We start from the raw sequence: 71872 nt of genomic DNA, 5'->3' as shown, positions 1-71872 counted from the left end.
GGAATCTGAGAGGAGCCACAAATGTCCTTCCACCCAGCGTTCCCCGACGTCTCCCGATAAAAATGATACCTCACTTGTGTGGCTAGGCCTAGCGCCCGCGACAGGAAACGCCCCAAAGCGCAACGTGGACACAGCCAAATTTTTGAAGGAAAACAGAGGTGTTTTTTGCAAAGTGCCTACCTGTAGATTTTGGCCTGTAGCTCAGCCGCCACCTAGGGAAACCTACCAAACCTGTGCATTTCTGAAAACTAGAGACCTAGGGGAATCCAAGATGGGGTGACTTGTGTTGGCTCGGACCAGGTTCTGTTACCCAGAATCCTTTGCAAACCTCAAAATTTGGCTAAAAAAACACATGTTCCTCACATTTCTGTGGCAGAAAGTTCTGGAATCTGAGAGGAGCCACAAATTTCCTTCCACCCAGCGTTCCCCCACGTCTCCCGATAAAAATGATACCTCACTTGTGTGGGTAGGCCTAGCGCCCGCGACAGGAAACGCCCCAAAGCGCAACGTGGACACAGCCAAATTTTTGAAGGAAAACAGAGGTGTTTTTTGCAAAGTGCCTACCTGTAGATTTTGGCCTGTAGCTCAGCCGCCACCTAGGGAAACCTACCAAACCTGTGCATTTCTAAAAACTAGAGACCTAGGGGAATCCAAGATGGGGTGACTTGTGTGGCTCGGACCAGGTTCTGTTACCCAGAATCCTTTGCAAACCTCAAAATTTGGCTAAAAAAACACATGTTCCTCACATTTCTGTGGCAGAAAGTTCTGGAATCTGAGAGGAGCCACAAATTTCCTTCCACCCAGCGTTCCCCCACGTCTCCCGATAAAAATGATACCTCACTTGTGTGGGTAGGCCTAGCGCCCGCGACAGGAAACGCCCCAAAGCGCAACGTGGACACAGCCAAATTTTTGAAGGAAAACAGAGGTTTTTTTTTGCAAAGTGCCTACCTGTAGATTTTGGCCTGTAGCTCAGCCGCCACCTAGGGAAACCTACCAAACCTGTGCATTTCTGAAAACTAGAGACCTAGGGGAATCCAAGATGGGGTGACTTGTGTGGCTCGGACCAGGTTCTGTTACCCAGAATCCTTTGCAAACCTCAAAATTTGGCTAAAAAAACACATGTTCCTCACATTTCTGTGGCAGAAAGTTCTGGAATCTGAGAGGAGCCACAAATTTCCTTCCACCCAGCGTTCCCCCACGTCTCCCGATAAAAATGATACCTCACTTGTGTGGGTAGGCCTAGCGCCCGCGACAGGAAACGCCCCAAAGCGCAACATGGACACAGCCAAATTTTTGAAGGAAAACAGAGGTGTTTTTTGCAAAGTGCCTACCTGTAGATTTTGGCCTGTAGCTCAGCCGCCACCTACTGAAACCTACCAAACCTGTGCATTTCTGAAAACTAGAGACCTAGTGGAATCCAAGATGGCGTGACTTGTGTGGCTCGGACCAGGTTCTGTTACCCAGAATCCTTTGCAAACCTCAAAATTTGGCTAAAAAAACACATGTTCCTCACATTTCTGTGGCAGAAAGTTTTGGAATCTGAGAGGAGCCACAAATTTCCTTCCACCCAGCGTTCCCCCACGTCTCCCGATAAAAATGATACCTCACTTGTGTGGGTAGGCCTAGCGCCCGCGACAGGAAACGCCCCAAAGCGCAACGTGGACACAGCCAAATTTTTGAAGGAAAACAGAGGTGTTTTTTGCAAAGTGCCTACCTGTAGATTTTGGCCTGTAGCTCAGCCGCCACCTAGGGAAACCTACCAAACCTGTGCATTTCTGAAAACTAGAGACCTAGGGGAATCCAAGATGGGGTGACTTGTGTGGCTCGGACCAGGTTCTGTTACCCAGAATCCTTTGCAAACCTCAAAATTTGGCTAAAAAAACACATGTTCCTCACATTTCTGTGGCAGAAAGTTTTGGAATCTGAGAGGAGCCACAAATTTCCTTCCACCCAGCGTTCCCCCACTTCTCCCGATAAAAATGATACCTCACTTGTGTGGGTAGGCCTTGCGCCCGCGACAGGAAACACCCCAAAGCGCAACTTGGACACAGCCAAATTTTTGAAGGAAAACAGAGGTGTTTTTTGCAAAGTGCCTACCTGTAGATTTTGGCCTGTAGCTCAGCCGCCACCTAGGGAAACCTACCAAACCTTTGCATTTCTGAAAACTAGAGACCTAGGGGAATCCAAGATGGGGTGACTTGTGTGGCTCGGACCAGGTTCTGTTACCCAGAATCCTTTGCAAACCTCAAAATTTGGCTAAAAAAAAACAAATTTTCCTCACATTTCTGTGGCAGAAAGTTCTGGAATCTGAGAGGAGCCACAAATTTCCTTCCACCCAGCGTTCCCCCACGTCTCCCGATAAAAATGATACCTCACTTGTGTGGGTAGGCCTAGCGCCCGCGACAGGAAACGCCCCAAAGCGCAACGTGGACACAGCCAAATTTTTGAAGGAAAACAGAGGTGTTTTTTGCAAAGTGCCTACCTGTAGATTTTTGCCTGTAGCTCAGCCGCCACCTAGGGAAACCTACCACACCTGTGCATTTCTGAAAACTAGAGACCTAGGGGAATCCAAGATGGGGTGACTTGTGTGACTCGGACCAGGTTCTGTTACCCAGAATCCTTTGCAAACCTCAAAATTTGGCTAAAAAAACACATGTTCCTCACATTTCTGTGGCAGAAAGTTCTGGAATCTGAGAGGAGCCACAAATGTCCTTCCACCCAGCGTTCCCCGATGTCTCCCGATAAAAATGATACCTCACTTGTGTGGCTAGGCCTAGCGCCCGCGACAGGAAACGCCCCAAAGCGCAACGTGGACACAGCCAAATTTTTGAAGGAAAACAGAGGTGTTTTTTGCAAAGTGCCTACCTGTAGATTTTGGCCTCTAGCTCAGCCGCCACCTAGGGAAACCTACCAAACCTGTGCATTTCTGAAAACTAGAGACCTAGAGGAATCCAAGATGGGGTGACTTGTGTGGCTCGGACCAGGTTCTGTTACCCAGAATCCTTTGCAAACCTCAAAATTTGGCTAAAAAAACACATGTTCCTCACATTTCTGTGGCAGAAAGTTCTGGAATCTGAGAGGAGCCACAAATTTCCTTCCACCCAGCGTTCCCCGACGTCTCCCGATAAAAATGATACCTCACTTGTGTGGCTAGGCCTAGCGCCCGCGACAGGAAACGCCCCAAAGCGCAACGTGGACACAGCCAAATTTTTGAAGAAAAACAGAGGTGTTTTTTGCAAAGTGCCTACCTGTAGATTTTGGCCTCTAGCTCAGCCGCCACCTAGGGAAACCTACCAAACCTGTGCATTTCTGAAAACTAGAGACCTAGAGGAATCCAAGATGGGGTGACTTGTGTGGCTCGGACCAGGTTCTGTTACCCAGAATCCTTTGCAAACCTCAAAATTTGGCTAAAAAAACACATGTTCCTCACATTTCTGTGGCAGAAAGTTCTGGAATCTGAGAGGAGCCACAAATTTCCTTCCACCCAGCGTTCCCCGACGTCTCCCGATAAAAATGATACCTCACTTGTGTGGGTAGGCCTAGCGCCCGCGACAGGAAACGCCCCAAAGCGCAACGTGGACACAGCCAAATTTTTGAAGGAAAACAGAGGTGTTTTTTGCAAAGTGCCTACCTGTAGATTTTGGCCTCTAGCTCAGCCGCCACCTAGGGAAACCTACCAAACCTGTGCATTTCTGAAAACTAGAGACCTAGAGGAATCCAAGATGGGGTGACTTGTGTGGCTCGGACCAGGTTCTGTTACCCAGAATCCTTTGCAAACCTCAAAATTTGGCTAAAAAAACACATGTTCCTCACATTTGTGTGGCAGAAAGTTCTGGAATCTGAGAGGAGCCACAAATGTCCTTCCACCCAGCGTTCCCCGACGTCTCCCGATAAAAATGATACCTCACTTGTGTGGCTAGGCCTAGCGCCCGCGACAGGAAACGTCCCAAAGCGCAACGTGGACACAGCCAAATTTTTGAAGGAAAACAGAGGTGTTTTTTGCAAAGTGCCAACCTGTAGATTTTGGCCTCTAGCTCAGCCGCCACCTAGGGAAACCTACCAAACCTGTGCATTTCTGAAAACTAGAGACCTAGGGGAATCCAAGATGGGGTGACTTGCTTGGCTCGGACCAGGTTCTGTTACCCAGAATCCTTTGCAAACCTCAAAATTTGGCTAAAAAAACACATGTTCCTCACATTTCTGTGGCAGAAAGTTCTGGAATCTGAGAGGAGCCACAAATTCTCTTCCACCCAGCGTTCCCCCACGTCTCCCGATAAAAATGATACCTCACTTGTGTGGGTAGGCCTAGCGCCCGCGACAGGAAACGCCCCAAAGCGCAACATGGACACAGCCAAATTTTTGAAGGAAAACAGAGGTGTTTTTTGCAAAGTGCCTACCTGTAGATTTTGCCCTGTAGCTCAGCCGCCACCTAGGGAAACCTACCATACCTGTGCATTTCTGAAAACTAGAGACCTAGGGGAATCCAAGATGGGGTGACTTGTGTGACTCGGACCAGGTTCTGTTACCCAGAATCCTTTGCAAACCTCAGAATTTGGCTAAAAAAACACATGTTCCTCACATTTCTGTGGCAGAAAGTTCTGGAATCTGAGAGGAGCCACAAATGTCCTTCCACCCAGCGTTCCCCGACGTCTCCCGATAAAAATGATACCTCACTTGTGTGGCTAGGCCTAGCCCCCGCGACAGGAAACGCCCCAAAGCGCAACGTGGACACAGCCAAATTTTTGAAGGAAAACAGAGGTGTTTTTTGCAAAGTGCCTACCTGTAGATTTTGGCCTCTAGCTCAGCCGCCACCTAGGGAAACCTACCAAACCTGTGCATTTCTGAAAACTAGAGACCTAGGGGAATCCAAGATGGGGTGACTTGTGTGGCTCGGACCAGGTTCTGTTACCCAGAATCCTTTGCAAACCTCAAAATTTGGCTAAACAAAACACATGTTCCTCACATTTCTGTGGCAGAAAGTTCTGGAATCTGAGAGGAGCCTCAAATTTCCTTCCACCCAGCATTCCCCCACGTCTCCCGATAAAAATTATACCTCACTTGTGTGGGTAGGTCTAGCCCCCGCGACAGGAAACGCCCCAATGCGCAACGTGGACACAGCCAAATTTTTTAAGGAAAACAGAGGTGTTTTTTGCAAAGTGCCTACCTGTAGATTTTGGCCTCTAGCTCAGCCGCCACCTAGGGAAACCTACCAAACCTGTGCATTTCTGAAAACTAGAGACCTAGAGGAATCCAAGATGGGGTGACTTGTGTGGCTCGGACCAGGTTCTGTTACCCAGAATCCTTTGCAAACCTCAAAATTTGGCTAAAAAAACACATGTTCCTCACATTTCTGTGGCAGAAAGTTCTGGAATCTGAGAGGAGCCACAAATTTCCTTCCACCCAGCGTTCCCCGACGTCTCCCGATAAAAATGATACCTCACTTGTGTGGCTAGGCCTAGCGCCCGCGACAGGAAACGCCCCAAAGCGCAACGTGGACACAGCCAAATTTTTGAAGGAAAACAGAGGTGTTTTTTGCAAAGTGCCTACCTGTAGATTTTGGCCTCTAGCTCAGCCGCCACCTAGGGACACCTACCAAACCTGTGCATTTCTGAAAACTAGAGATCTAGGGGAATCCAAGATGGGGTGACTTGTGTGGCTCAGACACGGTTCTGTTACCCAGAATCCTTTGCAAACTTCAAAATTTGGCTAAACAAAACACATGTTCCTCACATTTGTGTGGCAGAAAGTTCTGGAATCTGAGAGGAGCCACAAATGTCCTTCCACCCAGCGTTCCCCGACGTCTCCCGATAAAAATGATACCTCACTTGTGTGGCTAGGCCTAGCGCCCGCGACAGGAAACGTCCCAAAGCGCAACGTGGACACAGCCAAATTTTTGAAGGAAAACAGAGGTGTTTTTTGCAAAGTGCCAACCTGTAGATTTTGGCCTCTAGCTCAGCCGCCACCTAGGGAAACCTACCAAACCTGTGCATTTCTGAAAACTAGAGACCTAGGGGAATCCAAGATGGGGTGACTTGCTTGGCTCGGACCAGGTTCTGTTACCCAGAATCCTTTGCAAACCTCAAAATTTGGCTAAAAAAACACATGTTCCTCACATTTCTGTGGCAGAAAGTTCTGGAATCTGAGAGGAGCCACAAATTCTCTTCCACCCAGCGTTCCCCCACGTCTCCCGATAAAAATGATACCTCACTTGTGTGGGTAGGCCTAGCGCCCGCGACAGGAAACGCCCCAAAGCGCAACATGGACACAGCCAAATTTTTGAAGGAAAACAGAGGTGTTTTTTGCAAAGTGCCTACCTGTAGATTTTGCCCTGTAGCTCAGCCGCCACCTAGGGAAACCTACCATACCTGTGCATTTCTGAAAATTAGAGACCAAGGGGAATCCAAGATGGGGTGACTTGTGTGGCTCGGACCAGGTTCTATTACCCAGAATCCTTTGCAAACCTCAAAATTTGGCTAAAAAAACACATGTTCCTCACATTTCTGTGGCAGAAAGTTTTGGAATCTGAGAGGAGCCACAAATTTCCTTCCACCCAGCGTTCCCCGACGTCTCCCGATAAAAATGATACCTCACTTGTGTGGCTAGGCCTAGCGCCCGCGACAGGAAACGCCCCAAAGCGCAACGTGGACACAGCCAAATTTTTGAAGGAAAACAGAGGTGTTTTTTGCAAAGTGCCTACCTGTAGATTTTGGCCTCTAGCTCAGCCGCCACCTAGGGACACCTACCAAACCTGTGCATTTCTGAAAACTAGAGATCTAGGGGAATCCAAGATGGGGTGACTTGTGTGGCTCAGACACGGTTCTGTTACCCAGAATCCTTTGCAAACTTCAAAATTTGGCTAAACAAAACACATGTTCCTCACATTTGTGTGGCAGAAAGTTCTGGAATCTGAGAGGAGCCACAAATGTCCTTCCACCCAGCGTTCCCCGACGTCTCCCGATAAAAATGATACCTCACTTGTGTGGCTAGGCCTAGCGGCCGCGACAGGAAACGTCCCAAAGCGCAACGTGGACACAGCCAAATTTTTGAAGGAAAACAGAGGTGTTTTTTGCAAAGTGCCAACCTGTAGATTTTGGCCTCTAGCTCAGCCGCCACCTAGGGAACCCTACCAAACCTGTGCATTTCTGAAAACTAGAGACCTAGGGGAATCCAAGATGGGGTGACTTGCTTGGCTGGGACCAGGTTCTGTTACCCAGAATCCTTTGCAAACCTCAAAATGTGGCTAAAAAAACACATGTTCCTCACATTTCTGTGGCAGAAAGTTCTGGAATCTGAGAGGAGCCACAAATTCTCTTCCACCCAGCGTTCCCCCACGTCTCCCGATAAAAATGATACCTCACTTGTGTGGGTAGGCCTAGCGCCCGCGACAGGAAACGCCCCAAAGCGCAACATGGACACAGCCAAATTTTTGAAGGAAAACAGAGGTGTTTTTTGCAAAGTGCCTACCTGTAGATTTTGCCCTGTAGCTCAGCCGCCACCTAGGGAAACCTACCATACCTGTGCATTTCTGAAAACTAGAGACCAAGGGGAATCCAAGATGGGGTGACTTGTGTGGCTCGGACCAGGTTCTATTACCCAGAATCCTTTGCAAACCTCAAAATTTGGCTAAAAAAACACATGTTCCTCACATTTCTGTGGCAGAAAGTTTTGGAATCTGAGAGGAGCCACAAATTTCCTTCCACCCAGCGTTCCCCCACGTCTCCCGATAAAAATGATACCTCACTTGTGTGGGTAGGATTAGCGCCCGCGACAGGAAACGCCCCAAAGCGCAACGTGGACACAGCCAAATTTTTGAAGGAAAACAGAGGTGTTTTTTGCAAAGTGCCTACCTGTAGATTTTGGCCTGTAGCTCAGCCGCCACCTAGGGAAACCTATCAAACCTGTGCATTTCTGAAAACTAGAGACCTAGGGGAATCCAAGATGGGGTGACTTGTGTGGCTCGGACCAGGTTCTGTTACCCAGAATCCTTTGCAAACCTCAAAATTTGGCTAAAAAAACACATGTTCCTCACATTTCTGTGACAGAAAGTTCTGGAATCTGAGAGGAGCCACAAATTTCCTTCCACCCAGCGTTTCCCCACGTCTCCCGATAAAAATGATACCTCACTTGTGTGGGTAGGCCTAGCGCCTGCGACAGGAAACGCCCCAAAGCGCAACGTGGACACAGCCAAATTTTTGAAGGAAAACAGAGGTGTTTTTTGCAAAGTGCCTACCTGTAGATTTTGGCCTGTAGCTCAGCCGCCACCTACGGAAATCTACCAAACCTGTGCATTTCTGAAAACTAGAGACCAAGGGGAATCCAAGATGGGGTGACTTGTGTGGCTCGGACCAGGTTCTGTTACCCAGAATCCTTTGCAAACCTCAAAATTTGGCTAAAAAAACACATGTTCCTCACATTTCTGTGGCAGAAAGTTTTGGAATCTGAGAGGAGCCACAAATTTCCTTCCACCCAGCGTTCCCCCACGTCTCCCGATAAAAATGATACCTCACTTGTGTGGGTAGGCCTAGTGCCCGCGACAGGAAACGCCCCAAAGCGCAACGTGGACACAGCCAAATTTTTTAAGGAAAACAGAGGTGTTTTTTGCAAAGTGCCTACCTGTAGATTTTGGCCTGTAGCTCAGCCGCCACCTAGGGAAACCTACCAAACCTGTGCATTTCTGAAAACTAGAGACCTAGGGGAATCCAAGATGGGGTGACTTGTGTGGCTCGGACCAGGTTCTGTTACCCAGAATCCTTTGCAAACCTCAAAATTTGGCTAAAAAAACACATGTTCCTCACATTTCTGTGGCAGAAAGTTCTGGAATCTGAGAGGAGCCACAAATTTCCTTCCACCCAGCGTTCCCCCACGTCTCCCGATAAAAATGATACCTCACTTGTGTGGGTAGGCCTAGCGCCCGCGACAGGAAACGCCCCAAAGCGCAACGTGGACACAGCCAAATTTTTGAAGGAAAACAGAGGTTTTTTTTGCAAAGTGCCTACCTGTAGATTTTGGCCTGTAGCTCAGCCGCCACCTAGGGAAACCTACCAAACCTGTGCATTTCTGAAAACTAGAGACCTAGGGGAATCCAAGATGGCGTGACTTTTGTGGCTCGGACCAGGTTCTGTTACCCAGAATCCTTTGCAAACCTCAAAATTTGGCTAAAAAAACACATGTTCCTCACATTTCTGTGGCAGAAAGTTCTGGAATCTGAGAGGAGCCACAAATTTCCTTCCACCCAGCGTTCCCCCACGTCTCCCGATAAAAATGATACCTCACTTGTGTGGGTAGGCCTAGCGCCCGCGACAGGAAACGCCCCAAAGCGCAACGTGGACACAGCCAAATTTTTGAAGGAAAACAGAGATGTTTTTTGCAAAGTGCCTACCTGTAGATTTTGGCCTGTAGCTCAGCCGCCACCTACGGAAACCTACCAAACCTGTGCATTTCTGAAAACTAGAGACCTAGTGGAATCCAAGATGGGGTGACTTGTGTGGCTCGGACCAGGTTCTGTTACCCAGAATCCTTTGCAAACTCAAAATTTGGCCAAAAAAACACATGTTCCTCACATTTCTGTGGCAGAAAGTTCTGGAATCTGAGAGGAGCCACAAATTTCCTTCCACCCAGCGTTCCCCCACTTCTCCCGATAAAAATGATACCTCACTTGTGTGGGTAGGCCTAGCGCCCGCGACAGGAAACACCCCAAAGCGCAACTTGGACACAGCCAAATTTTTGAAGGAAAACAGAGGTGTTTTTTGCAAAGTGCCTACCTGTAGATTTTGGCCTGTAGCTCAGCCGCCACCTAGGGAAACCTACCAAACCTTTGCATTTCTGAAAACTAGAGACCTAGGGGAATCCAAGATGGGGTGACTTGTGTGGCTCGGACCAGGTTCTGTTACCCAGAATCCTTTGCAAACCTCAAAATTTGGCTAAAAAAAAACACATTTTCCTCACATTTCTGTGGCAGAAAGTTCTGGAATCTGAGAGGAGCCACAAATTTCCTTCCACCCAGCGTTCCCCCACGTCTCCCGATAAAAATGATACCTCACTTGTGTGGGTAGGCCTAGCGCCCGCGACAGGAAACGACCCAAAGCGCAACGTGGACACAGCCAAATTTTTGAAGGAAAACAGAGGTGTTTTTTGCAAAGTGCATACCTGTAGATTTTTGTCTGTAGCTCAGCCGCCACCTAGGGAAACCTACCACACCTGTGCATTTCTGAAAACCAGAGACCTAGGGGAATCCAAGATGGGGTGACTTGTGTGGCTCGGACCAGGTTCTGTTACCCAGAATCCTTTGCAAACCTCAAAATTGGGCTAAAAAAACACATGTTCCTCACATTTCTGTGGCAGAAAGTTCTGGAATCTGAGAGGAGCCACAAATGTCCTTCCACCCAGCGTTCCCCGACGTCTCCCGATAAAAATGATACCTCACTTGTGTGGCTAGGCCTAGCGCCCGCGACAGGAAACGCCCCAAAGCGCAACGTGGACACAGCCAAATTTTTGAAGGAAAACAGAGGTGTTTTTTGCAAAGTGCCTACCTGTAGATTTTGGCCTGTAGCTCAGCCGCCACCTAGGGAAACCTACCAAACCTGTGCATTTCTGAAAACTAGAGACCTAGGGGAATCCAAGATGGGGTGACTTGTGTTGGCTCGGACCAGGTTCTGTTACCCAGAATCCTTTGCAAACCTCAAAATTTGGCTAAAAAAACACATGTTCCTCACATTTCTGTGGCAGAAAGTTCTGGAATCTGAGAGGAGCCACAAATTTCCTTCCACCCAGCGTTCCCCCACGTCTCCCGATAAAAATGATACCTCACTTGTGTGGGTAGGCCTAGCGCCCGCGACAGGAAACGCCCCAAAGCGCAACGTGGACACAGCCAAATTTTTGAAGGAAAACAGAGGTGTTTTTTGCAAAGTGCCTACCTGTAGATTTTGGCCTGTAGCTCAGCCGCCACCTAGGGAAACCTACCAAACCTGTGCATTTCTAAAAACTAGAGACCTAGGGGAATCCAAGATGGGGTGACTTGTGTGGCTCGGACCAGGTTCTGTTACCCAGAATCCTTTGCAAACCTCAAAATTTGGCTAAAAAAACACATGTTCCTCACATTTCTGTGGCAGAAAGTTCTGGAATCTGAGAGGAGCCACAAATTTCCTTCCACCCAGCGTTCCCCCACGTCTCCCGATAAAAATGATACCTCACTTGTGTGGGTAGGCCTAGCGCCCGCGACAGGAAACGCCCCAAAGCGCAACGTGGACACAGCCAAATTTTTGAAGGAAAACAGAGGTTTTTTTTGCAAAGTGCCTACCTGTAGATTTTGGCCTGTAGCTCAGCCGCCACCTAGGGAAACCTACCAAACCTGTGCATTTCTGAAAACTAGAGACCTAGGGGAATCCAAGATGGGGTGACTTGTGTGGCTCGGACCAGGTTCTGTTACCCAGAATCCTTTGCAAACCTCAAAATTTGGCTAAAAAAACACATGTTCCTCACATTTCTGTGGCAGAAAGTTCTGGAATCTGAGAGGAGCCACAAATTTCCTTCCACCCAGCGTTCCCCCACGTCTCCCGATAAAAATGATACCTCACTTGTGTGGGTAGGCCTAGCGCCCGCGACAGGAAACGCCCCAAAGCGCAACATGGACACAGCCAAATTTTTGAAGGAAAACAGAGGTGTTTTTTGCAAAGTGCCTACCTGTAGATTTTGGCCTGTAGCTCAGCCGCCACCTACTGAAACCTACCAAACCTGTGCATTTCTGAAAACTAGAGACCTAGTGGAATCCAAGATGGCGTGACTTGTGTGGCTCGGACCAGGTTCTGTTACCCAGAATCCTTTGCAAACCTCAAAATTTGGCTAAAAAAACACATGTTCCTCACATTTCTGTGGCAGAAAGTTTTGGAATCTGAGAGGAGCCACAAATTTCCTTCCACCCAGCGTTCCCCCACGTCTCCCGATAAAAATGATACCTCACTTGTGTGGGTAGGCCTAGCGCCCGCGACAGGAAACGCCCCAAAGCGCAACGTGGACACAGCCAAATTTTTGAAGGAAAACAGAGGTGTTTTTTGCAAAGTGCCTACCTGTAGATTTTGGCCTGTAGCTCAGCCGCCACCTAGGGAAACCTACCAAACCTGTGCATTTCTGAAAACTAGAGACCTAGGGGAATCCAAGATGGGGTGACTTGTGTGGCTCGGACCAGGTTCTGTTACCCAGAATCCTTTGCAAACCTCAAAATTTGGCTAAAAAAACACATGTTCCTCACATTTCTGTGGCAGAAAGTTTTGGAATCTGAGAGGAGCCACAAATTTCCTTCCACCCAGCGTTCCCCCACTTCTCCCGATAAAAATGATACCTCACTTGTGTGGGTAGGCCTAGCGCCCGCGACAGGAAACACCCCAAAGCGCAACTTGGACACAGCCAAATTTTTGAAGGAAAACAGAGGTGTTTTTTGCAAAGTGCCTACCTGTAGATTTTGGCCTGTAGCTCAGCCGCCACCTAGGGAAACCTACCAAACCTTTGCATTTCTGAAAACTAGAGACCTAGGGGAATCCAAGATGGGGTGACTTGTGTGGCTCGGACCAGGTTCTGTTACCCAGAATCCTTTGCAAACCTCAAAATTTGGCTAAAAAAAAACAAATTTTCCTCACATTTCTGTGGCAGAAAGTTCTGGAATCTGAGAGGAGCCACAAATTTCCTTCCACCCAGCGTTCCCCCACGTCTCCCGATAAAAATGATACCTCACTTGTGTGGGTAGGCCTAGCGCCCGCGACAGGAAACGCCCCAAAGCGCAACGTGGACACAGCCAAATTTTTGAAGGAAAACAGAGGTGTTTTTTGCAAAGTGCCTACCTGTAGATTTTTGCCTGTAGCTCAGCCGCCACCTAGGGAAACCTACCACACCTGTGCATTTCTGAAAACTAGAGACCTAGGGGAATCCAAGATGGGGTGACTTGTGTGACTCGGACCAGGTTCTGTTACCCAGAATCCTTTGCAAACCTCAAAATTTGGCTAAAAAAACACATGTTCCTCACATTTCTGTGGCAGAAAGTTCTGGAATCTGAGAGGAGCCACAAATGTCCTTCCACCCAGCGTTCCCCGATGTCTCCCGATAAAAATGATACCTCACTTGTGTGGCTAGGCCTAGCGCCCGCGACAGGAAACGCCCCAAAGCGCAACGTGGACACAGCCAAATTTTTGAAGGAAAACAGAGGTGTTTTTTGCAAAGTGCCTACCTGTAGATTTTGGCCTCTAGCTCAGCCGCCACCTAGGGAAACCTACCAAACCTGTGCATTTCTGAAAACTAGAGACCTAGAGGAATCCAAGATGGGGTGACTTGTGTGGCTCGGACCAGGTTCTGTTACCCAGAATCCTTTGCAAACCTCAAAATTTGGCTAAAAAAACACATGTTCCTCACATTTCTGTGGCAGAAAGTTCTGGAATCTGAGAGGAGCCACAAATTTCCTTCCACCCAGCGTTCCCCGACGTCTCCCGATAAAAATGATACCTCACTTGTGTGGCTAGGCCTAGCGCCCGCGACAGGAAACGCCCCAAAGCGCAACGTGGACACAGCCAAATTTTTGAAGAAAAACAGAGGTGTTTTTTGCAAAGTGCCTACCTGTAGATTTTGGCCTCTAGCTCAGCCGCCACCTAGGGAAACCTACCAAACCTGTGCATTTCTGAAAACTAGAGACCTAGAGGAATCCAAGATGGGGTGACTTGTGTGGCTCGGACCAGGTTCTGTTACCCAGAATCCTTTGCAAACCTCAAAATTTGGCTAAAAAAACACATGTTCCTCACATTTCTGTGGCAGAAAGTTCTGGAATCTGAGAGGAGCCACAAATTTCCTTCCACCCAGCGTTCCCCGACGTCTCCCGATAAAAATGATACCTCACTTGTGTGGGTAGGCCTAGCGCCCGCGACAGGAAACGCCCCAAAGCGCAACGTGGACACAGCCAAATTTTTGAAGGAAAACAGAGGTGTTTTTTGCAAAGTGCCTACCTGTAGATTTTGGCCTCTAGCTCAGCCGCCACCTAGGGAAACCTACCAAACCTGTGCATTTCTGAAAACTAGAGACCTAGAGGAATCCAAGATGGGGTGACTTGTGTGGCTCGGACCAGGTTCTGTTACCCAGAATCCTTTGCAAACCTCAAAATTTGGCTAAAAAAACACATGTTCCTCACATTTGTGTGGCAGAAAGTTCTGGAATCTGAGAGGAGCCACAAATGTCCTTCCACCCAGCGTTCCCCGACGTCTCCCGATAAAAATGATACCTCACTTGTGTGGCTAGGCCTAGCGCCCGCGACAGGAAACGTCCCAAAGCGCAACGTGGACACAGCCAAATTTTTGAAGGAAAACAGAGGTGTTTTTTGCAAAGTGCCAACCTGTAGATTTTGGCCTCTAGCTCAGCCGCCACCTAGGGAAACCTACCAAACCTGTGCATTTCTGAAAACTAGAGACCTAGGGGAATCCAAGATGGGGTGACTTGCTTGGCTCGGACCAGGTTCTGTTACCCAGAATCCTTTGCAAACCTCAAAATTTGGCTAAAAAAACACATGTTCCTCACATTTCTGTGGCAGAAAGTTCTGGAATCTGAGAGGAGCCACAAATTCTCTTCCACCCAGCGTTCCCCCACGTCTCCCGATAAAAATGATACCTCACTTGTGTGGGTAGGCCTAGCGCCCGCGACAGGAAACGCCCCAAAGCGCAACATGGACACAGCCAAATTTTTGAAGGAAAACAGAGGTGTTTTTTGCAAAGTGCCTACCTGTAGATTTTGCCCTGTAGCTCAGCCGCCACCTAGGGAAACCTACCATACCTGTGCATTTCTGAAAACTAGAGACCTAGGGGAATCCAAGATGGGGTGACTTGTGTGACTCGGACCAGGTTCTGTTACCCAGAATCCTTTGCAAACCTCAAAATTTGGCTAAAAAAACACATGTTCCTCACATTTCTGTGGCAGAAAGTTCTGGAATCTGAGAGGAGCCACAAATGTCCTTCCACCCAGCGTTCCCCGACGTCTCCCGATAAAAATGATACCTCACTTGTGTGGCTAGGCCTAGCCCCCGCGACAGGAAACGCCCCAAAGCGCAACGTGGACACAGCCAAATTTTTGAAGGAAAACAGAGGTGTTTTTTGCAAAGTGCCTACCTGTAGATTTTGGCCTCTAGCTCAGCCGCCACCTAGGGAAACCTACCAAACCTGTGCATTTCTGAAAACTAGAGACCTAGGGGAATCCAAGATGGGGTGACTTGTGTGGCTCGGACCAGGTTCTGTTACCCAGAATCCTTTGCAAACCTCAAAATTTGGCTAAACAAAACACATGTTCCTCACATTTCTGTGGCAGAAAGTTCTGGAATCTGAGAGGAGCCTCAAATTTCCTTCCACCCAGCATTCCCCCACGTCTCCCGATAAAAATTATACCTCACTTGTGTGGGTAGGTCTAGCCCCCGCGACAGGAAACGCCCCAATGCGCAACGTGGACACAGCCAAATTTTTTAAGGAAAACAGAGGTGTTTTTTGCAAAGTGCCTACCTGTAGATTTTGGCCTCTAGCTCAGCCGCCACCTAGGGAAACCTACCAAACCTGTGCATTTCTGAAAACTAGAGACCTAGAGGAATCCAAGATGGGGTGACTTGTGTGGCTCGGACCAGGTTCTGTTACCCAGAATCCTTTGCAAACCTCAAAATTTGGCTAAAAAAACACATGTTCCTCACATTTCTGTGGCAGAAAGTTCTGGAATCTGAGAGGAGCCACAAATTTCCTTCCACCCAGCGTTCCCCGACGTCTCCCGATAAAAATGATACCTCACTTGTGTGGCTAGGCCTAGCGCCCGCGACAGGAAACGCCCCAAAGCGCAACGTGGACACAGCCAAATTTTTGAAGGAAAACAGAGGTGTTTTTTGCAAAGTGCCTACCTGTAGATTTTGGCCTCTAGCTCAGCCGCCACCTAGGGACACCTACCAAACCTGTGCATTTCTGAAAACTAGAGATCTAGGGGAATCCAAGATGGGGTGACTTGTGTGGCTCAGACACGGTTCTGTTACCCAGAATCCTTTGCAAACTTCAAAATTTGGCTAAACAAAACACATGTTCCTCACATTTGTGTGGCAGAAAGTTCTGGAATCTGAGAGGAGCCACAAATGTCCTTCCACCCAGCGTTCCCCGACGTCTCCCGATAAAAATGATACCTCACTTGTGTGGCTAGGCCTAGCGCCCGCGACAGGAAACGTCCCAAAGCGCAACGTGGACACAGCCAAATTTTTGAAGGAAAACAGAGGTGTTTTTTGCAAAGTGCCAACCTGTAGATTTTGGCCTCTAGCTCAGCCGCCACCTAGGGAAACCTACCAAACCTGTGCATTTCTGAAAACTAGAGACCTAGGGGAATCCAAGATGGGGTGACTTGCTTGGCTCGGACCAGGTTCTGTTACCCAGAATCCTTTGCAAACCTCAAAATTTGGCTAAAAAAACACATGTTCCTCACATTTCTGTGGCAGAAAGTTCTGGAATCTGAGAGGAGCCACAAATTCTCTTCCACCCAGCGTTCCCCCACGTCTCCCGATAAAAATGATACCTCACTTGTGTGGGTAGGCCTAGCGCCCGCGACAGGAAACGCCCCAAAGCGCAACATGGACACAGCCAAATTTTTGAAGGAAAACAGAGGTGTTTTTTGCAAAGTGCCTACCTGTAGATTTTGCCCTGTAGCTCAGCCGCCACCTAGGGAAACCTACCATACCTGTGCATTTCTGAAAATTAGAGACCAAGGGGAATCCAAGATGGGGTGACTTGTGTGGCTCGGACCAGGTTCTATTACCCAGAATCCTTTGCAAACCTCAAAATTTGGCTAAAAAAACACATGTTCCTCACATTTCTGTGGCAGAAAGTTTTGGAATCTGAGAGGAGCCACAAATTTCCTTCCACCCAGCGTTCCCCCACGTCTCCCGATAAAAATGATACCTCACTTGTGTGGGTAGGCCTAGCGCCCGCGACAGGAAACGCCCCAAAGCGCAACGTGGACACAGCCAAATTTTTGACGGAAAACAGAGGTGTTTTTTGCAAAGTGCCTACCTGTAGATTTTGGCCTGTAGCTCAGCCGCCACCTAGGGAAACCTACCAAACCTGTGCATTTCTGAAAACTAGAGACCTAGGGGAATCCAAGATTGGGTGATTTGTGTGGCTCGGACCAGGTTCTGTTACCCAGAATCCTTTGCAAACCTCAAAATTTGGCTAAACAAAACACATGTTCCTCACATTTCTGTGGCAGAAAGTTCTGGAATCTGAGAGGAGCCTCAAATTTCCTTCCACCCAGCGTTCCCCCACGTCTCCCGATAAAAATGATACCTCACTTGTGTGGGTAGGTCTAGCCCCCGCGACAGGAAACGCCCCAATGCGCAACGTGGACACAGCCAAATTTTTTAAGGAAAACAGAGGTGTTTTTTGCAAAGTGCCTACCTGTAGATTTTGGCCTCTAGCTCAGCCGCCACCTAGGGAAACCTACCAAACCTGTGCATTTCTGAAAACTAGAGACCTAGAGGAATCCAAGATGGGGTGACTTGTGTGGCTCGGACCAGGTTCTGTTACCCAGAATCCTTTGCAAACCTCAAAATTTGGCTAAAAAAACACATGTTCCTCACATTTCTGTGGCAGAAAGTTCTGGAATCTGAGAGGAGCCACAAATTTCCTTCCACCCAGCGTTCCCCGACGTCTCCCGATAAAAATGATACCTCACTTGTGTGGCTAGGCCTAGCGCCCGCGACAGGAAACGCCCCAAAGCGCAACGTGGACACAGCCAAATTTTTGAAGGAAAACAGAGGTGTTTTTTGCAAAGTGCCTACCTGTAGATTTTGGCCTCTAGCTCAGCCGCCACCTAGGGACACCTACCAAACCTGTGCATTTCTGAAAACTAGATATAGGGGAATCCAAGATGGGGTGACTTGTGTGGCTCAGACACGGTTCTGTTACCCAGAATCCTTTGCAAACTTCAAAATTTGGCTAAACAAAACACATGTTCCTCACATTTGTGTGGCAGAAAGTTCTGGAATCTGAGAGGAGCCACAAATGTCCTTCCACCCAGCGTTCCCCGACGTCTCCCGATAAAAATGATACCTCACTTGTGTGGCTAGGCCTAGCGCCCGCGACAGGAAACGTCCCAAAGCGCAACGTGGACACAGCCACATTTTTGAAGGAAAACAGAGGTGTTTTTTGCAAAGTGCCAACCTGTAGATTTTGGCCTCTAGCTCAGCCGCCACCTAGGGAAACCTACCAAACCTGTGCATTTCTGAAAACTAGAGACCTAGGGGAATCCAAGATGGGGTGACTTGCTTGGCTCGGACCAGGTTCTGTTACCCAGAATCCTTTGCAAACCTCAAAATTTGGCTAAAAAAACACATGTTCCTCCCATTTCTGTGGCAGAAAGTTCTGGAATCTGAGAGGAGCCACAAATTCTCTTCCACCCAGCGTTCCCCCACGTCTCCCGATAAAAATGATACCTCACTTGTGTGGGTAGGCCTAGCGCCCGCGACAGGAAACGCCCCAAAGCGCAACATGGACACAGCCAAATTTTTGAAGGAAAACAGAGGTGTTTTTTGCAAAGTGCCTACCTGTAGATTTTGCCCTGTAGCTCAGCCGCCACCTAGGGAAACCTACCATACCTGTGCATTTCTGAAAACTAGAGACCAAGGGGAATCCAAGATGGGGTGACTTGTGTGGCTCGGACAAGGTTCTATTACCCAGAATCCTTTGCAAACCTCAAAATTTGGCTAAAAAAACACATGTTCCTCACATTTCTGTGGCAGAAAGTTTTGGAATCTGAGAGGAGCCACAAATTTCCTTCCACCCAGTGTTCCCCCACGTCTCCCGATAAAAATGATACCTCACTTGTGTGGGTAGGCCTAGCGCCCGCGACAGGAAACGCCCCAAAGCGCAACGTGGACACAGCCAAATTTTTGAAGGAAAACAGAGGTGTTTTTTGCAAAGTGCCTACCTGTAGATTTTGGCCTGTAGCTCAGCCGCCACCTAGGGAAACCTATCAAACCTGTGCATTTCTGAAAACTAGAGACCTAGGGGAATCCAAGATGGGGTGACTTGTGTGGCTCGGACCAGGTTCTGTTACCCAGAATCCTTTGCAAACCTCAAAATTTGGCTAAAAAAACACATGTTCCTCACATTTCTGTGACAGAAAGTTCTGGAATCTGAGAGGAGCCACAAATTTCCTTCCACCCAGCGTTCCCCCACGTCTCCCGATAAAAATGATACCTCACTTGTGTGGGTAGGCCTAGCGCCCGCGACAGGAAACGCCCCAAAGCGCAACGTGGACACAGCCAAATTTTTGAAGGAAAACAGAGGTGTTTTTTGCAAAGTGCCTACCTGTAGATTTTGGCCTGTAGCTCAGCCGCCACCTACGGAAACCTACCAAACCTGTGCATTTCTGAAAACTAGAGACCAAGGGGAATCCAAGATGGGGTGACTTGTGTGGCTCGGACCAGGTTCTGTTACCCAGAATCCTTTGCAAACCTCAAAATTTGGCTAAAAAAACACATGTTCCTCACATTTCTGTGGCAGAAAGTTTTGAAATCTGAGAGGAGCCACAAATTTCCTTCCACCCAGCGTTCCCCCACGTCTCCCGATAAAAATGATACCTCACTTGTGTGGGTAGGCCTAGCGCCCGCGACAGGAAACGCCCCAAAGCGCAACGTGGACACAGCCAAATTTTTGAAGGAAAACAGAGGTGTTTTTTGCAAAGTGCCTACCTGTAGATTTTGGCCTGTAGCTCAGCCGCCACCTAGGGAAACCTACCAAACCTGTGCATTTCTGAAAACTAGAGACCTAGGGGAATCTAAGATGGGGTGAGTTGTGTGGCTCGGACCAGGTTCTGTTAACCAGAATCCTTTGCAAACCTCAAAATTTGGCTAAAAAAACACATGTTCCTCACATTTCTGTGGCAGAAAGTTCTGGAATCTGAGAGGAGCCACAAATTTCCTTCCACCCAGCGTTCCCCCACGTCTCCCGATAAAAATGATACCTCACTTGTGTGGGTAGGCCTAGCGCCCGCGACAGGAAACGCCCCAAAGCGCAACGTGGACACAGCCAAATTTTTGAAGGAAAACAGAGGTTTTTTTTGCAAAGTGCCTACCTGTAGATTTTGGCCTGTAGCTCAGCCGCCACCTAGGGAAACCTACCAAACCTGTGCATTTCTGAAAACTAGAGACCTAGGGGAATCCAAGATGGGGTGACTTGTGTGGCTCGGACCAGGTTCTGTTACCCAGAATCCTTTGCAAACCTCAAAATTTGGCTAAAAAAACACATGTTCCTCACATTTCTGTGGCAGAAAGTTCTGGAATCTGAGAGGAGCCACAAATTTCCTTCCACCCAGCGTTCCCCCACGTCTCCCGATAAAAATGATACCTCACTTGTGTGGGTAGGCCTAGCGCCCGCGACAGGAAACGCCCCAAAGCGCAACGTGGACACAGCCAAATTTTTGAAGGAAAACAGAGGTGTTTTTTGCAAAGTGCCTACCTGTAGATTTTGGCCTGTAGCTCAGCCGCCACCTAGGGAAACCTACCAAACCTGTGCATTTCTGAAAACTAGAGACCTAGGGGAATCCAAGATGGGGTGACTTGTGTGGCTCGGACCAGGTTCTGTTACCCAGAATCCTTTGCAAACCTCAAAATTTGGCTAAAAAAACACATGTTCCTCACATTTCTGTGGCAGAAAGTTCTGGAATCTGAGAGGAGCCACAAATTTCCTTCCAACCAGCGTTCCCCCACTTCTCCCGATAAAAATGATACCTCACTTGTGTGGGTAGGCCTAGCGCCCGCGACAGGAAACACCCCAAAGCGCAACTTGGACACAGCCAAATTTTTGAAGGAAAACAGAGGTGTTTTTTGCAAAGTGCCTACCTGTAGATTTTGGCCTGTAGCTCAGCCGCCACCTAGGGAAACCTACCAAACCTTTGCATTTCTGAAAACTAGAGACCTAGGGGAATCCAAGATGGGGTGACTTGTGTGGTTCGGACCAGGTTCTGTTACCCAGAATCCTTTGCAAACCTCAAAATTTGGCTAAAAAAAAACACATTTTCCTCACATTTCTGTGGCAGAAAGTTCTGGAATCTGAGAGGAGCCACAAATTTCCTTCCACCCAGCGTTCCCCCACGTCTCCCGATAAAAATGATACCTCACTTGTGTGGGTAGGCCTAGCGCCCGCGACAGGAAACGACCCAAAGCGCAACGTGGACACAGCCAAATTTTTGAAGGAAAACAGAGGTGTTTTTTGCAAAGTGCCTACCTGTAGATTTTTGCCTGTAGCTCAGCCGCCACCTAGGGAAACCTACCACACCTGTGCATTTCTGAAAACCAGAGACCTAGGGGAATCCAAGATGGGGTGACTTGCTTGGCTCGGACCAGGTTCTGTTACCCAGAATCCTTTGCAAACCTCAAAATTTGGCTAAAAAAACACATGTTCCTCACATTTCTGTGGCAGAAAGTTCTGGAATCTGAGAGGAGCCACAAATTCTCTTCCACCCAGCGTTCCCCCACGTCTCCCGATAAAAATGATACCTCACTTGTGTGGGTAGGCCTAGCGCCCGCGACAGGAAACGCCCCAAAGCGCAACATGGACACAGCCAAATTTTTGAAGGAAAACAGAGGTGTTTTTTGCAAAGTGCCTACCTGTAGATTTTGCCCTGTAGCTCAGCCGCCACCTAGGGAAACCTACCATACCTGTGCATTTCTGAAAATTAGAGACCAAGGGGAATCCAAGATGGGGTGACTTGTGTGGCTCGGACCAGGTTCTATTACCCAGAATCCTTTGCAAACCTCAAAATTTGGCTAAAAAAACACATGTTCCTCACATTTCTGTGGCAGAAAGTTTTGGAATCTGAGAGGAGCCACAAATTTCCTTCCACCCAGCGTTCCCCCACGTCTCCCGATAAAAATGATACCTCACTTGTGTGGGTAGGCCTAGCGCCCGCGACAGGAAACGCCCCAAAGCGCAACGTGGACACAGCCAAATTTTTGACGGAAAACAGAGGTGTTTTTTGCAAAGTGCCTACCTGTAGATTTTGGCCTGTAGCTCAGCCGCCACCTAGGGAAACCTACCAAACCTGTGCATTTCTGAAAACTAGAGACCTAGGGGAATCCAAGATGGGGTGATTTGTGTAGCTCGGACCAGGTTCTGTTACCCAGAATCCTTTGCAAACCTCAAAATTTGGCTAAACAAAACACATGTTCCTCACATTTCTGTGGCAGAAAGTTCTGGAATCTGAGAGGAGCCTCAAATTTCCTTCCACCCAGCGTTCCCCCACGTCTCCCGATAAAAATGATACCTCACTTGTGTGGGTAGGTCTAGCCCCCGCGACAGGAAACGCCCCAATGCGCAACGTGGACACAGCCAAATTTTTTAAGGAAAACAGAGGTGTTTTTTGCAAAGTGCCTACCTGTAGATTTTGGCCTCTAGCTCAGCCGCCACCTAGGGAAACCTACCAAACCTGTGCATTTCTGAAAACTAGAGACCTAGAGGAATCCAAGATGGGGTGACTTGTGTGGCTCGGACCAGGTTCTGTTACCCAGAATCCTTTGCAAACCTCAAAATTTGGCTAAAAAAACACATGTTCCTCACATTTCTGTGGCAGAAAGTTCTGGAATCTGAGAGGAGCCACAAATTTCCTTCCACCCAGCGTTCCCCGACGTCTCCCGATAAAAATGATACCTCACTTGTGTGGCTAGGCCTAGCGCCCGCGACAGGAAACGCCCCAAAGCGCAACGTGGACACAGCCAAATTTTTGAAGGAAAACAGAGGTGTTTTTTGCAAAGTGCCTACCTGTAGATTTTGGCCTCTAGCTCAGCCGCCACCTAGGGACACCTACCAAACCTGTGCATTTCTGAAAACTAGATATAGGGGAATCCAAGATGGGGTGACTTGTGTGGCTCAGACACGGTTCTGTTACCCAGAATCCTTTGCAAACTTCAAAATTTGGCTAAACAAAACACATGTTCCTCACATTTGTGTGGTAGAAAGTTCTGGAATCTGAGAGGAGCCACAAATGTCCTTCCACCCAGCGTTCCCCGACGTCTCCCGATAAAAATGATACCTCACTTGTGTGGCTAGGCCTAGCGCCCGCGACAGGAAACGTCCCAAAGCGCAACGTGGACACAGCCACATTTTTGAAGGAAAACAGAGGTGTTTTTTGCAAAGTGCCAACCTGTAGATTTTGGCCTCTAGCTCAGCCGCCACCTAGGGAAACCTACCAAACCTGTGCATTTCTGAAAACTAGAGACCTAGGGGAATCCAAGATGGGGTGACTTGCTTGGCTCGGACCAGGTTCTGTTACCCAGAATCCTTTGCAAACCTCAAAATTTGGCTAAAAAAACACATGTTCCTCCCATTTCTGTGGCAGAAAGTTCTGGAATCTGAGAGGAGCCACAAATTCTCTTCCACCCAGCGTTCCCCCACGTCTCCCGATAAAAATGATACCTCACTTGTGTGGGTAGGCCTAGCGCCCGCGACAGGAAACGCCCCAAAGCGCAACATGGACACAGCCAAATTTTTGAAGGAAAACAGAGGTGTTTTTTGCAAAGTGCCTACCTGTAGATTTTGCCCTGTAGCTCAGCCGCCACCTAGGGAAACCTACCATACCTGTGCATTTCTGAAAACTAGAGACCAAGGGGAATCCAAGATGGGGTGACTTGTGTGGCTCGGACAAGGTTCTATTACCCAGAATCCTTTGCAAACCTCAAAATTTGGCTAAAAAAACACATGTTCCTCACATTTCTGTGGCAGAAAGTTTTGGAATCTGAGAGGAGCCACAAATTTCCTTCCACCCAGTGTTCCCCCACGTCTCCCGATAAAAATGATACCTCACTTGTGTGGGTAGGCCTAGCGCCCGCGACAGGAAACGCCCCAAAGCGCAACGTGGACACAGCCAAATTTTTGAAGGAAAACAGAGGTGTTTTTTGCAAAGTGCCTACCTGTAGATTTTGGCCTGTAGCTCAGCCGCCACCTAGGGAAACCTATCAAACCTGTGCATTTCTGAAAACTAGAGACCTAGGGGAATCCAAGATGGGGTGACTTGTGTGGCTCGGACCAGGTTCTGTTACCCAGAATCCTTTGCAAACCTCAAAATTTGGCTAAAAAAACACATGTTCCTCACATTTCTGTGACAGAAAGTTCTGGAATCTGAGAGGAGCCACAAATTTCCTTCCACCCAGCGTTCCCCCACGTCTCCCGATAAAAATGATACCTCACTTGTGTGGGTAGGCCTAGCGCCCGCGACAGGAAACGCCCCAAAGCGCAACGTGGACACAGCCAAATTTTTGAAGGAAAACAGAGGTGTTTTTTGCAAAGTGCCTACCTGTAGATTTTGGCCTGTAGCTCAGCCGCCACCTACGGAAACCTACCAAACCTGTGCATTTCTGAAAACTAGAGACCAAGGGGAATCCAAGATGGGGTGACTTGTGTGGCTCGGACCAGGTTCTGTTACCCAGAATCCTTTGCAAACCTCAAAATTTGGCTAAAAAAACACATGTTCCTCACATTTCTGTGGCAGAAAGTTTTGAAATCTGAGAGGAGCCACAAATTTCCTTCCACCCAGCGTTCCCCCACGTCTCCCGATAAAAATGATACCTCACTTGTGTGGGTAGGCCTAGCGCCCGCGACAGGAAACGCCCCAAAGCGCAACGTGGACACAGCCAAATTTTTGAAGGAAAACAGAGGTGTTTTTTGCAAAGTGCCTACCTGTAGATTTTGGCCTGTAGCTCAGCCGCCACCTAGGGAAACCTACCAAACCTGTGCATTTCTGAAAACTAGAGACCTAGGGGAATCTAAGATGGGGTGAGTTGTGTGGCTCGGACCAGGTTCTGTTAACCAGAATCCTTTGCAAACCTCAAAATTTGGCTAAAAAAACACATGTTCCTCACATTTCTGTGGCAGAAAGTTCTGGAATCTGAGAGGAGCCACAAATTTCCTTCCACCCAGCGTTCCCCCACGTCTCCCGATAAAAATGATACCTCACTTGTGTGGGTAGGCCTAGCGCCCGCGACAGGAAACGCCCCAAAGCGCAACGTGGACACAGCCAAATTTTTGAAGGAAAACAGAGGTTTTTTTTGCAAAGTGCCTACCTGTAGATTTTGGCCTGTAGCTCAGCCGCCACCTAGGGAAACCTACCAAACCTGTGCATTTCTGAAAACTAGAGACCTAGGGGAATCCAAGATGGGGTGACTTGTGTGGCTCGGACCAGGTTCTGTTACCCAGAATCCTTTGCAAACCTCAAAATTTGGCTAAAAAAACACATGTTCCTCACATTTCTGTGGCAGAAAGTTCTGGAATCTGAGAGGAGCCACAAATTTCCTTCCACCCAGCGTTCCCCCACGTCTCCCGATAAAAATGATACCTCACTTGTGTGGGTAGGCCTAGCGCCCGCGACAGGAAACGCCCCAAAGCGCAACGTGGACACAGCCAAATTTTTGAAGGAAAACAGAGGTGTTTTTTGCAAAGTGCCTACCTGTAGATTTTGGCCTGTAGCTCAGCCGCCACCTAGGGAAACCTACCAAACCTGTGCATTTCTGAAAACTAGAGACCTAGGGGAATCCAAGATGGGGTGACTTGTGTGGCTCGGACCAGGTTCTGTTACCCAGAATCCTTTGCAAACCTCAAAATTTGGCTAAAAAAACACATGTTCCTCACATTTCTGTGGCAGAAAGTTCTGGAATCTGAGAGGAGCCACAAATTTCCTTCCAACCAGCGTTCCCCCACTTCTCCCGATAAAAATGATACCTCACTTGTGTGGGTAGGCCTAGCGCCCGCGACAGGAAACACCCCAAAGCGCAACTTGGACACAGCCAAATTTTTGAAGGAAAACAGAGGTGTTTTTTGCAAAGTGCCTACCTGTAGATTTTGGCCTGTAGCTCAGCCGCCACCTAGGGAAACCTACCAAACCTTTGCATTTCTGAAAACTAGAGACCTAGGGGAATCCAAGATGGGGTGACTTGTGTGGTTCGGACCAGGTTCTGTTACCCAGAATCCTTTGCAAACCTCAAAATTTGGCTAAAAAAAAACACATTTTCCTCACATTTCTGTGGCAGAAAGTTCTGGAATCTGAGAGGAGCCACAAATTTCCTTCCACCCAGCGTTCCCCCACGTCTCCCGATAAAAATGATACCTCACTTGTGTGGGTAGGCCTAGCGCCCGCGACAGGAAACGACCCAAAGCGCAACGTGGACACAGCCAAATTTTTGAAGGAAAACAGAGGTGTTTTTTGCAAAGTGCCTACCTGTAGATTTTTGCCTGTAGCTCAGCCGCCACCTAGGGAAACCTACCACACCTGTGCATTTCTGAAAACCAGAGACCTAGGGGAATCCAAGATGGGGTGACTTGCTTGGCTCGGACCAGGTTCTGTTACCCAGAATCCTTTGCAAACCTCAAAATTTGGCTAAAAAAACACATGTTCCTCACATTTCTGTGGCAGAAAGTTCTGGAATCTGAGAGGAGCCACAAATTCTCTTCCACCCAGCGTTCCCCCACGTCTCCCGATAAAAATGATACCTCACTTGTGTGGGTAGGCCTAGCGCCCGCGACAGGAAACGCCCCAAAGCGCAACATGGACACAGCCAAATTTTTGAAGGAAAACAGAGGTGTTTTTTGCAAAGTGCCTACCTGTAGATTTTGCCCTGTAGCTCAGCCGCCACCTAGGGAAACCTACCATACCTGTGCATTTCTGAAAATTAGAGACCAAGGGGAATCCAAGATGGGGTGACTTGTGTGGCTCGGACCAGGTTCTATTACCCAGAATCCTTTGCAAACCTCAAAATTTGGCTAAAAAAACACATGTTCCTCACATTTCTGTGGCAGAAAGTTTTGGAATCTGAGAGGAGCCACAAATTTCCTTCCACCCAGCGTTCCCCCACGTCTCCCGATAAAAATGATACCTCACTTGTGTGGGTAGGCCTAGCGCCCGCGACAGGAAACGCCCCAAAGCGCAACGTGGACACAGCCAAATTTTTGACGGAAAACAGAGGTGTTTTTTGCAAAGTGCCTACCTGTAGATTTTGGCCTGTAGCTCAGCCGCCACCTAGGGAAACCTACCAAACCTGTGCATTTCTGAAAACTAGAGACCTAGGGGAATCCAAGATGGGGTGATTTGTGTAGCTCGGACCAGGTTCTGTTACCCAGAATCCTTTGCAAACCTCAAAATTTGGCTAAACAAAACACATGTTCCTCACATTTCTGTGGCAGAAAGTTCTGGAATCTGAGAGGAGCCTCAAATTTCCTTCCACCCAGCGTTCCCCCACGTCTCCCGATAAAAATGATACCTCACTTGTGTGGGTAGGTCTAGCCCCCGCGACAGGAAACGCCCCAATGCGCAACGTGGACACAGCCAAATTTTTTAAGGAAAACAGAGGTGTTTTTTGCAAAGTGCCTACCTGTAGATTTTGGCCTCTAGCTCAGCCGCCACCTAGGGAAACCTACCAAACCTGTGCATTTCTGAAAACTAGAGACCTAGAGGAATCCAAGATGGGGTGACTTGTGTGGCTCGGACCAGGTTCTGTTACCCAGAATCCTTTGCAAACCTCAAAATTTGGCTAAAAAAACACATGTTCCTCACATTTCTGTGGCAGAAAGTTCTGGAATCTGAGAGGAGCCACAAATTTCCTTCCACCCAGCGTTCCCCGACGTCTCCCGATAAAAATGATACCTCACTTGTGTGGCTAGGCCTAGCGCCCGCGACAGGAAACGCCCCAAAGCGCAACGTGGACACAGCCAAATTTTTGAAGGAAAACAGAGGTGTTTTTTGCAAAGTGCCTACCTGTAGATTTTGGCCTCTAGCTCAGCCGCCACCTAGGGACACCTACCAAACCTGTGCATTTCTGAAAACTAGATATAGGGGAATCCAAGATGGGGTGACTTGTGTGGCTCAGACACGGTTCTGTTACCCAGAATCCTTTGCAAACTTCAAAATTTGGCTAAACAAAACACATGTTCCTCACATTTGTGTGGTAGAAAGTTCTGGAATCTGAGAGGAGCCACAAATGTCCTTCCACCCAGCGTTCCCCGACGTCTCCCGATAAAAATGATACCTCACTTGTGTGGCTAGGCCTAGCGCCCGCGACAGGAAACGTCCCAAAGCGCAACGTGGACACAGCCACATTTTTGAAGGAAAACAGAGGTGTTTTTTGCAAAGTGCCAACCTGTAGATTTTGGCCTCTAGCTCAGCCGCCACCTAGGGAAACCTACCAAACCTGTGCATTTCTGAAAACTAGAGACCTAGGGGAATCCAAGATGGGGTGACTTGCTTGGCTCGGACCAGGTTCTGTTACCCAGAATCCTTTGCAAACCTCAAAATTTGGCTAAAAAAACACATGTTCCTCCCATTTCTGTGGCAGAAAGTTCTGGAATCTGAGAGGAGCCACAAATTCTCTTCCACCCAGCGTTCCCCCACGTCTCCCGATAAAAATGATACCTCACTTGTGTGGGTAGGCCTAGCGCCCGCGACAGGAAACGCCCCAAAGCGCAACATGGACACAGCCAAATTTTTGAAGGAAAACAGAGGTGTTTTTTGCAAAGTGCCTACCTGTAGATTTTGCCCTGTAGCTCAGCCGCCACCTAGGGAAACCTACCATACCTGTGCATTTCTGAAAACTAGAGACCAAGGGGAATCCAAGATGGGGTGACTTGTGTGGCTCGGACAAGGTTCTATTACCCAGAATCCTTTGCAAACCTCAAAATTTGGCTAAAAAAACACATGTTCCTCACATTTCTGTGGCAGAAAGTTTTGGAATCTGAGAGGAGCCACAAATTTCCTTCCACCCAGTGTTCCCCCACGTCTCCCGATAAAAATGATACCTCACTTGTGTGGGTAGGCCTAGCGCCCGCGACAGGAAACGCCCCAAAGCGCAACGTGGACACAGCCAAATTTTTGAAGGAAAACAGAGGTGTTTTTTGCAAAGTGCCTACCTGTAGATTTTGGCCTGTAGCTCAGCCGCCACCTAGGGAAACCTATCAAACCTGTGCATTTCTGAAAACTAGAGACCTAGGGGAATCCAAGATGGGGTGACTTGTGTGGCTCGGACCAGGTTCTGTTACCCAGAATCCTTTGCAAACCTCAAAATTTGGCTAAAAAAACACATGTTCCTCACATTTCTGTGACAGAAAGTTCTGGAATCTGAGAGGAGCCACAAATTTCCTTCCACCCAGCGTTCCCCCACGTCTCCCGATAAAAATGATACCTCACTTGTGTGGGTAGGCCTAGCGCCCGCGACAGGAAACGCCCCAAAGCGCAACGTGGACACAGCCAAATTTTTGAAGGAAAACAGAGGTGTTTTTTGCAAAGTGCCTACCTGTAGATTTTGGCCTGTAGCTCAGCCGCCACCTACGGAAACCTACCAAACCTGTGCATTTCTGAAAACTAGAGACCAAGGGGAATCCAAGATGGGGTGACTTGTGTGGCTCGGACCAGGTTCTGTTACCCAGAATCCTTTGCAAACCTCAAAATTTGGCTAAAAAAACACATGTTCCTCACATTTCTGTGGCAGAAAGTTTTGAAATCTGAGAGGAGCCACAAATTTCCTTCCACCCAGCGTTCCCCCACGTCTCCCGATAAAAATGATACCTCACTTGTGTGGGTAGGCCTAGCGCCCGCGACAGGAAACGCCCCAAAGCGCAACGTGGACACAGCCAAATTTTTGAAGGAAAACAGAGGTGTTTTTTGCAAAGTGCCTACCTGTAGATTTTGGCCTGTAGCTCAGCCGCCACCTAGGGAAACCTACCAAACCTGTGCATTTCTGAAAACTAGAGACCTAGGGGAATCCAAGATGGGGTGAGTTGTGTGGCTCGGACCAGGTTCTGTTAACCAGAATCCTTTGCAAACCTCAAAATTTGGCTAAAAAAACACATGTTCCTCACATTTCTGTGGCAGAAAGTTCTGGAATCTGAGAGGAGCCACAAATTTCCTTCCACCCAGCGTTCCCCCACGTCTCCCGATAAAAATGATACCTCACTTGTGTGGGTAGGCCTAGCGCCCGCGACAGGAAACACCCCAAAGCGCAACGTGGACACAGCCAAATTTTTGAAGGAAAACAGAGGTTTTTTTTGCAAAGTGCCTACCTGTAGATTTTGGCCTGTAGCTCAGCCGCCACCTAGGGAAACCTACCAAACCTGTGCATTTCTGAAAACTAGAGACCTAGGGGAATCCAAGATGGGGTGACTTGTGTGGCTCGGACCAGGTTCTGTTACCCAGAATCCTTTGCAAACCTCAAAATTTGGCTAAAAAAACACATGTTCCTCACATTTCTGTGGCAGAAAGTTCTGGAATCTGAGAGGAGCCACAAATTTCCTTCCACCCAGCGTTCCCCCACGTCTCCCGATAAAAATGATACCTCACTTGTGTGGGTAGGCCTAGCGCCCGCGACAGGAAACGCCCCAAAGCGCAACGTGGACACAGCCAAATTTTTGAAGGAAAACAGAGGTGTTTTTTGCAAAGTGCCTACCTGTAGATTTTGGCCTGTAGCTCAGCCGCCACCTAGGGAAACCTACCAAACCTGTGCATTTCTGAAAACTAGAGACCTAGGGGAATCCAAGATGGGGTGACTTGTGTGGCTCGGACCAGGTTCTGTTACCCAGAATCCTTTGCAAACCTCAAAATTTGGCTAAAAAAACACATGTTCCTCACATTTCTGTGGCAGAAAGTTCTGGAATCTGAGAGGAGCCACAAATTTCCTTCCAACCAGCGTTCCCCCACTTCTCCCGATAAAAATGATACCTCACTTGTGTGGGTAGGCCTAGCGCCCGCGACAGGAAACACCCCAAAGCGCAACTTGGACACAGCCAAATTTTTGAAGGAAAACAGAGGTGTTTTTTGCAAAGTGCCTACCTGTAGATTTTGGCCTGTAGCTCAGCCGCCACCTAGGGAAACCTACCAAACCTTTGCATTTCTGAAAACTAGAGACCTAGGGGAATCCAAGATGGGGTGACTTGTGTGGTTCGGACCAGGTTCTGTTACCCAGAATCCTTTGCAAACCTCAAAATTTGGCTAAAAAAAAACACATTTTCCTCACATTTCTGTGGCAGAAAGTTCTGGAATCTGAGAGGAGCCACAAATTTCCTTCCACCCAGCGTTCCCCCACGTCTCCCGATAAAAATGATACCTCACTTGTGTGGGTAGGCCTAGCGCCCGCGACAGGAAACGACCCAAAGCGCAACGTGGACACAGCCAAATTTTTGAAGGAAAACAGAGGTGTTTTTTGCAAAGTGCCTACCTGTAGATTTTTGCCTGTAGCTCAGCCGCCACCTAGGGAAACCTACCACACCTGTGCATTTCTGAAAACCAGAGACCTAGGGGAATCCAAGATGGGGTGACTTGTGTGGCTCGGACCAGGTTCTGTTACCCAGAATCCTTTGCAAACCTCAAAATTTGGCTAAAAAAGCACATGTTCCTCACATTTCTGTGGCAGAAAGTTCTGGAATCTGAGAGGATCCACAAATGTCCTTCCACCCAGCGTTCCTCGACGTCTCCCGATAAAAATGATACCTCACTTGTGTGGCTAGGCCTAGCGCCCGCGACAGGAAACGCCCCAAAGCGCAACGTGGACACAGCCAAATTTTTGAAGGAAAACAAAGGTGTTTTTTGCAAAGTGCCTACCTGTAGATTTTGGCCTGTAGCTCAGCCGCCACCTAGGGAAACCTACCAAACCTGTGCATTTCTGAAAACTAGAGACCTAGGGGAATCCAAGATGGGGTGACTTGTGTGGCTCGGACCAGGTTCTGTTACCCAGAATCCTTTGCAAACCTCAAAATTTGGCTAAAAAAACACATGTTCCTCACATTTCTGTGGCAGAAAGTTCTGGAATCTGAGAGGAGCCACAAATTTCCTTCCACCCAGCGTTCCCCCACGTCTCCCGATAAAAATGATACCTCACTTGTGTGGGTAGGCCTAGCGCCCGCGACAGGAAACGCCCCAAAGCGCAACGTGGACACATCCAAATTTTTGAAGGAAAACAGAGGTGTTTTTTGCAAAGTGCCTACCTGTAGATTTTGGCCTGTAGCTCAGCCGCCACCTACTGAAACCTACCAAACCTGTGCATTTCTGAAAACTAGAGACCTAGTGGAATCCAAGATGGCGTGACTTGTGTGGCTCGGACCAGGTTCTGTTACCCAGAATCCTTTGCAAACCTCAAAATTTGGCTAAAAAAACACATGTTCCTCACATTTCTGTGGCAGAAAGTTTTGGAATCTGAGAGGAGCCACAAATTTCCTTCCACCCAGCGTTCCCCCACGTCTCCCGATAAAAATGATACCTCACTTGTGTGGGTAGGCCTAGCGCCCGCGACAGGAAACGCCCCAAAGCGCAACGTGGACACAGTCAAATTTTTTAAGGAAAACAGAGGTGTTTTTTGCAAAGTGCCTACCTGTAGATTTTGGCCTGTAGCTCAGCCGCCACCTAGGGAAACCTACCAAACCTGTGCATTTCTGAAAACTAGAGACCTAGGGGAATCCAAGATGGGGTGACTTGTGTGGCTCGGACCAGGTTCTGTTACCCAGAATCCTTTGCAAACCTCAAAATTTGGCTAAAAAAACACATGTTCCTCACATTTCTGTGGCAGAAAGTTCTGGAATCTGAGAGGAGCCACAAATTTCCTTCCACCCAGCGTTCCCCCACTTCTCCCGATAAAAATGATACCTCACTTGTGTGGGTAGGCCTAGCGCCCGCGACAGGAAACACCCCAAAGCGCAACTTGGACACAGCCAAATTTTTGAAGGAAAACAGAGGTGTTTTTTGCAAAGTGCCTACCTGTAGATTTTGGCCTGTAGCTCAGCCGCCACCTAGGGAAACCTACCAAACCTTTGCATTTCTGAAAACTAGAGACCTAGGGGAATCCATGATGGGGTGACTTGTGTGGCTCGGACCAGGTTCTGTTACCCAGAATCCTTTGCAAACCTCAAAATTTGGCTAAAAAAAAAAACATTTTCCTCACATTTCTGTGGCAGAAAGTTCTGGAATCTGAGAGGAGCCACAAATTCCCTTCCACCCAGCGTTCCCCCACGTCTCCCGATAAAAATGATACCTCACTTGTGTGGGTAGGCCTAGCGCCCGCGACAGGAAACGCCCCAAAGCGCAACGTGGACACAGCCAAATTTTTGAAGGAAAACAGAGGTGTTTTTTGCAAAGTGCCTACCTGTAGATTTTTGCCTGTAGCTCAGCCGCCACCTAGGGAAACCTACCACACCTGTGCATTTCTGAAAACTAGAGACCTAGGGGAATCCAAGATGGGGTGACTTGTGTGGCTCGGACCAGGTTCTGTTACCCAGAATCCTTTGCAAACCTCAAAATTTGGCTAAAAAAACACATGTTCCTCACATTTCTGTGGCAGAAAGTTCTGGAATCTGAGAGGAGCCACAAATTTCCTTCCAACCAGCGTTCCCCCACTTCTCCCGATAAAAATGATACCTCACTTGTGTGGGTAGGCCTAGCGCCCGCGACAGGAAACACCCCAAAGCGCAACTTGGACACAGCCAAATTTTTGAAGGAAAACAGAGGTGTTTTTTGCAAAGTGCCTACCTGTAGATTTTGGCCTGTAGCTCAGCCGCCACCTAGGGAAACCTACCAAACCTTTGCATTTCTGAAAACTAGAGACCTAGGGGAATCCAAGATGGGGTGACTTGTGTGGTTCGGACCAGGTTCTGTTACCCAGAATCCTTTGCAAACCTCAAAATTTGGCTAAAAAAAAACACATTTTCCTCACATTTCTGTGGCAGAAAGTTCTGGAATCTGAGAGGAGCCACAAATTTCCTTCCACCCAGCGTTCCCCCACGTCTCCCGATAAAAATGATACCTCACTTGTGTGGGTAGGCCTAGCGCCCGCGACAGGAAACGACCCAAAGCGCAACGTGGACACAGCCAAATTTTTGAAGGAAAACAGAGGTGTTTTTTGCAAAGTGCTTACCTGTAGATTTTTGCCTGTAGCTCAGCCGCCACCTAGGGAAACCTACCACACCTGTGCATTTCTGAAAACCAGAGACCTAGGGGAATCCAAGATGGGGTGACTTGTGTGGCTCGGACCAGGTTCTGTTACCCAGAATCCTTTGCAAACCTCAAAATTTGGCTAAAAAAGCACATGTTCCTCACATTTCTGTGGCAGAAAGTTCTGGAATCTGAGAGGATCCACAAATGTCCTTTCACCCAGCGTTCCTCGACGTCTCCCGATAAAAATGATACCTCACTTGTGTGGCTAGGCCTAGCGCCCGCGACAGGAAACGCCCCAAAGCGCAACGTGGACACAGCCAAATTTTTTAAGGAAAACAAAGGTGTTTTTTGCAAAGTGCCTACCTGTAGATTTTGGCCTGTAGCTCAGCCGCCACCTAGGGAAACCTACCAAACCTGTGCATTTCTGAAAACTAGAGACCTAGGGGAATCCAAGATGGGGTGACTTGTGTGGCTCGGACCAGGTTCTGTTACCCAGAATCCTTTGCAAACCTCAAAATTTGGCTAAAAAAACACATGTTCCTCACATTTCTGTGGCAGAAAGTTCTGGAATCTGAGAGGAGCCACAAATTTCCTTCCACCCAGCGTTCCCCCACGTCTCCCGATAAAAATGATACCTCACTTGTGTGGGTAGGCCTAGCGCCCGCGACAGGAAACGCCCCAAAGCGCAACGTGGACACATCCAAATTTTTGAAGGAAAACAGAGGTGTTTTTTGCAAAGTGCCTACCTGTAGATTTTGGCCTGTAGCTCAGCCGCCACCTACTGAAACCTACCAAACCTGTGCATTTCTGAAAACTAGAGACCTAGTGGAATCCAAGATGGCGTGACTTGTGTGGCTCGGACCAGGTTCTGTTACCCAGAATCCTTTGCAAACCTCAAAATTTGGCTAAAAAAACACATGTTCCTCACATTTCTGTGGCAGAAAGTTTTGGAATCTGAGAGGAGCCACAAATTTCCTTCCACCCAGCGTTCCCCCACGTCTCCCGATAAAAATGATACCTCACTTGTGTGGGTAGGCCTAGCGCCCGCGACAGGAAACGCCCCAAAGCGCAACGTGGACACAGCCAAATTTTTGAAGGAAAACAGAGGTGTTTTTTGCAAAGTGCCTACCTGTAGGTTTTGGCCTGTAGCTCAGCCGCCACCTAGGGAAACCTACCAAACCTGTGCATTTCTGAAAACTAGAGACCTAGGGGAATCCAAGATGGGGTGACTTGTGTGGCTCGGACCAGGTTCTGTTACCCAGAATCCTTTGCAAACCTCAAAATTTGGCTAAAAAAAACACATGTTCCTCACATTTCTGTGGCAGAAAGTTCTGGAATCTGAGAGGAGCCACAAATTTCCTTCCACCCAGCGTTCCCCCACTTCTCCCGATAAAAATGATACCTCACTTGTGTGGGTAGGCCTAGCGCCCGCGACAGGAAACACCCCAAAGCGCAACTTGGACACAGCCAAATTTTTGAAGGAAAACAGAGGTGTTTTTTGCAAAGTGCCTACCTGTAGATTTTGGCCTGTAGCTCAGCCGCCACCTAGGGAAACCTACCAAACCTTTGCATTTCTGAAAACTAGAGACCTAGGGGAATCCATGATGGGGTGACTTGTGTGGCTCGGACCAGGTTCTGTTACCCAGAATCCTTTGCAAACCTCAAAATTTGGCTAAAAAAAAACACATTTTCCTCACATTTCTGTGGCAGAAAGTTCTGGAATCTGAGAGGAGCCACAAATTCCCTTCCACCCAGCGTTCCCCCACGTCTCCCGATAAAAATGATACCTCACTTGTGTGGGTAGGCCTAGCGCCCGCGACAGGAAACGCCCCAAAGCGCAACGTGGACACAGCCAAATTTTTGAAGGAAAACAGAGGTGTTTTTTGCAAAGTGCCTACCTGTAGATTTTTGCCTGTAGCTCAGCCGCCACCTAGGGAAACCTACCACACCTGTGAATTTCTGAAAACTAGAGACCTAGGGGAATCCAAGATGGGGTGACTTGTGTGGCTCGGACCAGGTTCTGTTACCCAGAATCCTTTGCAAACCTCAAAATTTGGCTAAAAAAACACATGTTCCTCACATTTCTGTGGCAGAAAGTTCTGGAATCTGAGAGGAGCCACAAATGTCCTTCCACCCAGCGTTCCCCGACGTCTCCCGATAAAAATGATACCTCACTTGTGTGGCTAGGCCTAGCGCCCGCGACAGGAAACGTCCCAAAGCGCAACGTGGACACAGCCAAATTTTTGAAGGAAAACAGAGGTGTTTTTTGCAAAGTGCCTACCTGTAGATTTTGGCCTCTAGCTCAGCCGCCACCTAGGGAAACCTACCAAACCTGTGCATTTCTGAAAACTAGAGACCTAGGGGAATCCAAGATGGGGTGACTTGTGTGGCTCGGACCAGGTTCTGTTACCCAGAATCCTTTGCAAACCTCAGAATTTGGCTAAATAAACACATGTTCCTCACATTTCTGTGGCAGAAAGTTCTGGAATCTGAGAGGAGCCACAAATTTCCTTCCACCCAGCGTTCCCCCACGTCTCCCGATAAAAATGATACCTCACTTGTGTGGGTAGGCCCAGCGCCCGCGACAGGAAACGCCCCAAAGCGCAACGTGGACACAGCCAAATTTTTGAAGGAAAACAGAGGTGTTTTTTGCAAAGTGCCTACCTGTAGATTTTGCCCTGTAGCTCAGCCGCCACCTAGGGAAACCTACCATACCTGTGCATTTCTGAAAACTAGAGACCAAGGGGAATCCAAGATGGGGTGACTTGTTTGGCTCGGACCAGGTTCTGTTACCCAGAATCCTTTGCAAACCTCAAAATTTGGCTAAAAAAACACATGTTCCTCACATTTCTGTGGCAGAAAGTTCTGGAATCTAAGAGGAGCCACAAATTTCCTTCCACCCAGCGTTCCCCCACGTCTCCCGATAAAAATGATACCTCACTTGTGTGGGTAGGCCTAGCGCCCGCGACAGTAAACGCCCCAAAGCGCAACGTGGACACAGCCAAATTTTTGAAGGAAAACAGAGGTGTTTTTTGCAAAGTGCCTACCTGTAGATTTTGGCCTGTAGCTCAGCCGCCACCTAGGGAAACCTACCAAACCTGTGCATTTCTGAAAACTAGAGACCTAGGGGAATCCAAGATGGGGTGACTTGTGTGGCTCGGACCAGGTTCTGTTACCCAGAATCCTTTGCAAACCTCAAAGTTGGCTAAAAAAACACATGTTCCTCACATTTCTGTGGCAGAAAGTTTTGGAATCTGAGAGGAGCCACAAATTTCCTTCAACCCAGCGTTCCCCCACGTCTCCCGATAAAAATGATACCTCACTTGTGTGGGTAGGCCTAGCGCCCGCGACAGGAAACGCCCCAAAGCGCAACGTGGACACAGCCAAATTTTGGAATGAAAACAGAGGTGTTTTTTGCAAAGTGCCTACCTGTAGATTTTGGCCTGTAGCTCAGCCGCCACCTAGGGTAACCTACCACACCTGTGCATTTCTGAAAACTAGAGACCTAGGGGAATCCAAGATGGGGTGACTTGTGTGGCTCGGTCCAGGTTCTGTTACCCAGAATCCTTTGCAAACCTCAAAATTTGGCTAAAAAAACACATGTTCCTCACATTTCTGTGGCAGAAAGTTCTGGAATCTGAGAGGAGCCACAAATTTCCTTCCACCCAGCGTTCCCCCATGTCTCCCGATAAAAATGATACCTCACTTGTGTGGGTAGGCCTAGCACCCGCGACAGGAAACGCCCCAAAGCGCAACGTGGCCACAGCTAAATTTTTGAAGGAAAACAGAGGTGTTTTTTGCAAAGTGCCTACCTGTAGATTTTGGCCTCTAGCTCAGCCGCCACCTAGGGAAACCTACCAAACCTGTGCATTTCTGAAAACTAGAGACCTAGGGATATCCAAGATGGGGTGACTTGTGTGGCTCGGACCAGGTTCTGTTACCCAGAATCCTTTGCAAACCTCAGAATTTGGCTAAAAAAACACATGTTCCTCACATTTCTGTGGCAGAAAGTTCTGGAATCTGAGAGGAGCCACAAATTTCCTTCCACCCAGCGTTCCCCCACGTCTCCCGATAAAAATGATACCTCACTTGTGTGGGTAGGCCCAGCACCCGCGACAGGAAACGCCCCAAAGCGCAACGTGGACACAGCCAAATTTTTGAAGGAAACAGAGGTGTTTTTTGCAAAGTGCCTACCTGTAGATTTTGCCCTGTAGCTCAGCCGCCACCTAGGGAAACCTACCATACCTGTGCATTTCTGAAAACTAGAGACCAAGGGGAATCCAAGATGGGGTGACTTGTTTGGCTCGGACCAGGTTCTGTTACCCAGAATCCTTTGCAAACCTCAAAATTTGGCTAAAAAAACACATGTTCCTCACATTTCTGTGGCAGAAAGTTCTGGAATCTAAGAGGAGCCACAAATTTCCTTCCACCCAGCGTTCCCCCACGTCTCCCGATAAAAATGATACCTCACTTGTGTGGGTAGGCCTAGCGCCCGCGACAGTAAACGCCCCAAAGCGCAACGTGGACACAGCCAAATTTTTGAAGGAAAACAGAGGTGTTTTTTGCAAAGTGCCTACCTGTAGATTTTGGCCAGTAGCTCAGCCGCCACCTAGGGAAACCTACCAAACCTGTGCATTTCTGAAAACTAGAGACCTAGGGGAATCCAAGATGGGGTGACTTGTGTGGCTCGGACCAGGTTCTGTTACCCAGAATCCTTTGCAAACCTCAAAGTTGGCTAAAAAAACACATGTTCCTCACATTTCTGTGGCAGAAAGTTTTAGAATCTAAGAGGAGCCACAAATTTCCTTCCACCCAGCGTTCCCCCACGTCTCCCGATAAAAATGATACCTCACTTGAGTGGGTAGGCCTAGCGCCCGCGACAGTAAACGCCCCAAAGCGCAACGTGGACACAGCCAAATTTTTGAAGGAAAACAGAGGTGTTTTTTGCAAAGTGCCTACCTGAAGATTTTGGCCTGTAGCTCAGCCGCCACCTAGGGAAACCTACCAAACCTGTGCATTTCTGAAAACTAGAGACCTAGGGGAATGCAAGATGGGGTGACTTGTGTGGCTCGGACCAGGTTCTGTTACCCAGAATCCTTTGCAAACCTCAAAGTTGGCTAAAAAAACACATGTTCCTCACATTTCTGTGGCAGAAAGTTTTGGAATCTGAGAGGAGCCACAAATTTCCTTCCACCCAGCGTTCCCCCACGTCTCCCGATAAAAATGATACCTCACTTGTGTGGGTAGGCCTAGCGCCCGCGACAGGAAACGCCCCAAAGCGCAACGTGGACACAGCCAAATTTTTGAATGAAAACAGAGGTGTTTTTTGCAAAGTGCCTACCTGTAGATTTTGGCCTGTAGCTCAGCCGCCACCTAGGGTAACCTACCACACCTGTGCATTTCTGAAAACTAGAGACCTAGGGGAATCCAAGATGGTGTGACTTGTGTGGCTCGGTCCAGGTTCTGTTACCCAGAATCCTTTGCAAACCTCAAAATTTGGCTAAAAAAACACATGTTCCTCACATTTCTGTGGCAGAAAGTTCTGGAATCTGAGAGGAGCCACAAATTTCCTTCCACCCAGCGTTCCCCCAAGTCTCCCGATAAAAATGATACCTCACTTGTGTGGGTAGGCCTGGCACCCGCGACAGGAAACGCCCCAAAGCGCAACGTGGACACAGCCAAATTTTTGAAGGAAAACAGAGGTGTTTTTTGCAAAGTGCCAACCTGTAGATTTTGGCCTCAAGCTCAGCCGCCACCTAGGGAAACCTACCAAACCTGTGCATTTCTGAAAACTAGAGACCTAGGGGAATCCAAGATGGGGTGACTTGTGTGGCTCGGACCAGGTTCTGTTACCCAGAATCCTTTGCAAACCTCAAAATTCGGCTAAAAAAACACATGTTCCTCATATTTCTGTGGCAGAAAGTTCTGGAATCTGAGAGGAGCAACAAATTTCCTTCCACCCAGCGTTCCCCCACGTCTCCCGATAAAAATGATACCTCACTTGTGTGGGTAGGCCTAGCGCCCGCGACAGGAAACGCCCCAAAGCGCAACGTGGACACAGCCAAATTTTTGAAGGAAAACAGAGGTGTTTTTTGCAAAGTGCCTACCTGTAGATTTTGCCCTGTAGCTCAGCCGCCACCTAGGGAAACCTACCAAACCTGTGCATTTCTGAAAACTAGAGACCTAGGGGAATCCAAGATGGGGTGACTTGTGTGGCTCGGACCAGGTTCTGTTACCCAGAATCCTTTGCAAACCTCAAAATTTGGCTAAAAAAACACATGTTCCTCACATTTCTGTGGCAGAAAGTTCTGGAATCTGAGAGGAGCCACAAATTTCCTTCCACCCAGCGTTCCCCCACTTCTCCCGATAAAAATGATACCTCACTTGTGTGGGTAGGCCTAGCGCCCGCGACAGGAAACACCCCAAAGCGCAACTTGGACACAGCCAAATTTTTGAAGGAAAACAGAGGTGTTTTTTGCAAAGTGCCTACCTGTAGATTTTGGCCTGTAGCTCAGCCGCCACCTAGGGAAACCTACCAAACCTTTGCATTTCTGAAAACTAGAGACCTAGGGGAATCCAAGATGGGGTGACTTGTGTGGCTCGGACCAGGTTCTGTTACCCAGAATCCTTTGCAAACCTCAAAATTTGGCTAAAAAAAAACACATTTTCCTCACATTTCTGTTGCAGAAAGTTCTGGAATCTGAGAGGAGCCACAAATTTCCTTCCACCCAGCGTTCCCCCACGTCTCCCGATAAAAATGATACCTCACTTGTGTGGGTAGGCCTAGCGCCCGCGACAGGAAACGCCCCAAAGCGCAACGTGGACACAGCCAAATTTTTGAAGGAAAACAGAGGTGTTTTTTGCAAAGTGCCTACCTGTAGATTTTTGCCTGTAGCTCAGCCGCCACCTACGGAAACCTACCACACCTGTGATTTTCTGAAAACTAGAGACCTAGGGGAATCCAAGATGGGGTGACTTGTGTGGCTCGGACCAGGTTCTGTTACCCAGAATCCTTTGCAAACCTCAAAATTTGGCTAAAAAAACACATGTTCCTCACATTTCTGTGGCAGAAAGTTCTGGAATCTGAGAGGAGCCACAAATGTCCTTCCACCCAGCGTTCCCCGACGTCTCCCGATAAAAATGATACCTCACTTGTGTGGGTAGGCCCAGCGCCCGCGACAGGAAACGCCCCAAAGCGCAACGTGGACACAGCCAAATTTTTGAAGGAAAACAGAGGTGTTTTTTGCAAAGTGCCTACCTGTAGATTTTGCCCTGTAGCTCAGCCGCCACCTAGGGAAACCTACCATACCTGTGCATTTCTGAAAACTAGAGACCAAGGGGAATCCAAGATGGGGTGACTTGTTTGGCTCGGACCAGGTTCTGTTACCCAGAATCCTTTGCAAACCTCAAAATTTGGCTAAAAAAACACATGTTCCTCACATTTCTGTGGCAGAAAGTTCTGGAATGTAAGAGGAGCCACAAATTTCCTTCCACCCAGCGTTCCCCCATGTCTCCCGATAAAAATGATACCTCACTTGTGTGGGTAGGCCTAGCGCCCGCGACAGTAAACGCCCCAAAGCGCAACGTGGGCACAGCCAAATTTTTGAAGGAAAACAGAGGTGTTTTTTGCAAAGTGCCTACCTGTAGATTTTGGCCTGTAGCTCAGCCGCCACCTAGGGAAACCTACCAAACCTGTGCATTTCTGAAAACTAGAGACCTAGGGGAATCCAAGATGGGGTGACTTGTGTGGCTCGGACCAGGTTCTGTTACCCAGAATCCTTTGCAAACCTCAAAGTTGGCTAAAAAAACACATGTTCCTCACATTTCTGTGGCAGAAAGTTTTGGAATCTGAGAGGAGCCACAAATTTCCTTCCACCCAGCGTTCCCCCACGTCTCCCGATAAAAATGATACCTCACTTGTGTGGGTAGGCCTAGCGCCCGCGACAGGAAACGCCCCAAAGCGCAACGTGGACACAGCCAAATTTTTGAATGAAAACAGAGGTGTTTTTTGCAAAGTGCCTACCTGTAGATTTTGGCCTGTAGCTCAGCCGCCACCTAGGGTAACCTACCACACCTGTGCATTTCTGAAAACTAGAGACCTAGGGGAATCCAAGATGGGGTGACTTGTGTGGCTCGGTCCAGGTTCTGTTACCCAGAATCCTTTGCAAACCTCAAAATTTGGCTAAAAAAACACATGTTCCTCACATTTCTGTGGCAGAAAGTTCTGGAATCTGAGAGGAGCCACAAATTTCCTTCCACCCAGCGTTCCCCCACGTCTCCCGATAAAAATGATACCTCACTTGTGTGGGTAGGCCTAGCACCCGTGACAGGAAACGCCCCAAAGCGCAACGTGGCCACAGCTAAATTTTTGAAAGAAAACAGAGGTGTTTTTTGCAAAGTGCCTACCTGTAGATTTTGGCCTCTAGCTCAGCCGCCACCTAGGGAAACCTACCAAACCTGTGCATTTCTGAAAACTAGAGACCTAGGGGAATCCAAGATGGGGTGACTTGTGTGGCTCGGACCAGGTTCTGTTACCCAGAATCCTTTGCAAACCTCAGAATTTGGCTAAAAAAACACATGTTCCTCACATTTCTGTGGCAGAAAGTTCTGGAATCTGAGAGGAGCCACAAATTTCCTTCCACCCAGCGTTCCCCCACGTCTCCCGATAAAAATGATACCTCACTTGTGTGGGTAGGCCCAGCGCCCGCGACAGGAAACGCCCCAAAGCGCAACGTGGACACAGCCAAATTTTTGAAGGAAAACAGAGGTGTTTTTTGCAAAGTGCCTACCTGTAGATTTTGCCCTGTAGCTCAGCCGCCACCTAGGGAAACCTACCATACCTGTGCATTTCTGAAAACTAGAGACCAAGGGGAATCCAAGATGGGGTGACTTGTGTGGCTCGGACCAGGTTCTGTTACCCAGAATCCTTTGCAAACCTCAAAATTTGGCTAAAAAAACACATGTTCCTCACCTTTCTGTGGCAGAAAGTTCTGGAATCTAAGAGGAGCCACAAATTTCCTTCCACCCAGCGTTCCCCGACGTCTCCCGATAAAAATGATACCTCACTTGTGTGGCTAGGCCTAGCGCCCGCGACAGGAAACGCCCCAAAGCGCAACGTGGACACAGCCAAATTTTTGAAGGAAAACAGAGGTGTTTATTGCAAAGTGCCTACCTGTAGATTTTGGCCTGTAGCTCAGCCGCCACCTAGGGAAACCTACCAAAGCTGTGCATTTCAGAAAACTAGAGACCTAGGGGAATCCAAAATGGGGTGACTTGTGTGGCTCGGACCAGGTTCTGTTACCCAGAATCCTTTGCAAACCTCAAAGTTGGCTAAAAAAACACATGTTCCTCACATTTCTGTGGCAGAAAGTTTTGGAATCTGAGAGGAGCCACAAATTTCCTTCCACCCAGCGTTCCCCCACGTCTCCCGATAAAAATGATACCTCACTTGTGTGGGTAGGCATAGCGCCCGCGACAGGAAACGCCCCAAAGCGCAACGTGGACACAGCCAAATTTTTGAATGAAAACAGAGGTGTTTTTTGCAAAGTGCCTACCTGTAGATTTTGGCCTGTAGCTCAGCCGCCACCTAGGGTAACCTACCACACCTGTGCATTTCTGAAAACTAGAGACCTAGGGGAATCCAAGATGGGGTGACTTGTGTGGCTCGGTCCAGGTTCTGTTACCCAGAATCCTTTGCAAACCTCAAAATTTGGCTAAAAAAACACATGTTCCTCACATTTCTGTGGCAGAAAGTTCTGGAATCTGAGAGGAGCCACAAATTTGCTTCCACCCAGCGTTCCCCCAAGTCTCCCGATAAAAATGATACCTCACTTGTGTGGGTAGGCCTAGCACCCGCGACAGGAAACGCCCCAAAGCGCAACGTGGACACAGCCAAATTTTTGAAGGAAAACAGAGGTGTTTTTTGCAAAGTGCCTACCTGTAGATTTTGGCCTGTAGCTCAGCCGCCACCTAGGGAAACCTACCAAACCTTTGCATTTCTGAAAACTAGAGACCTAGGGGAATCCAAGATGGGGTGACTTGTGTGGCTCGGACCAGGTTCTGTTACCCAGAATCCTTTGCAAACCTCAAAATTTGGCTAAAAAAAAACACATTTTCCTCACATTTCTGTTGCAGAAAGTTCTGGAATCTGAGAGGAGCCACAAATTTCCTTCCACCCAGCGTTCCCCCACGTCTCCCGATAAAAATGATACCTCACTTGTGTGGGTAGGCCTAGCGCCCGCGACAGGAAACGCCCCAAAGCGCAACGTGGACACAGCCAAATTTTTGAAGGAAAACAGAGGTGTTTTTTGCAAAGTGCCTACCTGTAGATTTTTGCCTGTAGCTCAGCCGCCACCTACGGAAACCTACCACACCTGTGCATTTCTGAAAACTAGAGACCTAGGGGAATCCAAGATGGGGTGACTTGTGTGGCTCGGACCAGGTTCTGTTACCCAGAATCCTTTGCAAACCTCAAAATTTGGCTAAAAAAACACATGTTCCTCACATTTCTGTGGCAGAAAGTTCTGGAATCTGAGAGGAGCCACAAATGTCCTTCCACCCAGCGTTCCCCGACGTCTCCCGATAAAAATGATACCTCACTTGTGTGGCTAGGCCTAGCGCCCGCGACAGGAAACGCCCCAAAGCGCAACGTGGACACAGCCAAATTTTTGAAGGAAAACAGAGGTGTTTTTTGCAAAGTGCCTACCTGTAGATTTTGGCCTGTAGCTCAGCCGCCACCTAGGGAAACCTACCAAACCTGTGCATTTCTGAAAACTAGAGACCTAGGGGAATCCAAGATGGGGTGACTTGTGTGGCTCGGACCAGGTTCTGTTACCCAGAATCCTTTGCAAACCTCAGAATTTGGCTAAAAAAACACATGTTCCTCACATTTCTGTGGCAGAAAGTTCTGGAATCTGAGAGGAGCCACAAATTTCCTTCCACCCAGCGTTCCCCCACGTCTCCCGATAAAAATGATACCTCACTTGTGTGGGTAGGCCCAGCGCCCGCGACAGGAAACGCCCCAAAGCGCAACGTGGACACAGCCAAATTTTTGAAGGAAAACAGAGGTGTTTTTTGCAAAGTGCCTACCTGTAGATTTTGCCCTGTAGCTCAGCCGCCACCTAGGGAAACCTACCATACCTGTGCACTTCTGAAAACTAGAGACCAAGGGGAATCCAAGATGGGGTGACTTGTTTGGCTCGGACCAGGTTCTGTTACCCAGAATCCTTTGCAAACCTCAAAATTTGGCTAAAAAAACACATGTTCCTCACATTTCTGTGGCAGAAAGTTCTGGAATGTAAGAGGAGCCACAAATTTCCTTCCACCCAGCGTTCCCCCATGTCTCCCGATAAAAATGATACCTCACTTGTGTGGGTAGGCCTAGCGCCCGCGACAGTAAACGCCCCAAAGCGCAACGTGGACACAGCCAAATTTTTGAAGGAAAACAGAGGTGTTTTTTGCAAAGTGCCTACCTGTAGATTTTGGCCTGTAGCTCAGCCGCCACCTAGGGAAACCTACCAAACCTGTGCATTTCTGAAAACTAGAGACCTAGGGGAATCCAAGATGGGGTGACTTGTGTGGCTCGGACCAGGTTCTGTTACCCAGAATCCTTTGCAAACCTCAAAGTTGGCTAAAAAAACACATGTTCCTCACATTTCTGTGGCAGAAAGTTTTGGAATCTGAGAGGAGCCACAAATTTCCTTCCACCCAGCGTTCCCCCACGGCTCCCGATAAAAATGATACCTCACTTGTGTGGGTAGGCCTAGCGCCCGCGACAGGAAACGCCCCAAAGCGCAACGTGGACACAGCCAAATTTTTGAATGAAAACAGAGGTGTTTTTTGCAAAGTGCCTACCTGTAGATTTTGGCCTGTAGCTCTGCCGCCACCTAGGGTAACCTACCACACCTGTGCATTTCTGAAAACTAGAGACCTAGGGGAATCCAAGATGGGGTGACTTGTGTGGCTCGGTCCAGGTTCTGTTACCCAGAATCCTTTGCAAACCTCAAAATTTGGCTAAAAAAACACATGTTCCTCACATTTCTGTGGCAGAAAGTTCTGGAATCTGAGAGGAGCCACAAATTTCCTTCCACCCAGCGTTCCCCCACGTCTCCCGATAAAAATGATACCTCACTTGTGTGGGTAGGCCTAGCACCCGTGACAGGAAACGCCCCAAAGCGCAACGTGGCCACAGCTAAATTTTTGAAAGAAAACAGAGGTGTTTTTTGCAAAGTGCCTACCTGTAGATTTTGGCCTCTAGCTCAGCCGCCACCTAGGGAAACCTACCAAACCTGTGCATTTCTGAAAACTAGAGACCTAGGGGAATCCAAGATGGGGTGACTTGTGTGGCTCGGACCAGGTTCTGTTACCCAGAATCCTTTGCAAACCTCAGAATTTGGCTAAAAAAACACATGTTCCTCACATTTCTGTGGCAGAAAGTTCTGGAATCTGAGAGGAGCCACAAATTTCCTTCCACCCAGCGTTCCCCCACGTCTCCCGATAAAAATGATACCTCACTTGTGTGGGTAGGCCCAGCGCCCGCGACAGGAAACGCCCCAAAGCGCAACGTGGACACAGCCAAATTTTTGAAGGAAAACAGAGGTGTTTTTTGCAAAGTGCCTACCTGTAGATTTTGCCCTGTAGCTCAGCCGCCACCTAGGGAAACCTACCATACCTGTGCATTTCTGAAAACTAGAGACCAAGGGGAATCCAAGATGGGGTGACTTGTGTGGCTCGGACCAGGTTCTGTTACCCAGAATCCTTTGCAAACCTCAAAATTTGGCTAAAAAAACACATGTTCCTCACCTTTCTGTGGCAGAAAGTTCTGGAATCTAAGAGGAGCCACAAATTTCCTTCCACCCAGCGTTCCCCGACGTCTCCCGATAAAAATGATACCTCACTTGTGTGGCTAGGCCTAGCGCCCGCGACAGGAAACGCCCCAAAGCGCAACGTGGACACAGCCAAATTTTTGAAGGAAAACAGAGGTGTTTTTTGCAAAGTGCCTACCTGTAGATTTTGGCCTCTAGCTCAGCCGCCACCTAGGGAAACCTACCAAACCTGTGCATTTCAGAAAACTAGAGACCTAGGGGAATCCAAAATGGGGTGACTTGTGTGGCTCGGACCAGGTTCTGTTACCCAGAATCCTTTGCAAACCTCAAAGTTGGCTAAAAAAACACATGTTCCTCACATTTCTGTGGCAGAAAGTTTTGGAATCTGAGAGGAGCCACAAATTTCCTTCCACCCAGCGTTCCCCCACGTCTCCCGATAAAAATGATACCTCACTTGTGTGGGTAGGCCTAGCGCCCGCGACAGGAAACGCCCCAAAGCGCAACGTGGACACAGCCAAATTTTTGAAGGAAAACAGAGGTGTTTTTTGCAAAGTGCCTACCTGTAGATTTTGGCCTGTAGCTCAGCCGCCACCTAGGGAAACCTACCAAACCTGTGCATTTCTGAAAACTAGAGACCTAGGGGAATCCAAGATGGGGTGACTTGTGTGGCTCGGACCAGGTTCTGTTACCCAGAATCCTTTGCAAACCTCAAAGTTGGCTAAAAAAACACATGTTCCTCACATTTCTGTGGCAGAAAGTTTTAGAATCTAAGAGGAGCCACAAATTTCCTTCCACCCAGCGTTCCCCCACGTCTCCCGATAAAAATGATACCTCACTTGAGTGGGTAGGCCTAGCGCCCGCGACAGTAAACGCCCCAAAGCGCAACGTGGACACAGCCAAATTTTTGAAGGAAAACAGAGGTGTTTTTTGCAAAGTGCCTACCTGTAGATTTTGGCCTGTAGCTCAGCCGCCACCTAGGGAAACCTACCAAACCTGTGCATTTCTGAAAACTAGAGACCTAGGGGAATGCAAGATGGGGTGACTTGTGTGGCTCGGACCAGGTTCTGTTACCCAGAATCCTTTGCAAACCTCAAAGTTGGCTAAAAAAACACATGTTCCTCACATTTCTGTGGCAGAAAGTTTTGGAATCTGAGAGGAGCCACAAATTTCCTTCCACCCAGCGTTCCCCCACGTCTCCCGATAAAAATGATACCTCACTTGTGTGGGTAGGCCTAGCGCCCGCGACAGGAAACGCCCCAAAGCGCAACGTGGACACAGCCAAATTTTTTAATGAAAACAGAGGTGTTTTTTGCAAAGTGCCTACCTGTAGATTTTGGCCTGTAGCTCAGCCGCCACCTAGGGTAACCTACCACACCTGTGCATTTCTGAAAACTAGAGACCTAGGGGAATCCAAGATGGTGTGACTTGTGTGGCTCGGTCCAGGTTCTGTTACCCAGAATCCTTTGCAAACCTCAAAATTTGGCTAAAAAAACACATGTTCCTCACATTTCTGTGGCAGAAAGTTCTGGAATCTGAGAGGAGCCACAAATTTCCTTCCACCCAGCGTTCCCCCAAGTCTCCCGATAAAAATGATACCTCACTTGTGTGGGTAGGCCTAGCACCCGCGACAGGAAACGCCCCAAAGCGCAACGTGGACACAGCCAAATTTTTGAAGGAAAACAGAGGTGTTTTTTGCAAAGTGCCAACCTGCAGATTTTGGCCTCTAGCTCAGCCGCCACCTAGGGAAACCTACCAAACCTGTGCATTTCTGAAAACTAGAGACCTAGGGGAATCCAAGATGGGGTGACTTGTGTGGCTCGGACCAGGTTCTGTTACCCAGAATCCTTTGCAAACCTCAAAATTCGGCTAAAAAAACACATGTTCCTCATATTTCTGTGGCAGAAAGTTCTGGAATCTGAGAGGAGCAACAAATTTCCTTCCACCCAGCGTTCCCCCACGTCTCCCGATAAAAATGATACCTCACTTGTGTGGGTAGGCCTAGCGCCCGCGACAGGAAACGCCCCAAAGCGCAACGTGGACACAGCCAAATTTTTGAAGGAAAACAGAGGTGTTTTTTGCAAAGTGCCTACCTGTAGATTTTGCCCTGTAGCTCAGCCGCCACCTAGGGAAACCTACCAAACCTGTGCATTTCTGAAAACTAGAGACCTAGGGGAATCCAAGATGGGGTGACTTGTGTGGCTCGGACCAGGTTCTGTTACCCAGAATCCTTTGCAAACCTCAAAATTTGGCTAAAAAAACACATGTTCCTCACATTTCTGTGGCAGAAAGTTCTGGAATCTGAGAGGAGCCACAAATGTCCTTCCACCCAGCGTTCCCCGATGTCTCCCGATAAAAATGATACCTCACTTGTGTGGCTAGGCCTAGCGCCCGCGACAGGAAACGCCCCAAAGCGCAACGTGGCCACAGCTAAATTTTTGAAAGAAAACAGAGGTGTTTTTTGCAAAGTGCCTACCTGTAGATTTTGGCCTCTAGCTCAGCCGCCACCTAGGGAAACCTACCAAACCTGTGCATTTCTGAAAACTAGAGACCTAGGGGAATCCAAGATGGGGTGACTTGTGTGGCTCGGACCAGGTTCTGTTACCCAGAATCCTTTGCAAACCTCAGAATTTGGCTAAAAAAACACATGTTCCTCACATTTCTGTGGCAGAAAGTTCTGGAATCTGAGAGGAGCCACAAATTTCCTTCCACCCAGCGTTCCCCCACGTCTCCCGATAAAAATGATACCTCACTTGTGTGGGTAGGCCCAGCGCCCGCGACAGGAAACGCCCCAAAGCGCAACGTGGACACAGCCAAATTTTTGAAGGAAAACAGAGGTGTTTTTTGCAAAGTGCCTACCTGTAGATTTTGCCCTGTAGCTCAGCCGCCACCTAGGGAAACCTACCATACCTGTGCATTTCTGAAAACTAGAGACCAAGGGGAATCCAAGATGGGGTGACTTGTGTGGCTCGGACCAGGTTCTGTTACCCAGAATCCTTTGCAAACCTCAAAATTTGGCTAAAAAAACACATGTTCCTCACCTTTCTGTGGCAGAAAGTTCTGGAATCTAAGAGGAGCCACAAATTTCCTTCCACCCAGCGTTCCCCGACGTCTCCCGATAAAAATGATACCTCACTTGTGTGGCTAGGCCTAGCGCCCGCGACAGGAAACGCCCCAAAGCGCAACGTGGACACAGCCAAATTTTTGAAGGAAAACAGAGGTGTTTTTTGCAAAGTGCCTACCTGTAGATTTTGGCCTGTAGCTCAGCCGCCACCTAGGGAAACCTACCAAACCTGTGCATTTCAGAAAACTAGAGACCTAGGGGAATCCAAAATGGGGTGACTTGTGTGGCTCGGACCAGGTTCTGTTACCCAGAATCCTTTGCAAACCTCAAAGTTGGCTAAAAAAACACATGTTCCTCACATTTCTGTGGCAGAAAATTTTGGAATCTGAGAGGAGCCACAAATTTCCTTCCACCCAGCGTTCCCCCACGTCTCCCTATAAAAATGATACCTCACTTGTGTGGGTAGGCCTAGCGCCCGCGACAGGAAACGCCCCAAAGCGCAACGTGGACACAGCCAAATTTTTGAAGGAAAACAGAGGTGTTTTTTGCAAAGTGCCTACCTGTAGATTTTGGCCTGTAGCTCAGCCGCCACCTAGGGAAACCTACCAAACCTGTGCATTTCTGAAAACTAGAGACCTAGGGGAATCCAAGATGGGGTGACTTGTGTGGCTCGGACCAGGTTCTGTTACCCAGAATCCTTTGCAAACCTCAAAGTTGGCTAAAAAAACACATGTTCCTCACATTTCTGTGGCAGAAAGTTTTAGAATCTAAGAGGAGCCACAAATTTCCTTCCACCCAGCGTTCCCCCACGTCTCCCGATAAAAATGATACCTCACTTGAGTGGGTAGGCCTAGCGCCCGCGACAGTAAACGCCCCAAAGCGCAACGTGGACACAGCCAAATTTTTGAAGGAAAACAGAGGTGTTTTTTGCAAAGTGCCTACCTGTAGATTTTGGCCTGTAGCTCAGCCGCCACCTAGGGAAACCTACCAAACCTGTGCATTTCTGAAAACTAGAGACCTAGGGGAATGCAAGATGGGGTGACTTGTGTGGCTCGGACCAGGTTCTGTTACCCAGAATCCTTTGCAAACCTCAAAGTTGGCTAAAAAAACACATGTTCCTCACATTTCTGTGGCAGAAAGTTTTGGAATCTGAGAGGAGCCACAAATTTCCTTCCACCCAGCGTTCCCCCACGTCTCCCGATAAAAATGATACCTCACTTGTGTGGGTAGGCCTAGCGCCCGCGACAGGAAACACCCCAAAGCGCAACGTGGACACAGCCAAATTTTTTAATGAAAACAGAGGTGTTTTTTGCAAAGTGCCTACCTGTAGATTTTGGCCTGTAGCTCAGCCGCCACCTAGGGTAACCTACCACACCTGTGCATTTCTGAAAACTAGAGACCTAGGGGAATCCAAGATGGTGTGACTTGTGTGGCTCGGTCCAGGTTCTGTTACCCAGAATCCTTTGCAAACCTCAAAATTTGGCTAAAAAAACACATGTTCCTCACATTTCTGTGGCAGAAAGTTCTGGAATCTGAGAGGAGCCACAAATTTCCTTCCACCCAGCGTTCCCCCAAGTCTCCCGATAAAAATGATACCTCACTTGTGTGGGTAGGCCTAGCACCCGCGACAGGAAACGCCCCAAAGCGCAACGTGGACACAGCCAAATTTTTGAAGGAAAACAGAGGTGTTTTTTGCAAAGTGCCAACCTGTAGATTTTGGCCTCTAGCTCAGCCGCCACCTAGGGAAACCTACCAAACCTGTGCATTTCTGAAAACTAGAGACCTAGGGGAATCCAAGATGGGGTGACTTGTGTGGCTCGGACCAGGTTCTGTTACCCAGAATCCTTTGCAAACCTCAAAATTCGGCTAAAAAAACACATGTTCCTCATATTTCTGTGGCAGAAAGTTCTGGAATCTGAGAGGAGCAACAAATTTCCTTCCACCCAGCGTTCCCCCACGTCTCCCGATAAAAATGATACCTCACTTGTGTGGGTAGGCCTAGCGCCCGCGACAGGAAACGCCCCAAAGCGCAACGTGGACACAGCCAAATTTTTGAAGGAAAACAGAGGTGTTTTTTGCAAAGTGCCTACCTGTAGATTTTGCCCTGTAGCTCAGCCGCCACCTAGGGAAACCTACCAAACCTGTGCATTTCTGAAAACTAGAGACCTAGGGGAATCCAAGATGGGGTGACTTGTGTGGCTCGGACCAGGTTCTGTTACCCAGAATCCTTTGCAAACCTCAAAATTTGGCTAAAAAAACACATGTTCCTCACATTTCTGTGGCAGAAAGTTCTGGAATCTGAGAGGAGCCACAAATTTCCTTCCACCCAGCGTTCCCCCACTTCTCCCGATAAAAATGATACCTCACTTGTGTGGGTAGGCCTAGCGCCCGCGACAGGAAACACCCCAAAGCGCAACTTGGACACAGCCAAATTTTTGAAGGAAAACAGAGGTGTTTTTTGCAAAGTGCCTACCTGTAGATTTTGGCCTGTAGCTCAGCCGCCACCTAGGGAAACCTACCAAACCTTTGCATTTCTGAAAACTAGAGACCTAGGGGAATCCAAGATGGGGTGACTTGTGTGGCTCGGACCAGGTTCTGTTACCCAGAATCCTTTGCAAACCTCAAAATTTGGCTAAAAAAAAACACATTTTCCTCACATTTCTGTTGCAGAAAGTTCTGGAATCTGAGAGGAGCCACAAATTTCCTTCCACCCAGCGTTCCCCCACGTCTCCCGATAAAAATGATACCTCACTTGTGTGGGTAGGCCTAGCGCCCGCGACAGGAAACGCCCCAAAGCGCAACGTGGACACAGGCAAATTTTTGAAGGAAAACAGAGGTGTTTTTTGCAAAGTGCCTACCTGTAGATTTTTGCCTGTAGCTCAGCCGCCACCTACGGAAACCTACCACACCTGTGCATTTCTGAAAACTAGAGACCTAGGGGAATCCAAGATGGGGTGACTTGTGTGGCTCGGACCAGGTTCTGTTACCCAGAATCCTTTGCAAACCTCAAAATTTGGCTAAAAAAACACATGTTCCTCACATTTCTGTGGCAGAAAGTTCTGGAATCTGAGAGGAGCCACAAATGTCCTTCCACCCAGCGTTCCCCGACGTCTCCCGATAAAAATAATACCTCACTTGTGTGGCTAGGCCTAGCGCCCGCGACAGGAAACGCCCCAAAGCGCAACGTGGACACAGCCAAATTTTTGAAGGAAAACAGAGGTGTTTTTTGCAAAGTGCCTACCTGTAGATTTTGGCCTGTAGCTCAGCCGCCACCTAGGGAAACCTACCAAACCTGTGCATTTCTGAAAACTAGAGACCTAGGGGAATCCAAGATGGGGTGACTTGTGTGGCTCGGACCAGGTTCTGTTACCCAGAATCCTTTGCAAACCTCAGAATTTGGCTAAAAAAACACATGTTCCTCACATTTCTGTGGCAGAAAGTTCTGGAATCTGAGAGGAGCCACAAATTTCCTTCCACCCAGCGTTCCCCCACGTCTCCCGATAAAAATGATACCTCACTTGTGTGGGTAGGCCCAGCGCCCGCGACAGGAAACGCCCCAAAGCGCAACGTGGACACAGCCAAATTTTTGAAGGAAAACAGAGGTGTTTTTTGCAAAGTGCCTACCTGTAGATTTTGCCCTGTAGCTCAGCCGCCACCTAGGGAAACCTACCATACCTGTGCATTTCTGAAAACTAGAGACCAAGGGGAATCCAAGATGGGGTGACTTGTTTGGCTCGGACCAGGTTCTGTTACCCAGAATCCTTTGCAAACCTCAAAATTTGGCTAAAAAAACACATGTTCCTCACATTTCTGTTGCAGAAAGTTCTGGAATGTAAGAGGAGCCACAAATTTCCTTCCACCCAGCGTTCCCCCATGTCTCCCGATAAAAATGATACCTCACTTGTGTGGGTAGGCCTAGCGCCCGCGACAGTAAACGCCCCAAAGCGCAACGTGGGCACAGCCAAATTTTTGAAGGAAAACAGAGGTGTTTTTTGCAAAGTGCCTACCTGTAGATTTTGGCCTGTAGCTCAGCCGCCACCTAGGGAAACCTACCAAACCTGTGCATTTCTGAAAACTAGAGACCTAGGGGAATCCAAGATGGGGTGACTTGTGTGGCTCGGACCAGGTTCTGTTACCCAGAATCCTTTGCAAACCTCAAAGTTGGCTAAAAAAACACATGTTCCTCACATTTCTGTGGCAGAAAGTTTTGGAATCTGAGAGGAGCCACAAATTTCCTTCCACCCAGCGTTCCCCCACGTCTCCCGATAAAAATGATACCTCACTTGTGTGGGTAGGCCTAGCGCCCGCGACAGGAAACGCCCCAAAGCGCAACGTGGACACAGCCAAATTTTTGAATGAAAACAGAGGTGTTTTTTGCAAAGTGCCTACCTGTAGATTTTGGCCTGTAGCTCAGCCGCCACCTAGGGTAACCTACCACACCTGTGCATTTCTGAAAACTAGAGACCTAGGGGAATCCAAGATGGGGTGACTTGTGTGGCTCGGTCCAGGTTCTGTTACCCAGAATCCTTTGCAAACCTCAAAATTTGGCTAAAAAAACATATGTTCCTCACATTTCTGTGGCAGAAAGTTCTGGAATCTGAGAGGAGCCACAAATTTCCTTCCACCCAGCGTTCCCCCACGTCTCCCGATAAAAATGATACCTCACTTGTGTGGGTAGGCCTAGCACCCGTGACAGGAAACGCCCCAAAGCGCAACGTGGCCACAGCTAAATTTTTGAAAGAAAACAGAGGTGTTTTTTGCAAAGTGCCTACCTGTAGATTTTGGCCTCTAGCTCAGCCGCCACCTAGGGAAACCTACCAAACCTGTGCATTTCTGAAAACTAGAGACCTAGGGGAATCCAAGATGGGGTGACTTGTGTGGCTCGGACCAGGTTCTGTTACCCAGAATCCTTTGCAAACCTCAGAATTTGGCTAAAAAAACACATGTTCCTCACATTTCTGTGGCAGAAAGTTCTGGAATCTGAGAGGAGCCACAAATTTCCTTCCACCCAGCGTTCCCCCACGTCTCCCGATAAAAATGATACCTCACTTGTGTGGGTAGGCCCAGCGCCCGCGACAGGAAACGCCCCAAAGCGCAACGTGGACACAGCCAAATTTTTGAAGGAAAACAGAGGTGTTTTTTGCAAAGTGCCTACCTGTAGATTTTGCCCTGTAGCTCAGCCGCCACCTAGGGAAACCTACCATACCTGTGCATTTCTGAAAACTAGAGACCAAGGGGAATCCAAGATGGGGTGACTTGTGTGGCTCGGACCAGGTTCTGTTACCCAGAATCCTTTGCAAACCTCAAAATTTGGCTAAAAAAACACATGTTCCTCACCTTTCTGTGGCAGAAAGTTCTGGAATCTAAGAGGAGCCACAAATTTCCTTCCACCCAGCGTTCCCCGACGTCTCCCGATAAAAATGATACCTCACTTGTGTGGCTAGGCCTAGCGCCCGCGACAGGAAACGCCCCAAAGCGCAACGTGGACACAGCCAAATTTTTGAAGGAAAACAGAGGTGTTTTTTGCAAAGTGCCTACCTGTAGATTTTGGCCTGTAGCTCAGCCGCCACCTAGGGAAACCTACCAAACCTGTGCATTTCAGAAAACTAGAGACCTAGGGGAATCCAAAATGGGGTGACTTGTGTGGCTCGGACCAGGTTCTGTTACCCAGAATCCTTTGCAAACCTCAAAGTTGGCTAAAAAAACACATGTTCCTCACATTTCTGTGGCAGAAAGTTTTGGAATCTGAGAGGAGCCACAAATTTCCTTCCACCCAGCGTTCCCCCAAGTCTCCCGATAAAAATGATACCTCACTTGTGTGGGTAGGCATAGCGCCCGCGACAGGAAACGCCCCAAAGCGCAACGTGGACACAGCCAAATTTTTGAATGAAAACAGAGGTGTTTTTTGCAAAGTGCCTACCTGTAGATTTTGGCCTGTAGCTCAGCCGCCACCTAGGGTAACCTACCACACCTGTGCATTTCTGAAAACTAGAGACCTAGGGGAATCCAAGATGGGGTGACTTGTGTGGCTCGGTCCAGGTTCTGTTACCCAGAATCCTTTGCAAACCTCAAAATTTGGCTAAAAAAACACATGTTCCTCACATTTCTGTGGCAGAAAGTTCTGGAATCTGAGAGGAGCCACAAATTTGCTTCCACCCAGCGTTCCCCCAAGTCTCCCGATAAAAATGATACCTCACTTGTGTGGGTAGGCCTAGCACCCGCGACAGGAAACGCCCCAAAGCGCAACGTGGACACAGCCAAATTTTTGAAGGAAAACAGAGGTGTTTTTTGCAAAGTGCCTACCTGTAGATTTTGGCCTGTAGCTCAGCCGCCACCTAGGGAAACCTACCAAACCTTTGCATTTCTGAAAACTAGAGACCTAGGGGAATCCAAGATGGGGTGACTTGTGTGGCTCGGACCAGGTTCTGTTACCCAGAATCCTTTGCAAACCTCAAAGTTGGCTAAAAAAACACATGTTCCTCACATTTCTGTGGCAGAAAGTTTTAGAATCTAAGAGGAGCCACAAATTTCCTTCCACCCAGCGTTCCCCCACGTCTCCCGATAAAAATGATACCTCACTTGAGTGGGTAGGCCTAGCGCCCGCGACAGTAAACGCCCCAAAGCGCAACGTGGACACAGCCAAATTTTTGAAGGAAAACAGAGGTGTTTTTTGCAAAGTGCCTACCTGTAGATTTTGGCCTGTAGCTCAGCCGCCACCTAGGGAAACCTACCAAACCTGTGCATTTCTGAAAACTAGAGACCTAGGGGAATGCAAGATGGGGTGACTTGTGTGGCTCGGACCAGGTTCTGTTACCCAGAATCCTTTGCAAACCTCAAAGTTGGCTAAAAAAACACATGTTCCTCACATTTCTGTGGCAGAAAGTTTTGGAATCTGAGAGGAGCCACAAATTTCCTTCCACCCAGCGTTCCCCCACGTCTCCCGATAAAAATGATACCTCACTTGTGTGGGTAGGCCTAGCGCCCGCGACAGGAAACGCCCCAAAGCGCAACGTGGACACAGCCAAATTTTTGAATGAAAACAGAGGTGTTTTTTGCAAAGTGCCTACCTGTAGATTTTGGCCTGTAGCTCAGCCGCCACCTAGGGTAACCTACCACACCTGTGCATTTCTGAAAACTAGAGACCTAGGGGAATCCAAGATGGTGTGACTTGTGTGGCTCGGTCCAGGTTCTGTTACCCAGAATCCTTTGCAAACCTCAAAATGTGGCTAAAAAAACACATGTTCCTCACATTTCTGTGGCAGAAAGTTCTGGAATCTGAGAGGAGCCACAAATTTCCTTCCACCCAGCGTTCCCCCAAGTCTCCCGATAAAAATGATACCTCACTTGTGTGGGTAGGCCTAGCACCCGCGACAGGAAACGCCCCAAAGCGCAACGTGGACACAGCCAAATTTTTGAAGGAAAACAGAGGTGTTTTTTGCAAAGTGCCAACCTGTAGATTTTGGCCTCTAGCTCAGCCGCCACCTAGGGAAACCTACCAAACCTGTGCATTTCTGAAAACTAGAGACCTAGGGGAATCCAAGATGGGGTGACTTGTGTGGCTCGGACCAGGTTCTGTTACCCAGAATCCTTTGCAAACCTCAGAATTTGGCTAAAAAAACACATGTTCCTCACATTTCTGTGGCAGAAAGTTCTGGAATCTGAGAGGAGCCACAAATTTCCTTCCACCCAGCGTTCCCCCACGTCTCCCGATAAAAATGATACCTCACTTGTGTGGGTAGGCCCAGCGCCCGCGACAGGAAACGCCCCAAAGCGCAACGTGGACACAGCCAAATTTTTGAAGGAAAACAGAGGTGTTTTTTGCAAAGTGCCTACCTGTAGATTTTGCCCTGTAGCTCAGCCGCCACCTAGGGAAACCTACCATACCTGTGCATTTCTGAAAACTAGAGACCAAGGGGAATCCAAGATGGGGTGACTTGTGTGGCTCGGACCAGGTTCTGTTACCCAGAATCCTTTGCAAACCTCAAAATTTGGCTAAAAAAACACATGTTCCTCACCTTTCTGTGGCAGAAAGTTCTGGAATCTAAGAGGAGCCACAAATTTCCTTCCACCCAGCGTTCCCCGACGTCTCCCGATAAAAATGATACCTCACTTGTGTGGCTAGGCCTAGCGCCCGCGACAGGAAACGCCCCAAAGCGCAACGTGGACACAGCCAAATTTTTGAAGGAAAACAGAGGTGTTTTTTGCAAAGTGCCTACCTGTAGATTTTGGCCTGTAGCTCAGCCGCCACCTAGGGAAACCTACCAAACCTGTGCATTTCAGAAAACTAGAGACCTAGGGGAATCCAAAATGGGGTGACTTGTGTGGCTCGGACCAGGTTCTGTTACCCAGAATCCTTTGCAAACCTCAAAGTTGGCTAAAAAAACACATGTTCCTCACATTTCTGTGGCAGAAAGTTTTGGAATCTGAGAGGAGCCACAAATTTCCTTCCACCCAGCGTTCCCCCACGTCTCCCGATAAAAATGATACCTCACTTGTGTGGGTAGGCATAGCGCCCGCGACAGGAAACGCCCCAAAGCGCAACGTGGACACAGCCAAATTTTTGAATGAAAACAGAGGTGTTTTTTGCAAAGTGCCTACCTGTAGATTTTGGCCTGTAGCTCAGCCGCCACCTAGGGTAACCTACCACACCTGTGCATTTCTGAAAACTAGAGACCTAGTGGAATCCAAGATGGGGTGACTTGTGTGGCTCGGTCCAGGTTCTGTTACCCAGAATCCTTTGCAAACCTCAAAATTTGGCTAAAAAAACACATGTTCCTCACATTTCTGTGGCAGAAAGTTCTGGAATCTGAGAGGAGCCACAAATTTGCTTCCACCCAGCGTTCCCCCAAGTCTCTCGATAAAAATGATACCTCACTTGTGTGGGTAGGCCTAGCACCCGCGACAGGAAACGCCCCAAAGCGCAACGTGGACACAGCCAAATTTTTGAAGGAAAACAGAGGTGTTTTTTGCAAAGTGCCTACCTGTAGATTTTGGCCTGTAGCTCAGCCGCCACCTAGGGAAACCTACCAAACCTTTGCATTTCTGAAAACTAGAGACCTAGGGGAATCCAAGATGGGGTGACTTGTGTGGCTCGGACCAGGTTCTGTTACCCAGAATCCTTTGCAAACCTCAAAGTTGGCTAAAAAAACACATGTTCCTCACATTTCTGTGGCAGAAAGTTTTAGAATCTAAGAGGAGCCACAAATTTCCTTCCACCCAGCGTTCCCCCACGTCTCCCGATAAAAATGATACCTCACTTGAGTGGGTAGGCCTAGCGCCCGCGACAGTAAACGCCCCAAAGCGCAACGTGGACACAGCCAAATTTTTGAAGGAAAACAGAGGTGTTTTTTGCAAAGTGCCTACCTGTAGATTTTGGCCTGTAGCTCAGCCGCCACCTAGGGAAACCTACCAAACCTGTGCATTTCTGAAAACTAGAGACCTAGGGGAATGCAAGATGGGGTGACTTGTGTGGCTCGGACCAGGTTCTGTTACCCAGAATCCTTTGCAAACCTCAAAGTTGGCTAAAAAAACACATGTTCCTCACATTTCTGTGGCAGAAAGTTTTGGAATCTGAGAGGAGCCACAAATTTCCTTCCACCCAGCGTTCCCCCACGTCTCCCGATAAAAATGATACCTCACTTGTGTGGGTAGGCCTAGCGCCCGCGACAGGAAACGCCCCAAAGCGCAACGTGGACACAGCCAAATTTTTGAATGAAAACAGAGGTGTTTTTTGCAAAGTGCCTACCTGTAGATTTTGGCCTGTAGCTCAGCCGCCACCTAGGGTAACCTACCACACCTGTGCATTTCTGAAAACTAGAGACCTAGGGGAATCCAAGATGGTGTGACTTGTGTGGCTCGGTCCAGGTTCTGTTACCCAGAATCCTTTGCAAACCTCAAAATTTGGCTAAAAAAACACATGTTCCTCACATTTCTGTGGCAGAAAGTTCTGGAATCTGAGAGGAGAGACAAATTTCCTTCCACCCAGCGTTCCCCCAAGTCTCCCGATAAAAATGATACCTCACTTGTGTGGGTAGGCCTAGCACCCGCGACAGGAAACGCCCCAAAGCGCAACGTGGACACAGCCAAATTTTTGAAGGAAAACAGAGGTGTTTTTTGCAAAGTGCCAACCTGTAGATTTTGGCCTCTAGCTCAGCCGCCACCTAGGGAAACCTACCAAACCTGTGCATTTCTGAAAACTAGAGACCTAGGGGAATCCAAGATGGGGTGACTTGTGTGGCTCGGACCAGGTTCTGTTACCCAGAATCCTTTGCAAACCTCAAAATTCGGCTAAAAAAACACATGTTCCTCATATTTCTGTGGCAGAAAGTTCTGGAATCTGAGAGGAGCAACAAATTTCCTTCCACCCAGCGTTCCCCCACGTCTCCCGATAAAAATGATACCTCACTTGTGTGGGTAGGCCTAGCGCCCGCGACAGGAAACGCCCCAAAGCGCAACGTGGACACAGCCAAATTTTTGAAGGAAAACAGAGGTGTTTTTTGCAAAGTGCCTACCTGTAGATTTTGCCCTGTAGCTCAGCCGCCACCTAGGGAAACCTACCAAACCTGTGCATTTCTGAAAACTAGAGACCTAGGGGAATCCAAGATGGGGTGACTTGTGTGGCTCGGACCAGGTTCTGTTACCCAGAATCCTTTGCAAACCTCAAAATTTGGCTAAAAAAACACATGTTCCTCACATTTCTGTGGCAGAAAGTTCTGGAATCTGAGAGGAGCCACAAATTTCCTTCCACCCAGCGTTCCCCCACTTCTCCCGATAAAAATGATACCTCACTTGTGTGGGTAGGCCTAGCGCCCGCGACAGGAAACACCCCAAAGCGCAACTTGGACACAGCCACATTTTTGAAGGAAAACAGAGGTGTTTTTTGCAAAGTGCCTACCTGTAGATTTTGGCCTGTAGCTCAGCCGCCACCTAGGGAAACCTACCAAACCTTTGCATTTCTGAAAACTAGAGACCTAGGGGAATCCAAGATGGGGTGACTTGTGTGGCTCGGACCAGGTTCTGTTACCCAGAATCCTTTGCAAACCTCAAAATTTGGCTAAAAAAAAACACATTTTCCTCACATTTCTGTTGCAGAAAGTTCTGGAATCTGAGAGGAGCCACAAATTTCCTTCCACCCAGCGTTCCCCCACGTCTCCCGATAAAAATGATACCTCACTTGTGTGGGTAGGCCTAGCGCCCGCGACAGGAAACGCCCCAAAGCGCAACGTGGACACAGCCAAATTTTTGAAGGAAAACAGAGGTGTTTTTTGCAAAGTGCCTACCTGTAGATTTTTGCCTGTAGCTCAGCCGCCACCTACGGAAACCTACCACACCTGTGCATTTCTGAAAACTAGAGACCTAGGGGAATCCAAGATGGGGTGACTTGTGTGGCTCGGACCAGGTTCTGTTACCCAGAATCCTTTGCAAACCTCAAAATTTGGCTAAAAAAACACATGTTCCTCACATTTCTGTGGCAGAAAGTTCTGGAATCTGAGAGGAGCCACAAATGTCCTTCCACCCAGCGTTCCCCGACGTCTCCCGATAAAAATGATACCTCACTTGTGTGGCTAGGCCTAGCGCCCGCGACAGGAAACGCCCCAAAGCGCAACGTGGACACAGCCAAATTTTTGAAGGAAAACAGAGGTGTTTTTTGCAAAGTGCCTACCTGTAGATTTTGGCCTGTAGCTCAGCCGCCACCTAGGGAAACCTACCAAACCTGTGCATTTCTGAAAACTAGAGACCTAGGGGAATCCAAGATGGGGTGACTTGTGTGGCTCGGACCAGGTTCTGTAACCCAGAATCCTTTGCAAACCTCAGAATTTGGCTAAAAAAACACATGTTCCTCACATTTCTGTGGCAGAAAGTTCTGGAATCTGAGAGGAGCCACAAATTTCCTTCCACCCAGCGTTCCCCCACGTCTCCCGATAAAAATGATACCTCACTTGTGTGGGTAGGCCCAGCGCCCGCGACAGGAAACGCCCCAAAGCGCAACGTGGACACAGCCAAATTTTTGAAGGAAAACAGAGGTGTTTTTTGCAAAGTGCCTACCTGTAGATTTTGCCCTGTAGCTCAGCCGCCACCTAGGGAAACCTACCATACCTGTGCATTTCTGAAAACTAGAGACCAAGGGGAATCCAAGATGGGGTGACTTGTTTGGCTCGGACCAGGTTCTGTTACCCAGAATCCTTTGCAAACCTCAAAGTTGGCTAAAAAAACACATGTTCCTCACATTTCTGTGGCAGAAAGTTTTGGAATCTGAGAGGAGCCACAAATTTCCTTCCACCCAGCGTTCCCCCACGTCTCCCGATAAAAATGATACCTCACTTGTGTGGGTAGGCCTAGCGCCCGCGACAGGAAACGCCCCAAAGCGCAACGTGGACACAGCCAAATTTTTGAATGAAAACAGAGGTGTTTTTTGCAAAGTGCCTACCTGTAGATTTTGGCCTGTAGCTCAGCCGCCACCTAGGGTAACCTACCACACCTGTGCATTTCTGAAAACTAGAGACCTAGGGGAATCCAAGATGGGGTGACTTGTGTGGCTCGGTCCAGGTTCTGTTACCCAGAATCCTTTGCAAACCTCAAAATTTGGCTAAAAAAACACATGTTCCTCACATTTCTGTGGCAGAAAGTTCTGGAATCTGAGAGGAGCCACAAATTTCCTTCCACCCAGCGTTCCCCCACGTCTCCCGATAAAAATGATACCTCACTTGTGTGGGTAGGCCTAGCACCCATGACAGGAAACGCCCCAAAGCGCAACGTGGCCACAGCTAAATTTTTGAAAGAAAACAGAGGTGTTTTTTGCAAAGTGCCTACCTGTAGATTTTGGCCTCTAGCTCAGCCGCCACCTAGGGAAACCTACCAAACCTGTGCATTTCTGAAAACTAGAGACCTAGGGGAATCCAAGATGGGGTGACTTGTGTGGCTCGGACCAGGTTCTGTTACCCAGAATCCTTTGCAAACCTCAGAATTTGGCTAAAAAAACACATGTTCCTCACATTTCTGTGGCAGAAAGTTCTGGAATCTGAGAGGAGCCACAAATTTCCTTCCACCCAGCGTTCCCCCACGTCTCCCGATAAAAATGATACCTCACTTGTGTGGGTAGGCCCAGCGCCCGCGACAGGAAACGCCCCAAAGCGCAACGTGGACACAGCCAAATTTTTGAAGGAAAACAGAGGTGTTTTTTGCAAAGTGCCTACCTGTAGATTTTGCCCTGTAGCTCAGCCGCCACCTAGGGAAACCTACCATACCTGTGCATTTCTGAAAACTAGAGACCAAGGGGAATCCAAGATGGGGTGACTTGTGTGGCTCGGACCAGGTTCTGTTACCCAGAATCCTTTGCAAACCTCAAAATTTGGCTAAAAAAACACATGTTCCTCACCTTTCTGTGGCAGAAAGTTCTGGAATCTAAGAGGAGCCACAAATTTCCTTCCACCCAGCGTTCCCCGACGTCTCCCGATAAAAATGATACCTCACTTGTGTGGCTAGGCCTAGCGCCCGCGACAGGAAACGCCCCAAAGCGCAACGTGGACACAGCCAAATTTTTGAAGGAAAACAGAGGTGTTTTTTGCAAAGTGCCTACCTGTAGATTTTGGCCTGTAGTTCAGCCGCCACCTAGGGAAACCTACCAAACCTGTGCATTTCAGAAAACTAGAGACCTAGGGGAATCCAAAATGGGGTGACTTGTGTGGCTCGGACCAGGTTCTGTTACCCAGAATCCTTTGCAAACCTCAAAGTTGGCTAAAAAAACACATGTTCCTCACATTTCTGTGGCAGAAAGTTTTGGAATCTGAGAGAAGCCACAAATTTCCTTCCACCCAGCGTTCCCCCACGTCTCCCGATAAAAATGATACCTCACTTGTGTGGGTAGGCATAGCGCCCGCGACAGTAAACGCCCCAAAGCGCAACGTGGACACAGCCAAATTTTTGAAGGAAAACAGAGGTGTTTTTTGCAAAGTGCCTACCTGTAGATTTTGGCCTGTAGCTCAGCCGCCACCTAGGGAAACCTACCAAACCTGTGCATTTCTGAAAACTAGAGACCTAGGGGAATGCAAGATGGGGTGACTTGTGTGGCTCGGACCAGGTTCTGTTACCCAGAATCCTTTGCAAACCTCAAAGTTGGCTAAAAAAACACATGTTCCTCACATTTCTGTGGCAGAAAGTTTTGGAATCTGAGAGGAGCCACAAATTTCCTTCCACCCAGCGTTCCCCCACGTCTCCCGATAAAAATGATACCTCACTTGTGTGGGTAGGCCTAGCGCCCGCGACAGGAAACACCCCAAAGCGCAACGTGGACACAGCCAAATTTTTTAATGAAAACAGAGGTGTTTTTTGCAAAGTGCCTACCTGTAGATTTTGGCCTGTAGCTCAGCCGCCACCTAGGGTAACCTACCACACCTGTGCATTTCTGAAAACTAGAGACCTAGGGGAATCCAAGATGGTGTGACTTGTGTGGCTCGGTCCAGGTTCTGTTACCCAGAATCCTTTGCAAACCTCAAAATTTGGCTAAAAAAACACATGTTCCTCACATTTCTGTGGCAGAAAGTTCTGGAATCTGAGAGGAGCCACAAATTTCCTTCCACCCAGCGTTCCCCCAAGTCTCCCGATAAAAATGATACCTCACTTGTGTGGGTAGGCCTAGCACCCGCGACAGGAAACGCCCCAAAGCGCAACGTGGACACAGCCAAATTTTTGAAGGAAAACAGAGGTGTTTTTTGCAAAGTGCCAACCTGTAGATTTTGGCCTCTAGCTCAGCCGCCACCTAGGGAAACCTACCAAACCTGTGCATTTCTGAAAACTAGAGACCTAGGGGAATCCAAGATGGGGTGACTTGTGTGGCTCGGACCAGGTTCTGTTACCCAGAATCCTTTGCAAACCTCAAAATTCGGCTAAAAAAACACATGTTCCTCATATTTCTGTGGCAGAAAGTTCTGGAATCTGAGAGGAGCAACAAATTTCCTTCCACCCAGCGTTCCCCCACGTCTCCCGATAAAAATGATACCTCACTTGTGTGGGTAGGCCTAGCGCCCGCGACAGGAAACGCCCCAAAGCGCAACGTGGACACAGCCAAATTTTTGAAGGAAAACAGAGGTGTTTTTTGCAAAGTGCCTACCTGTAGATTTTGCCCTGTAGCTCAGCCGCCACCTAGGGAAACCTACCAAACCTGTGCATTTCTGAAAACTAGAGACCTAGGGGAATCCAAGATGGGGTGACTTGTGTGGCTCGGACCAGGTTCTGTTACCCAGAATCCTTTGCAAACCTCAAAATTTGGCTAAAAAAACACATGTTCCTCACATTTCTGTGGCAGAAAGTTCTGGAATCTGAGAGGAGCCACAAATTTCCTTCCACCCAGCGTTCCCCCACTTCTCCCGATAAAAATGATACCTCACTTGTGTGGGTAGGCCTAGCGCCCGCGACAGGAAACACCCCAAAGCGCAACTTGGACACAGCCAAATTTTTGAAGGAAAACAGAGGTGTTTTTTGCAAAGTGCCTACCTGTAGATTTTGGCCTGTAGCTCAGCCGCCACCTAGGGAAACCTACCAAACCTTTGCATTTCTGAAAACTAGAGACCTAGGGGAATCCAAGATGGGGTGACTTGTGTGGCTCGGACCAGGTTCTGTTACCCAGAATCCTTTGCAAACCTCAAAATTTGGCTAAAAAAAAACACATTTTCCTCACATTTCTGTTGCAGAAAGTTCTGGAATCTGAGAGGAGCCACAAATTTCCTTCCACCCAGCGTTCCCCCACGTCTCCCGATAAAAATGATACCTCACTTGTGTGGGTAGGCCTAGCGCCCGCGACAGGAAACGCCCCAAAGCGCAACGTGGACACAGGCAAATTTTTGAAGGAAAACAGAGGTGTTTTTTGCAAAGTGCCTACCTGTAGATTTTTGCCTGTAGCTCAGCCGCCACCTACGGAAACCTACCACACCTGTGCATTTCTGAAAACTAGAGACCTAGGGGAATCCAAGATGGGGTGACTTGTGTGGCTCGGACCAGGTTCTGTTACCCAGAATCCTTTGCAAACCTCAAAATTTGGCTAAAAAAACACATGTTCCTCACATTTCTGTGGCAGAAAGTTCTGGAATCTGAGAGGAGCCACAAATGTCCTTCCACCCAGCGTTCCCCGACGTCTCCCGATAAAAATAATACCTCACTTGTGTGGCTAGGCCTAGCGCCCGCGACAGGAAACGCCCCAAAGCGCAACGTGGACACAGCCAAATTTTTGAAGGAAAACAGAGGTGTTTTTTGCAAAGTGCCTACCTGTAGATTTTGGCCTGTAGCTCAGCCGCCACCTAGGGAAACCTACCAAACCTGTGCATTTCTGAAAACTAGAGACCTAGGGGAATCCAAGATGGGGTGACTTGTGTGGCTCGGACCAGGTTCTGTTACCCAGAATCCTTTGCAAACCTCAGAATTTGGCTAAAAAAACACATGTTCCTCACATTTCTGTGGCAGAAAGTTCTGGAATCTGAGAGGAGCCACAAATTTCCTTCCACCCAGCGTTCCCCCACGTCTCCCGATAAAAATGATACCTCACTTGTGTGGGTAGGCCCAGCGCCCGCGACAGGAAACGCCCCAAAGCGCAACGTGGACACAGCCAAATTTTTGAAGGAAAACAGAGGTGTTTTTTGCAAAGTGCCTACCTGTAGATTTTGCCCTGTAGCTCAGCCGCCACCTAGGGAAACCTACCATACCTGTGCATTTCTGAAAACTAGAGACCAAGGGGAATCCAAGATGGGGTGACTTGTTTGGCTCGGACCAGGTTCTGTTACCCAGAATCCTTTGCAAACCTCAAAATTTGGCTAAAAAAACACATGTTCCTCACATTTCTGTGGCAGAAAGTTCTGGAATGTAAGAGGAGCCACAAATTTCCTTCCACCCAGCGTTCCCCCATGTCTCCCGATAAAAATGATACCTCACTTGTGTGGGTAGGCCTAGCGCCCGCGACAGTAAACGCCCCAAAGCGCAACGTGGGCACAGCCAAATTTTTGAAGGAAAACAGAGGTGTTTTTTGCAAAGTGCCTACCTGTAGATTTTGGCCTGTAGCTCAGCCGCCACCTAGGGAAACCTACCAAACCTGTGCATTTCTGAAAACTAGAGACCTAGGGGAATCCAAGATGGGGTGACTTGTGTGGCTCGGACCAGGTTCTGTTACCCAGAATCCTTTGCAAACCTCAAAGTTGGCTAAAAAAACACATGTTCCTCACATTTCTGTGGCAGAAAGTTTTGGAATCTGAGAGGAGCCACAAATTTCCTTCCACCCAGCGTTCCCCCACGTCTCCCGATAAAAATGATACCTCACTTGTGTGGGTAGGCCTAGCGCCCGCGACAGGAAACGCCCCAAAGCGCAACGTGGACACAGCCAAATTTTTGAATGAAAACAGAGGTGTTTTTTGCAAAGTGCCTACCTGTAGATTTTGGCCTGTAGCTCAGCCGCCACCTAGGGTAACCTACCACACCTGTGCATTTCTGAAAACTAGAGACCTAGGGGAATCCAAGATGGGGTGACTTGTGTGGCTCGGTCCAGGTTCTGTTACCCAGAATCCTTTGCAAACCTCAAAATTTGGCTAAAAAAACATATGTTCCTCACATTTCTGTGGCAGAAAGTTCTGGAATCTGAGAGGAGCCACAAATTTCCTTCCACCCAGCGTTCCCCCACGTCTCCCGATAAAAATGATACCTCACTTGTGTGGGTAGGCCTAGCACCCGTGACAGGAAACGCCCCAAAGCGCAACGTGGCCACAGCTAAATTTTTGAAAGAAAACAGAGGTGTTTTTTGCAAAGTGCCTACCTGTAGATTTTGGCCTCTAGCTCAGCCGCCACCTAGGGAAACCTACCAAACCTGTGCATTTCTGAAAACTAGAGACCTAGGGGAATCCAAGATGGGGTGACTTGTGTGGCTCGGACCAGGTTCTGTTACCCAGAATCCTTTGCAAACCTCAGAATTTGGCTAAAAAAACACATGTTCCTCACATTTCTGTGGCAGAAAGTTCTGGAATCTGAGAGGAGCCACAAATTTCCTTCCACCCAGCGTTCCCCCACGTCTCCCGATAAAAATGATACCTCACTTGTGTGGGTAGGCCCAGCGCCCGCGACAGGAAACGCCCCAAAGCGCAACGTGGACACAGCCAAATTTTTGAAGGAAAACAGAGGTGTTTTTTGCAAAGTGCCTACCTGTAGATTTTGCCCTGTAGCTCAGCCGCCACCTAGGGAAACCTACCATACCTGTGCATTTCTGAAAACTAGAGACCAAGGGGAATCCAAGATGGGGTGACTTGTGTGGCTCGGACCAGGTTCTGTTACCCAGAATCCTTTGCAAACCTCAAAATTTGGCTAAAAAAACACATGTTCCTCACCTTTCTGTGGCAGAAAGTTCTGGAATCTAAGAGGAGCCACAAATTTCCTTCCACCCAGCGTTCCCCGACGTCTCCCGATAAAAATGATACCTCACTTGTGTGGCTAGGCCTAGCGCCCGCGACAGGAAACGCCCCAAAGCGCAACGTGGACACAGCCAAATTTTTGAAGGAAAACAGAGGTGTTTTTTGCAAAGTGCCTACCTGTAGATTTTGGCCTGTAGCTCAGCCGCCACCTAGGGAAACCTACCAAACCTGTGCATTTCAGAAAACTAGAGACCTAGGGGAATCCAAAATGGGGTGACTTGTGTGGCTCGGACCAGGTTCTGTTACCCAGAATCCTTTGCAAACCTCAAAGTTGGCTAAAAAAACACATGTTCCTCACATTTCTGTGGCAGAAAGTTTTGGAATCTGAGAGGAGCCACAAATTTCCTTCCACCCAGCGTTCCCCCAAGTCTCCCGATAAAAATGATACCTCACTTGTGTGGGTAGGCATAGCGCCCGCGACAGGAAACGCCCCAAAGCGCAACGTGGACACAGCCAAATTTTTGAATGAAAACAGAGGTGTTTTTTGCAAAGTGCCTACCTGTAGATTTTGGCCTGTAGCTCAGCCGCCACCTAGGGTAACCTACCACACCTGTGCATTTCTGAAAACTAGAGACCTAGGGGAATCCAAGATGGGGTGACTTGTGTGGCTCGGTCCAGGTTCTGTTACCCAGAATCCTTTGCAAACCTCAAAATTTGGCTAAAAAAACACATGTTCCTCACATTTCTGTGGCAGAAAGTTCTGGAATCTGAGAGGAGCCACAAATTTGCTTCCACCCAGCGTTCCCCCAAGTCTCCCGATAAAAATGATACCTCACTTGTGTGGGTAGGCCTAGCACCCGCGACAGGAAACGCCCCAAAGCGCAACGTGGACACAGCCAAATTTTTGAAGGAAAACAGAGGTGTTTTTTGCAAAGTGCCTACCTGTAGATTTTGGCCTGTAGCTCAGCCGCCACCTAGGGAAACCTACCAAACCTTTGCATTTCTGAAAACTAGAGACCTAGGGGAATCCAAGATGGGGTGACTTGTGTGGCTCGGACCAGGTTCTGTTACCCAGAATCCTTTGCAAACCTCAAAGTTGGCTAAAAAAACACATGTTCCTCACATTTCTGTGGCAGAAAGTTTTAGAATCTAAGAGGAGCCACAAATTTCCTTCCACCCAGCGTTCCCCCACGTCTCCCGATAAAAATGATACCTCACTTGAGTGGGTAGGCCTAGCGCCCGCGACAGTAAACGCCCCAAAGCGCAACGTGGACACAGCCAAATTTTTGAAGGAAAACAGAGGTGTTTTTTGCAAAGTGCCTACCTGTAGATTTTGGCCTGTAGCTCAGCCGCCACCTAGGGAAACCTACCAAACCTGTGCATTTCTGAAAACTAGAGACCTAGGGGAATGCAAGATGGGGTGACTTGTGTGGCTCGGACCAGGTTCTGTTACCCAGAATCCTTTGCAAACCTCAAAGTTGGCTAAAAAAACACATGTTCCTCACATTTCTGTGGCAGAAAGTTTTGGAATCTGAGAGGAGCCACAAATTTCCTTCCACCCAGCGTTCCCCCACGTCTCCCGATAAAAATGATACCTCACTTGTGTGGGTAGGCCTAGCGCCCGCGACAGGAAACGCCCCAAAGCGCAACGTGGACACAGCCAAATTTTTGAATGAAAACAGAGGTGTTTTTTGCAAAGTGCCTACCTGTAGATTTTGGCCTGTAGCTCAGCCGCCACCTAGGGTAACCTACCACACCTGTGCATTTCTGAAAACTAGAGACCTAGGGGAATCCAAGATGGTGTGACTTGTGTGGCTCGGTCCAGGTTCTGTTACCCAGAATCCTTTGCAAACCTCAAAATGTGGCTAAAAAAACACATGTTCCTCACATTTCTGTGGCAGAAAGTTCTGGAATCTGAGAGGAGCCACAAATTTCCTTCCACCCAGCGTTCCCCCAAGTCTCCCGATAAAAATGATACCTCACTTGTGTGGGTAGGCCTAGCACCCGCGACAGGAAACGCCCCAAAGCGCAACGTGGACACAGCCAAATTTTTGAAGGAAAACAGAGGTGTTTTTTGCAAAGTGCCAACCTGTAGATTTTGGCCTCTAGCTCAGCCGCCACCTAGGGAAACCTACCAAACCTGTGCATTTCTGAAAACTAGAGACCTAGGGGAATCCAAGATGGGGTGACTTGTGTGGCTCGGACCAGGTTCTGTTACCCAGAATCCTTTGCAAACCTCAGAATTTGGCTAAAAAAACACATGTTCCTCACATTTCTGTGGCAGAAAGTTCTGGAATCTGAGAGGAGCCACAAATTTCCTTCCACCCAGCGTTCCCCCACGTCTCCCGATAAAAATGATACCTCACTTGTGTGGGTAGGCCCAGCGCCCGCGACAGGAAACGCCCCAAAGCGCAACGTGGACACAGCCAAATTTTTGAAGGAAAACAGAGGTGTTTTTTGCAAAGTGCCTACCTGTAGATTTTGCCCTGTAGCTCAGCCGCCACCTAGGGAAACCTACCATACCTGTGCATTTCTGAAAACTAGAGACCAAGGGGAATCCAAGATGGGGTGACTTGTGTGGCTCGGACCAGGTTCTGTTACCCAGAATCCTTTGCAAACCTCAAAATTTGGCTAAAAAAACACATGTTCCTCACCTTTCTGTGGCAGAAAGTTCTGGAATCTAAGAGGAGCCACAAATTTCCTTCCACCCAGCGTTCCCCGACGTCTCCCGATAAAAATGATACCTCACTTGTGTGGCTAGGCCTAGCGCCCGCGACAGGAAACGCCCCAAAGCGCAACGTGGACACAGCCAAATTTTTGAAGGAAAACAGAGGTGTTTTTTGCAAAGTGCCTACCTGTAGATTTTGGCCTGTAGCTCAGCCGCCACCTAGGGAAACCTACCAAACCTGTGCATTTCAGAAAACTAGAGACCTAGGGGAATCCAAAATGGGGTGACTTGTGTGGCTCGGACCAGGTTCTGTTACCCAGAATCCTTTGCAAACCTCAAAGTTGGCTAAAAAAACACATGTTCCTCACATTTCTGTGGCAGAAAGTTTTGGAATCTGAGAGGAGCCACAAATTTCCTTCCACCCAGCGTTCCCCCACGTCTCCCGATAAAAATGATACCTCACTTGTGTGGGTAGGCATAGCGCCCGCGACAGGAAACGCCCCAAAGCGCAACGTGGACACAGCCAAATTTTTGAATGAAAACAGAGGTGTTTTTTGCAAAGTGCCTACCTGTAGATTTTGGCCTGTAGCTCAGCCGCCACCTAGGGTAACCTACCACACCTGTGCATTTCTGAAAACTAGAGACCTAGTGGAATCCAAGATGGGGTGACTTGTGTGGCTCGGTCCAGGTTCTGTTACCCAGAATCCTTTGCAAACCTCAAAATTTGGCTAAAAAAACACATGTTCCTCACATTTCTGTGGCAGAAAGTTCTGGAATCTGAGAGGAGCCACAAATTTGCTTCCACCCAGCGTTCCCCCAAGTCTCTCGATAAAAATGATACCTCACTTGTGTGGGTAGGCCTAGCACCCGCGACAGGAAACGCCCCAAAGCGCAACGTGGACACAGCCAAATTTTTGAAGGAAAACAGAGGTGTTTTTTGCAAAGTGCCTACCTGTAGATTTTGGCCTGTAGCTCAGCCGCCACCTAGGGAAACCTACCAAACCTTTGCATTTCT

The sequence above is a fragment of the Pleurodeles waltl genome, chromosome 7, assembly GCF_031143425.1.
Source record: "Pleurodeles waltl isolate 20211129_DDA chromosome 7, aPleWal1.hap1.20221129, whole genome shotgun sequence".
NCBI classification, from domain to species: Eukaryota; Metazoa; Chordata; class Amphibia; order Caudata; family Salamandridae; genus Pleurodeles; species Pleurodeles waltl.
Note: the sequence above shows the minus strand (reverse complement) of the source record.